At 40.6% G+C, this 72089-nt stretch overlaps 2 long non-coding RNA genes across 2 annotated transcripts; both read left to right on the plus strand.

Moving 5' to 3' along the window:
- The first annotated feature begins 12927 nt into the window (after window positions 1-12927).
- On the plus strand, window positions 12928-43000 carry LOC120714684. The gene is made up of 3 exons (XR_005691474.1): window positions 12928-12943; window positions 13269-14482; window positions 42828-43000. It is a non-coding gene; the product is annotated as an uncharacterized LOC120714684 (long non-coding RNA).
- LOC120714683 lies at window positions 34659-40455 on the plus strand. Its single transcript, XR_005691473.1, has 2 exons — window positions 34659-34898; window positions 38518-40455. It is a non-coding gene; the product is annotated as an uncharacterized LOC120714683 (long non-coding RNA).
- Window positions 43001-72089: the final 29089 nt, after the last annotated feature.

Genomic DNA, 72089 nt, shown 5'->3' on the forward strand with positions numbered 1-72089 from the left:
TGTTGTTTGCTTGACAAAGGCAAAGTGTGCTTTGCAATATTACACACAGTAAAGCAGCCCAGAGTTCAAAGTTCACAGTTTGTATTTCTTCATAAAAGTTCAAAATAAAATATTTACTACACATTTCAGCCGGTGTCAGTCTCTGTTTCACTCTCTAACTGTGGCTTAAGTACATAAAACATTCAAGAATCTGATAGATTAATAATATCAGACAGAATGTGTTCCCAGCACTCGATATCTCCCATTTGTGGTCTACTTCTCCTAGTTTTACATATCAACTGACATTATTGTCTACATCACCAGCACTATAGAAGTGAGTGGGCTATTATACCATAGTGCATGTTAAGGTAAATACTGCACAAAAAGTAAGTAGCATCTTGTATGAGATGATTAGGGTAAGCAGTAATGTGTATGTGAGCCTAAAGAAAAGGAATTTAAATACACCAGTACCAGCTTCAGATCATATTGTATATTATATGTTTTTACTTCTTTTAATATGTCATCTGTCATGTTTATATGCAGTGACAATTGTACATGTGGAGTTGTGCTCATATTTGGTTTTTACATTCAGTGTATCATTTGTAAAATGTTGACATTTTTTTCTTTTATTATTGTCTTGTTTGTTTGCACGTGCTTGTAAATACAGCAAATATTTACAACCTTTGTTTTTTGAAGAATGTTTATGTTTGTGGGGATGAAGCTATCTGGCAACATGACACAGCCCTTTGAACCTCATCTTCATGCCCATCATGTGGCTATGGTACAGGATTTAGGTTTAATGTGATGCATATGCAGGTTACAGCTGGGGAATGGCAGTAAGCTGTGGAGTGATTTGGCATGTTCGACTACTGTTACTCCAAATTCTCTCACATATAACATGATAAAGCCCTCTTACCCAATGTCATGGAGTTTCACAGGTACACAGAGTCAACACTAAGTCACATCAAAGAAGCCAATGATGGTGAAATGGGAAGTTGATGGTGTCATTATATATATCCAGGAATATGTGGCTGAGGATAGTTGTCATGAAAGGTGTAGGAACATACCCCACTACCAACTCAGTGTCAAAAGAGTTATGTTGGGAAAAACGAGTGTTCAGATTTGCAGCTCCTTCCTCTTGAAATCAGCTGAAATCAACAAAAACTGAATGAGCTGATCTCACTTAATAGACTTAAGGAGATTTTCAACTTGAATGACTTGGATGCAGCTACTTCAGCCTGCAAATGTTTGACCTGAATATTATTATGTTTTTTTCTGTCATTAGACACTTTTCATCACTTTTCATCATGTTCAAGTTTTCCTTCTTTATAGATTCTGAAGTTTTGGTCGTTTTAGTTTCTAATTTTTATGGCCTGTATTTAATGTACTTAATGTATGTATTTGTTTGTTTGTGTATATGTTACCAGTTTATGCAGCTTTATCGATTGTTTTGCTTGAGGTTTTTTAATCTGATGAGTTTTAATTTCCATAGTAAAATAAAATAAATAGGTGCATTAAAAAAACAAAACAAAAGAAACTTTCAAGCTGAGACGCAGACGCTTCCTGTAAGGTGGAATAAAAATGAAGTGAGATGGCTCACACAGTAAACTTTATTATCCAGCTGCTGTGGATTAACACATCAGCAGAATTTATTTGTTAATTATATTCATAGAGAGAATTAATTGGCTGAGATTTTTGGAAAGTTGTTATTATATCTCTACCAAATGTCTTTATAGGGTTCATATAACACCACATGGGCTTGTCCAGGAGCTGAACCCGGGAGCTTGCACACCCAATCATTACCCAGACCAACAAGCCACAGAAACAATGCAGTTTTAGCAAAGTTGAATGTTGGAGCAAATACATGAAACACGACAGAAGAATGTATGAAAGAATATCTTGAAAGCCGATGCTAGCTAAATGTCCTGCAGCTGTGTGTGAGGCATTCAGGGAACTTATGTGGAGAGAAATCTGTCTCAAAAGAGTGGCAAATGCCTACAGTATGATAAACACACAAAAACAACTGACCACACAAACTTTCTGATCAGAAGGAGGCTTGTGAAAAATCTTAAGCTACAAGTTGAAGGAGCCATTTCAGTCGTTCAAGATAAAATGCCACATTTGTTAATTACAGAGTTCAGGACTGTTACATGTTACATTGTTACAAATAATTGGAGCCATAAATAAAAGACTAAAGAGACAAATGGGAATGTGGTTGCAATCCAAAGTCAGAGTAAGATTTTTTTCATTTTCGCAGTCTTTTATTTACAGTCTGTTTCTTCTGGTGGTAAACCTGTTTCACATGTTTGGACCACATTTTAGGCCTACATAGCTGCTGGTTGCAGCTACATGTATGTTGTTTGCAGCTACATGTATGTTGTTTGCAGCTACATGTATGTTGTTTGCAGCAATGCTGCGAAGAACATCTTAAAAATACTAAATTCTTCATTGATTTGAGCTGTGGGGTTTGCTACACGTGGCAGAAAATTAAAGAGTAAACAGTGAAAGCCACAAACCCAAGTCACGAGATCCTTGAATTCCATTTTTAATCTGAACAGAAACTTCCAAGGGTCTGTGGACAATGGATGACCATCCAGTCCAGCAGGTGGTGATAATGTACCTTAAAGCGCTGACCGCCAAAAAGAAGAAGAAGAAGAAGACGAACACGACAACGACGAAGAAGAAGCCCCAGAGTTCCCGTTTCATTGCTGTTTGTTTCTCAGTTTTTCCCTCTCCCACTAAAAGTAAGTGCCAAGGTAAGTTTGATCTGAGTTCAGTCAGTCTTGAGCTTTATGAAGTTTTCTGAATGAAGTTTTCTGTTCCTCTCTGTGAGAGCGGGCGGGAGAAGACCGTTAAAGGCGAGGCTCTAGAGTGTAGCTAAACAGCTGGGTATGTGTATAAGTGTGCAAAACAATAGATTAGAAGTGAGCCACGACTATAGTATGGTCACGTTTTGTGAATTGTTTTTGTCACTACTGATCACGCGCTCAACACACACTCTACACGTGCTTGCATCGCACACGCGCACTCTCAAGTATCAGTATTGTACAATTCAGCTGGACTGGCCATCGGACATACCGAGCATTTCTTTGTTTATCGCCCACTTTGCCCCAGAAAGAGGAAAACAGCGTATGTTGGCGGAAAAGTGCTATAATGAAATCCATTTATTTATATTAAAACACAGCTGCCTTTATCTTATTGGCGCAAAGTTGTGTCTGCCCACTGGGCATCTGATTCTAATAACAGGCCTCAGTCTCTCCTGGTACTGCTGTGCCATACTGCTAAATTTGGTATCGGTGCTCAAACCTTTTGTGTTTGTTTCAAACAAGTTGCCCACTTGGGGAAACTAAAACTTGTACTTTGTGTTGTCAGATGAACATATGAGACACTTTGACTCTTCAGTGCAGTGTGGAGCCTAACAAAGATCTGTTTTGTGTCCCAGCTGATCAGCAGGAGGAGAAGAGTCTGACGGAGCAGCAGAGGAACATTTTCAGCCATCTGGACTCAGCTGAGTCACTACAGAGGAAACAATGAGCTCAACACAGAAGGTGACAGATACTAGTGATAACTAATACTCCATTAAAAGCTGAAGTACTGATATATATTTTACACAAAACTTATTGATCCATGTGCTATATTAAGGTAATGTAATGTTTTAATAATGTAATAATACAATGCCTACATTGTAGAGGGTGACATTGCCTCTAAACAGGAACATGAGCAGGGAAGAGGTTAAAGTGGGATTGAGCAGGTGGGAACCCTAAAATCAGCTGTAGTGGCTCAGCGTGGGGAAAAGAATCACAGCTCACAATAATTTCTGTTGAGAGCTCCAGTAGATTTTCTTAAAGTACAGGCTGTGATCAGCTGACCTGCTGCTCTCTGTGGATGTACACAACTGAATTCAACCAGATGTCAGCAGATGTTTCATGAGCTGTCCTGGCTGGTTTCCATCCTCTACACTGACAGTACACTGTCTTTATATTAGACACTATACTGTTGGTATGAAGGTGGAACTCAGTGAATGAATGTCAGCATCATGAGCTTCAGTTTAAATGAATCTCTGCTGCACTTGATGTAATCTAACTGTGACATGAGCACCACAGTCACTGTGCACCAGTCACACACTGTTCTTTACTTTAAATCCATCACAGTTCAGCAAACGAACCTGTTTATCCTGCACTAACCTGCAGAGGATCTTCATGCAGTCTTTAAATAACACAGTTAGTCTGCCTCAGATTGTTTTGCAACAAGTTTTACAACCTGAAAAAACATAATGTCACATGTACAGACATGTATATTAATCAAATCCCACTGAGCAGTCCTTACCTTTAAACCTAACCCCCCTCTTCCTCTCCTGTCCTGTGTGTCGACCTTGTTCTCATTCGACAGCGTAACATACCGACGATTTGTCACATCCCGAGGCGTTCCTCAGGCACGCAAAAGTTAACCTTCTGTATTCCTATGATATGCACCGGGTTGTGGATGGAAAGCAATAGATTGGCGCTGCCGGCAGTAATACACGTTCCAGCTGTGTATTCCAGCTATGACCATAACCTGATCCCTAACACAAGCACCACCTTAATCATGTTAGATAGTGTTTTCCAAAACGATTACAGTAAACGTACATGTGTAGATTCATTCCAAACGGTATAGGGACGTGTTGGGTGGCGGAAAGCATAACATACTGAAGATTTGTCATCTAGCACAAGCATCAACAACCTTTAAAACCCAAAGAGCCATTTGGACCCAGTTTCTAAGGAAAGGGAAACACTGGGAGCCGTAAATACTTCTAAACATCTAAAAATAATTAAAAGAAAAGAAAAGAAAAGAAAAGAAAAAAAAAAAAAAAAAAAAAAAAAAAAAAAAAAAAATATATATATATATATATATATATATATATATATATATATATATATATATACATACACACACATATTAGATAGATTATTTATGTGTGTATACATATATATACGTTAGGGGTGCAACGATATTCGTATCGATATTGAACCGTTCGATACAGTGCTTTCGGTTCGGTACGCATATGTATCGAACAATACAACATATGTAATTTATTTTATCAACTTTCCTTCTGACGATGCTGTCTGTGTTGAGCGCTCAGTGAATCTGCGTTCGACTACTCCGCCTAGGCTGCACTGTCGAGCGCAGATCCACTGAGCGCTCAACACAGACAGCAGTCAGAAGGAAGAGCGCAGGGCAAGCTAGCAAGACAGAAGTTAAGCTCTCCTTGCAACATTTAGATCTGGCGTTTGGAATTATTTTGGTTTTCATGTGACATATGACCCTGAAGGTAAGCGAGTCATGGACTAAAGTAAAACAGTATGTTGGATGTGCCATGCAATGCTCAATTACATGGGTGGGAACTAGTGTGTTAGCGCAGTTAGCTCGTTAACGTGTTGGCCGTCTAGCCCCATGCAAGGGGCGATCGGCGGTAGCTCGTTAACGGAGATTTGCCGTGTTGTGGCGTTAAGGTCATTTCAACGAGATCAACCTGAAAGCACTAATGGGAACACAACGAATATGACTGCACATTTACGCCGACATCATCCTAGTGCAAAGACAAAAACAACAAGCATGCTACTAACTTTAGCCGAGTCATTTAGACAGCTGTTAGCACATGATTCTCCTTATGCTGCTGAGAATATAGCCCAGAAGAAGCGGATAGTATAGCTTTTATTTTGGAAAGAGACATTTCTCTGTAATAAACTCTCTTTTCCAAAGATGAGTGATTCCTCAATCAGATACAGGGCTTGCAATATCGCTAGCCCCACGTCCTGGAGCTAGCGATTTTTTCAGTCGGGCTACCAAAATCTATCTCTTCCCTGCCCGTCGGGCTATTGTAGGAAGGAAAAATATATGTCAATGCTTTTGCATTCTTTCAGAAATGTAGCTGGGTAATTATGTCATTGGCATTGGTGAGCCACTGTCAATATGTGACATATTGTAATCGCATTTGAATTTGCGCTTGTTTTTTTGCTTTCACTTTGCAATCGTGCGAACTGTGTATAGAGAGCGACAGCACTGATCTGTGAGTGATGATAATTTGTGCACCAATTCCCCTGACATCGTCTTATTAATCGTTAGCTTACTATGCAAACATGACAAGTGAAATCTCCCGCAGCTTAAACATGTGAGAGGTTGATCGCGCAGAGAATCGCTGAGCTTAAGTGAGTGCGTGTGTAAAAGCAGCACGATATATATTTTAGTTCTGCTGAGCCAAATAAGACAGGTCAGGGTGAAGAAGTGACAGCCAAAGAAAAGCTTACCACAAAACGGAGAAGTTATGACAAATCAGACTATAAGGCAAAAAGAAAGTGCAGCTTTATGGTTTCATGGACAAAATAATTTCTGTGGCTGCAATATGATGAGCTAAATAACCAGGGCTGCACATAAGTGGTCCGCAGGTGCGCATTCGCTGTCAAAATAAAAAAAACACGCACAAGGGTTAGGGTTAAATTTAAAAACTGTACTTTTGAGTTAAAATATATATTTATAATTTTAATAAATGACAAATTAAAAAGGCATGAACATTTATTTATTTATTTTTTTTTTTTTTTGTGTCCCGTTTGGATCTATAGCCATCAGAATTGTTGTCTTAAGGCCAAGAAAGATGCCAAGCGGATTTATTTTACCAAGTGGATCGTCATGGCCTTGCCATATTGGTCCATTTGATTGACCTTTATTATAATTATGAATTTATTTTATTTTCAGTTGCTACAAACGGGACAGACATGACTGGAGGATAGGACAGGGAGAAAGAATGAAAGAAAGAGAGGGAGAGAAAGAAAACCAAATGGGAGAAGAGACGGTGAGAAGGGGGGGAAGAAAGAAAAAAAAAAAAAAAAAAAAAAGAACAAAACTCCTGGGTCACCTGTATGGAGAAAAAAAAACAGAAGAGAAAGCAAACAACAAAGAGCAACATAATAAATAAAAAAAACGGCACCATCACAATAAACTAGCTAGCAGTAGATATCAGTAGATACTAAATAATAAACGATATTGTGCAGCACGCAAGATAGACAGCGCACAATGTGCTTTGAGGCAGCAGCCAAGAAAGCTGTAGTCCGCGTCTGTGAATACCCGTGTGTACACCTGTGTGCATACCTGTGTGGATCAGCATGCTTGCATTCCAAAGGTTTCTCCATGTAACGATCTGCTAGGGAGTGTGGGGAGCCACAGCCCCGTCCTCCAGGGCATGAAGCAGGTATGGAGGAGATCAAAACTCCAGACATCCAGAGGCCCCCAGAACACAAGAGACCAAGGAAGACCAACAGAGGGGCAGCCGCGCCACTGTCCCAGTAAGAGCTGAGGAGAGTCCCAGATGAGGGCTCACTCAGCAGCCGCGGAGCAGAAGCCAGGGGGAGTTGCAGTGACGCGCCCGTGAGCTCCGCCGGCAGCCAGCTGTGCCTGAGTGACCGAGCCCCAGGCCGAGAGGCCGGGGGCACCCCACCTCCGAAGTGGCCCGAGCGAGCCCCAGGCTCCTTGAACATTTTTTTTGTATCGAAAAAATATCGAACCGTGACACCAAAGTATCGAACCGAACCGTGAATTTTGTGTATCGTTGCACCCCTAATATACGTATATATATATATGTATATATATGTATATTAGAGATGGACCGATCCGATATTACGTATCGGTATCGGTCCGATACTGACCTAAATTACTGGATCGGAGAAAAATAAAAAATGTAATCCGATCCATTAAATATCACGAAAGCACCTCACAAAACTTGCAACACGCCGGAACTCGCCTCAGAACGTTAGCACGTCGGAGCAGTATGCATCACGTGATAGAGCGGCTGTGGCATGCGGGACCTGTCGGTGGTCTGGATAGCATGTGGAGCTTCGCTAGCAACCTGGCATTTCATCTCCGACAAAGTTATCCCCGAGAGAAGTAAAGCAAGTGTGTAAGTCCATCTCTGAATGTTTGTAAAGCATTCCTGCGTTAAGCTTAACAAACGATATATGGAGCGACTGCCTCTTCTTGCTGCTACTTCAGTCATGAAACTGCTTAATGATCAGCTGATCGGCTTTTCTGTCGCGAGTCCATGTCTCTTGTTTGCTTTTGGCCCACTTTGCACCAGAAAGAGGAAACCAGTGGCTGAACAACAGCAGCACGTTTAAGCTTGATCAGCTGTTGTTAGAATGTATTTAATATTTACTTTCTACTCGAGGATCTTTTTCTACGTAGCTGACGGCTGGTAACTGTGCAGGGGCGGATCTAGCAAAGTTTAGCCAGGGGGGCCGATAGGGCATTAACAGGGAAAAGGGGTCACAAAGACATACTTTTCTTTCTTATTCTCATTTAAAATGTCTAGCTTTTAATAAATAATTATCTGACACCCAAAGTTTTAATTTGATGTAAAATGAATAGAAGTCAATTACTGTATATAGTATCTATTAAGTCTAATATACCCTAGTAAGCTATAGTACTTTTTCCTTTGGGAAGGTACCATCTGTGCAGTCTGCAATTTTGTTGAAGAAAGATGTTAAATCTATTTAATATTTCTTGAAAAATAATTGATTTTTGTGCATTTTTTTTCACACTGCATCAAATTAAGGTTGATTACGTCGATTAAGCATCATGAGGTGGCGCGTGAGGGGTGGTTCCCTATTTTTTTTATTTTTGTTGTTGCTGGGAGTTGGAACCCTATTAGTTAGGTTGCTTAATATTTATGCTAAGTACTCTTTAAAATACCAGAATAGGGAGGATGGTGTAGGTTTAAGTTTATTAGATTGATCAGTATTGCTGAACTATGAAATATTTTTTTTTGCATACAGGTATAACGGAATAGCTTTAATGTAGTTGTTGTTTTAAACTTGAGTATGAATTTATACAAAATGCAGCAAGATATTTAAAAAACAGTTTTGTTGATTAAAAAACACTATCGGATTCATATCGGTATCGGCAGATATCCAAATTTATGATATCGGTATCGGACATAAAAAAGTGGTATCGTGCCATCTCTTTTTTATATATATATATATATATATATATATATATATATATATATATATCTATATATATCTATATATCCATCCAGTAAGGGTCCTAAGGCTAGAACCCCTATGCTAAGCGAGTCTACCGCAGACATGAGCGAGACAGATAAATATGAAGGCATGCCGGTTCGGACGTCGGATCAACAAGGTCCACGTCAGGTTTTGGGGAACCAGGGCACCCTGACGAAAAGTGGGCTACTGGAACAAGAAGGCATCGGTGGGCAAGAGACGAAAACAGGGCGTTGTTGGAATGCTACTACGCAAGTAACCCCGGCGGAAGGGGCTACATGAATAGGATGACGGACCTATGGATTCTTCGATACCCAACATCCACAATGACGGCGAAACAACTAGTAGCTCAGTGTTCCAACATTCGAAAGAAGGGACTGCTCTCACAGCTAGAGATTGACGAGGTACAACACAAATGCTGCGGCAAGGAGGAGTCAGGACGCCAGGTCAGGGGGGAGATATCATCACCCCCACCCGAGATTGGGTACATAGCCCCAAGTGCGATAGGAGAAGGACCGTTGAGTGCGAGAGGAACTGACCTGAAAAATAGGATCATGGCCAAGCTTGAAAACTGGATCCCCCGTAGCCGGTTACCAAGATTATGTGAAGTACCCTCAGGTCTGCTAGATGATGTTAATGCAGCACTACGGACAATACCTACAACCACGATTACCGAAACTAACAAGCTGATCTACAATACGGCAGCAGTGATCAGTGAGATGCTTGGCTACAAGGGGCAGTACCCTCCATGGAGAAGGAGGCTAGAGGGCAAGATCAAAGTAGCACGGGCCATCAACACGTACGCCCTGCCCGTGATCAGGTACCCTGCTGGGGTAATAGGCTGGCCAAAGGAGGAGATAGAAGCCACTGACATAAAGACAAGAAAGCTCCTTACCATGTATGGTACCTTACCATATATCTTAGAAATATGGTATCTAACCAGATTCTTACTCTGGATGGCATTACCTTGGCCTCCAGTAACGCTGTGAGGAACCTTGGAGTCATTTTTGACCAGGACATGTCCTTCAACGCACATATTAAACAAACATGTAAGACTGCGTTCTTCCATTTGCGCAACATCTCTAAAATTAGAACTATCCTGTCTTAGAGTGACGCTGAAAAACTAGTTCATGCATTTATTACTTCCAGGCTGGACTACTGTAATTCATTATTTTCAGGATGTCCAAAAAACTCGCTGAAAAGCCTTCAACTAATCCAAAATGCTGCAGCAAGAGTCCTGACAGGGACTAGAAAGAGAGAGCATATTTCTCCTGTTTTGGCTTCCCTTCATTGGCTTCCTGTTAAATCCAGAATTGAATTCAAAATCCTGCTCCTCACATACAAGGTCTTAAATAATCAGGCCCCATCTTATCTTAATGACCTTGTAGTACCATATCACCCTATTAGAGCGCTTCGCTCTCGCTCTGCAGGCCTACTTGTTGTTCCTACAGTATTTAAAAATAGAATGGGAGGGAGAGCCTTCAGTTTTCAGGCCCCTCTTCTGTGGAACCAGCTTCCAGTTTGGATTCGGGAGACAGACACTATCTCTACTTTTAAGATTAGGCTTGAAACTTTTCTTTTTGCTAAAGCATATAGTTAGGGCTGGACCAGGTGACCCTGAATCCTCCCTTAGTTATGCTGCAATAGATGTAGGCTGCCGGGGGATTCCCATGATGCATTGAGTTTTTCCTTTCCAGTCACCTTTCTCACTCACTATGTATTAATAGACCTCTCTGCATTGAATCATATCTGTTATTAACCTCTGTCTCTCTTCCACAGCATGTCTTTATCCTATCTTCCTTCTCTCACCCCAACCGGTCGCAGCAGATGGCCGCCCCTCCCTGAGCCTGGTTCTGCCGGAGGTTTCTTCCTGTTAAAAGGGAGTTTTTCCTTCCCACTGTCGCCAAAGTGCTTGCTCATAGGGGATCATATGATTGTTGGGTTTTTCTCTGTATCTATGAAGCGCCTTGAGGCGACTTTTGTTGTGATTTGGCGCTATATAAATAAAATTGAATTGAATTGAATTGAATTTCACCCCAAGTCCAGCACCCTGAGGCTGTACGCTAAGCGGAAGGAAGGGGGCCGAGGACTGGTGAGTGTCAGCACCACAGTCCAGGATGAGACAATGAACATCCAAGAATACATTGGGAAGATGGCCCCAACTGACCGAGTGCTCAGTGAATACCTCAGGCAGCAGAAACCCAAGAAAGAGGAGGGAGACGAGGAACCATCATAGAAGGACAGGCCCCTGTACCACCGGCAGATAGAGGAGGTGGCTGATATCCAGAAATTCTACCAGTGGCTGGACAAAGCTGGACTGAAAGACAGCACAGAGGCACTAATCATGGCAGCACAAGAACAAGCTCTGAGTACAAGATCCATAGAGGCTGGGGTCTATCACACCAGGCAAGACCCCAGGTGCAGGGTGTGTAAAGATGCCCCAGAGACAATCCAGCACATAACAGCAGGGTGCAAGATGCTAGCAGGCAAGGCATACATGGAACGCCATAACCAGGTGGCTGGCATAGTGTACAGGAACATCTGTGCTGAGTATAACCTGGAAGTCCCGAGGTCAAAATGGGAGATGCCCCCAAGGGTGGTGGAGAATGACCGAGCTAAGATCCTGTGGGACTTCCAGATACAGACGGACAAAATGGTGGTGGCTAACCAACCGGACATAGTGGTGGTAGACAAACAGAAGAAGACGGCCGTAGTGATCGATGTAGCGGTTCCGAATGACAGCAATATCAGGAAGAAGGAACACGAGAAGCTGGAGAAATACCAAGGGCTCAGAGAAGAGCTCGAGAGGATGTGGAGGGTGAAGGTAACGATGGGCCCCGTGGTAATCGGAGCACTAGGTGCGGTGACTCCTAAGCTAGGCGAGTGGCTCCAGCAGATCCCGGGAATAACATCGGAGATCTCTGTCCAGAAGAGCGCAGTCCTGGGAACAGCTAAGATACTGCGCAGGACCCTCAAGCTCCCAGGCCTCTGGTAGAGGACCCGAGCTTGAAGGATAAACCGCCCGCAGGGGCGTGCTGGGTGTTTTCTTTTCTTTTTCTTTTTCTTTTTATATATGTGTATATATACGTGTATATATAAAAATCGGGGAACAACAATAGGAAATATAAAAAAGTATAGACCTGGTAAATATTTATATATGTATACATTTTTATATATCTGTGTACAATCAGGAGGGATGGGCATGATTTTAGTGTTTAAACAGTCATGAATTATTTTTAACAGCAGGTTGGATGTAATGTGTTAGAACTGCCAGCAGGTGGGGATAAGAGACCTTTAAGGTGTTTGGTGCCACACTCCACCTTCAGGTTTAAAACTAGTGTTAATGGAGGGAGTTTGAAGGTTGAGTTTGTTCCACGACTGCATTTCACTCACTGCCTCTGTTTGTATCTCTGTCACTGCAGGACCAACATGGAGCGAGAAGTCAGCGCTCTCAGGAGGCCGACAAACCTCACAGAAGAAAGGGAGAGAAAACATACACCTCTGACGAGTGTGGGAAGGAGTTTTCTTTAAAGGGTCATCTAAAACGGCATCAGGTCATCCACACTGGAGAGAGACCATTCAGCTGTGACTTGTGTGGAAAGTCTTTTTCCACGAAGGGTTACCTAAAACAACACCAATTCATCCACAGTGGAGTTAAAGCGTACAGCTGTGACATTAGTGAAAAAAGTTTCAGCCAGCAAGAGCACAGAAATATACACCTACGCATTCACACCAGACATGATGTGTACTGCTGTGAACAGTGTGGCAAATACTTTGCTACAGACACACAGTTACAACAACACATGTTTACCCACACTGAGGAGAGACCTTATAAATGTAACCTGTGTGAGAAGACTTTTAAATCTCCACGTAACCTGAGAGAACACCAACAGATCCACACCAGAAAGAGACTCTACAAGTGCAGTTACTGTGAGGTATGTGTTTATATTGTTATCTTGTCATTTTAGCCTGACTGTTTGGAACAACTCTGCTCATTAAACTGTGTTAGCATGTTAGCAATTCTACTGCATGGAAAAGCAGCTCTGAGTCATTATTCAGATTTTCATGTCAGTTATGATTTTAGTATTACTGTAGTATTATGGTGGTAGTATTGTAGTTATTGCAGCGCAGAAAACTGAGTGTGTTAACTGAAACAGTCAAATGTAATTGGACGTCTGCAGAGATGCTCTTTATTTCAGGCGACATTCAGGATAAAAATGTTGAAGGACTGACTTACACTGTGTTTGTGTCTTTGTTTAGAATCAGAGCGACACAGATGGATCCAGTTCTCAACCCTGTCATCACTGTGGTGGTGGGAAAGACTTTCGTTGTGACCTTTGTGGAAAAACTTTAAGTCAGGAAAAGACCCTAAAAAGACATCAACGTAGACACACTGGAGAAGAACTGAAATACTGCAAAGAATGTGGGAGAAGCTTCACCACATCAACTGAGTTAAAACAACATGAACTGATTCACAGTGGGGTTAAAAAGCACCTCTGTGATCAGTGTGGGTCATCCTTCACCTCTGCATGTAAGCTTAAATCACACAAACGAGTCCACACAGGAGAGAAACCATACAAGTGCAGACACTGTGACAAAAGCTTCTCACATTCAGGTAATCGTAACAAGCATCAAGGTACACACATGGAAGGAAACTACAGCTGTGACCAGTGTGACAAGAGCTTCAGGAATCTCACTTCCTACTCTGAACACAAACGATCCCACGTTACTAATAAACTGTTTCACTGTTACCAATGTGCCCAAACATTCACCTCATTGTCTGCTCTGTGCAAACATCAGCGTGATCACTCAGGACTATAATCACTCCCATCACTGGATCACAGTGAATCTGAAGAGACAGAAAGATCCTCTGGTTTCAGTGTCAGACTCAAAAAGCTTGAGATCAGGCTCCACAGAGTTCAGATAGAATCATTTAAACTTGTGTTGAACTGAACTGGTTGCTGGGCTGAACTTCTACATAATACAGATTTACATGGGATCTTATTTTCTGTCGTTTTACTGAGTCAGTTTTGTCCTTTTTTCTCTGTCCTGGTTTTGCTCGTCTGTAAATAATTGAAACTCAGTCAAATAGTTCATTGTTCTCCAGCAAAACATTTTGGAAACTCATGTTTAACCTTTAAAACTCTGACATGTTTTAGCACACAAGGCTTCATCGGGGAGTGTTTGATGTTTCCGTTTTTTCTGAAACCACCTGAAAGAAAAACTATTTTTCTTGCTTTATGTAGTGTGGAAGTTTTTAATGTTTCTTCATCTGTGATGTTCTTGAATGTGTTCACATGAAGATGGTACAAATAAACTGTCCTTTTAGCTTTAGCTCCTAAATTACTCATTATTTATGGATGTAGCACAGCAGCAGTTTCTTGATTAACACATGGAGGGCTCAGGATCTGATGGTAAATAATGTTTTGTGTCCTTGTACACATCATACAGCTCAGCTGTTCCACAGATGTCAGGTTTACACAGTGGTATGGTTTGTAAGAACTAGGACTGCCACATAGGATTATTTTGATAGTCGATTAGTCACTGATTATCTTTGCAATTAATCGACTAATCAGATCATGCATCCATTGGGCATAAAACGTATAGTTTATTGCACCAGCATGCATCTGCTCTTATTTAACTATTATTAGCTTACAGCTTGAAGTGTTTAAGGAAGCTCACAAGGAATATATTTACATGGTTCACCGGGTGTATATAAAAAAGTGCAGAGATAGTGCTATGTACAAAAGTGGGGGTACAGGGCTCCAGGGAAAAGACACTCGCTCCTCATCAAACAATCCATGCACAAGGTCAGGCTCTCTCTCTCTGACACTCACCACAGGGAAACATTTGTTAGTTCAAAGCTCAGGAACACGAGGGAAAACTTGCAGGTAACTTGACGGCACTAACACGAATCATACATAACGATCCATCAAAGAACAGCAGTCACTCCCTGGCTTAAATGCTGGCACACTAATGAGTCTCAGATGTTTGTTCCTCTGAGTGGCGTGGGCCAAGGGCATGAACCCGCAATGAGTTCCACCCCGGCGAGAGAGAGACAGAATGAGAGAGAGCGCACGAGAGCGAGAGAAACGCAGAAACAGCTTATCAGCACCCTGCTGATCCTCCTGGCCGTGACAGGTCCTCTGGTGATGTCACCATGAAAGGCAGAGAGCCCCGCCTACCTCAGGACCTCCCCTGTCATGTATTGATCAGGATGCAGAGTTGGGTTGAGTATCCAAAAAAATGTACTCAAGTAAGAGTAGCATTACTTTAAAATATTATTACTCAAGTAAAAGTGTAAAGTAGTTGTCAAAAAAGTACTTGGTGAAAAGACTACTCAAGCAGTGAGTAACTGTTTTAAATGTCCGATTTATTTTATAAATAAATGCTATCAGACAAACAAAAATGAATAAATATACAAATTTTAGTATCTTCAAAACGTTTTCAGAGAAAATATTAAAACGAGGCATCTTCAACACATGTTCATACAAGGAAGCTCAGTTTACCATAAATTGTATGGGTTGCATTTATTTCTGCATATTTAGCAAAAATGTGCCATTTCTTCACTCAGTGAAGTGATGGTTAAGCTTCAGCAGCAGTTTGCTCTCAAGGTTCTTTCTGTGACGCTGTAACTGTTTAGCAGTGAACAGGAGTCCTGCATGACTAAGAAGTTCTTCACAAGCTTCAGACCACCAGATCCCTGTGCAGAGCCCAGTCCCATCACGTTCTCTGATGGCAGTGAACATACATATGGCGCAGTGATGTACCTTTGCTGGAGCTGCAGCCATAGTGTGAGACTAGTAGAGTCCAAAGCCAAACTGACACCTCTCAACCACAAAGGCGATCCTGTTAAAGCAGAGATGTGTGGCGCCGTCTTTGCTGCCTGCCTGAAGATCTACTTCCAGAGACACTGCAGAATCCAGGTCAAAAAATGGTACCACCTCGTCGACAGCCAGACTGTCTTGGGTGCAATCCAGCGTGAGAGCTACGGTTTCCAGACCTTCTTCGCAAACCGCATTGGTGAAATCCAGACATTTGGACATCCACTGATGTCCAAGATTGGTGATGGATTCCCGGGTCAGCAAACATTGCAAACATTCTCACCAGAGGGGCCAATCCAAATGCCCTAACCGAGGACTCCGAGTGGCAGTCGGGTCCAAAGTTTCTCCAACTTCCTGAAGATGAGTGGCTGAAGAAATCCACCGGAGAAGTCGCTGCCCAAGCTCGAGAAAAGGTCACAAAGCTACAGAAAAAGACTTTTGTTGCGGTCCTTACCAGAATCCACATCAAGGCAGCTCAGGACTCAGCACACGTAGAGTCGAGAAGACCACTGGCAGGAGTAGCAACCCAACAGCTCATCGACGCAAGGCGATTCAGCAACCTGAGAAGGCTGATTGGGACCGTGGCGTGGGTCTGGAGGGTTGCCAAAAAGTTCATGAGATCCAAGACCAGAGACCAAGAAAAGTGGGAAGTAGTACCATCTTCGGGTGTCCTCACAGTCAGTGAGAGACGAGATGCTTTTCGAGACCTTTGCCTAGCAGCACAAGAGGGCGTCAACTTCCCAATGCAAACTTATTGGTAATGTCACAAGAAAAACAATGGTGTGCTTGGTTTCAACGTAGGTAACGACCTCTCTCATGACCCCAGGATGTGAGTGTGTATGCCAGAGCACTCTGGGAGGCACACAGTCTTTGCAAACTACTAAGGATCAAACCTCTATTATTATGGAATAGATTACAAAACTATAAACATATACGAGTAAATATTTTTAAGCATAAATGACAATCCAACAATATAAACCTTACACTTTATAGTACAGGAACACTTTTAAAGGACAAAAATTAACATAAACTTTGACCATAATACAGATAAAGTATTACATACAGTGGGGCAAAAAAGTATTTAGTCAGCCACCAATTGTGCAAGTTCCCCCACCTAAAATGATGACAGAGGTCAGTAATTTGCACCAGAGGTACACTTCAACTGTGAGAGACAGAATGTGAAAAAAAAATCCATGAATCCACATGGTAGGATTTGTAAAGAATTTATTCGTAAATCAGGGTGGAAAATAAGTATTTGGTCAATAACAAAAATACAACTCAATACTTTGTAACATAACCTTTGTTGGCAATAACAGAGGTCAAACGTTTACTATAGGTCTTTACCAGGTTTGCACACACAGTAGCTGGTATTTTGGCCCATTCCTCCATGCAGATCTTCTCGAGAGCAGTGATGTTTTGGGGCTGTCGCCGAGCAACACGGACTTTCAACTCCCGCCACAGATTTTCTATGGGGTTGAGGTCTGGAGACTGGCTAGGCCACTCCAGGACTTTCAAATGCTTCTTACGGAGCCACTCCTTTGTTGCCCGGGCGGTGTGTTTTGGATCATTGTCATGTTGGAAGACCCAGCCTCGTTTCATCTTCAAAGTTCTCACTGATGGAAGGAGGTTTTGGCTCAAAATCTCACGATACATGGCCCCATTCATTCTGTCCTTAACACGGATCAGTCGTCCTGTCCCCTTGGCAGAAAAACAGCCCCATAGCATGATGTTTCCACCCCCATGCTTCACAGTAGGTATGGTGTTCTTGGGATGCAACTCAGTATACTTCTTCCTCCAAACACGACGAGTTGAGTTTATACCAAAAAGTTCTACTTTGGTTTCATCTGACCACATGACATTCTCCCAATCCTCTGCTGTATCATCCATGTGCTCTCTGGCAAACTTCAGATGGGCCTGGACATGCACTGGCTTCAGCAGCGGAACACGTCTGGCACTGCGGGATTTGATTCCCTGCCGTTGTAGTGTGTTACTGATGGTGACCTTTGTTACTTTGGTCCCAGCTCTCTGCAGGTCATTCACCAGGTCCCCCCGTGTGGTTCTGGGATCTTTGCTCACCGTTCTCATGATCATTTTGACCCCACGGGATGAGATCTTGCGTGGAGCCCCAGATCGAGGGAGATTATCAGTGGTCTTGTATGTCTTCCATTTTCTGATGATTGCTCCCACAGTTGATTTTTTCACACCAAGCTGCTTGCCTATTGTAGATTCACTCTTCCCAGTCTGGTGCAGGTCTACAATACTTTTCCTGGTGTCCTTCGAAAGCTCTTTGGTCTTAGCCATGGCGGAGTTTGGAGTCTGACTGTTTGAGGCCGTGGACAGGTGTCTTTTATACAGATGATGAGTTCAAACAGGTGCCATTCATACAGGTAACGAGTGGGGGACAGAAAAGCTTCTTACAGAAGACGTTACAGGTCTGTGAGAGCCAGAGATTTTCCTTGTTTGAGGTGACCAAATACTTATTTTCCACCCTGATTTACGAATAAATTCTTTACAAATCCTACCATGTGAATTCATGGATTTTTTTTTCACATTCTGTCTCTCACAGTTGAAGTGTACCTCTGGTGCAAATTACTGACCTCTGTCATCATTTTAAGTGGGGGAACTTGCACAATCGGTGGCTGACTAAATACTTTTTTGCCCCACTGTATGTGTTTTAAAATTGTTCCTCTGATGGGCAGGATATCACTATTAGACTGTCCAACCAGCAAACTTCAACAACAGAACACAGCAGCATTCAGTGATCAGCACAGATGAGCTTGTTCCTCTAACACTCAGCATCTGATCCCTGTTGGTCTGTGTGCTTCTGCTTTTGGTCAGTTAGAAACCCTGCAGTAACCTCACCCACCACTGTGTCTTCTTGTTTGCCTCAACATTGAAGTATCAAATGTCCAACATCTGGAAAGGGACCCACACCAGTGTACTGTGATGTTTCACCAACATGTGGCAGACGCTGGTCCTGCCTTTCATGCTGACATCACCAGAGAGCCCCGCCCACCTCAAGACCTCCCCTGTCATGTATTGATCAGGATGATTATGAAGATGACCGAGTGCAAATAAGACTGTAAAAATCCACGACCAGAATGTTTAGATGCTTTCTAATTATTCATGAATATCATGAGAGTGTTTGTGTGTTTTGTCTTTTCTTTCTTGACGTTTGTTACTAACAAAGACAGTTTACGCTCTGTATGTGTTTTCATCCTTACCAGCCACACTCTAACTGCAATTAAGAAAACAAACTTTAGAAATTGTCGACTCAGTGACTTCATAAAATATTTAAGTGGTTCAGGTAGAGCCAGTTTTTAAATGACCATGAACACTTACCTTATTGTATTTGTACAGCATGTTTTTCTATTAGACAGATTTGTAACAGAGGCCTTGCTCTCAGTAAGTTTGAAGTCATTTTCTGATTTACCTTTGTGTATCCTGCTCATTTTTCATGCTGCCTTTATAAAAATAATGGATTGGATTTATATAGCGCTTTTCAAGGCGCCCAAAGCGCTTTACAATACCACTATTCATTCACTCTCACATTCACACACTGGTGGAGGCAGCTTTAGGAGTTTCTGTCTTTTGTATTTGAAGATAATTCATTGAATATACTCAGCTGCTTCCCTTTGGTACCTCACACATCACTTTGTGAAGTTTTTCAGTGTCCAGTTATGTTTTTTATTGCTGTTTGAATTCTCTGTATGTTTGACCCTGTAGACTGTTTAATGGACTGCTTGTCTTCCTGTTTGTAACCACTGCCTGTTTACGACTAAAGATTTGGATGGTAGACTTTAATACAGCCTCTGCGTGTCGTCCCTTTGTGTCCTCGTCCTCTGTGAATGTATCACAGATGTTTTCATTATAATATCATTATAATAATAGAGTAAGATGGCGCCATTGTACGGCAGGCCGTCCTTGTCTCTGTTGTCGAGCTCTTTTCCTTGATATTTGTTTATTATTTACTATCTTTCTGGCACTATGCCCCCCAGATGGTTATGCATTAATCACCTATGACCGGGATACTCTGTTAAATCTTTGTTTTCCCCCCATATGCTGGGTTGGATCAAGGCTGGAATTTGGGAGACGCTACCTTTCCACGTATCATCTCTTCCACTGGTTCATACGGTTCCCCTCTCTGCCCCCCGCCTAAGAAGCGTTACAGGAAGCGGGGCAAACGGAGTGGGTTTCGGGTTCACTTTAAGGCTTACCTTAAAACATCAGCTGCAGCTAATTCCCTCACCACCGCGGGGATTATACGACTTCCATCCGCTCGGGATCCATTGTCCTTTGGGCTGCTCAACCATCGCTGGATCTGTCCGGTCGGTAAACAAGCCTGTCCAGTTTCTCCGGTAGTCACTCTGCCTGTTCGTGTTTGGATTGGTTCCCCAAGTGATGGTGTTCGTCACAGGTATTTAAGCCAACTAAGACGTGCTTCCAGCAGAGATAAGATGCCTATCTCTCGGATGGCTCTATTAAACGCAAGATCGCTGGTGAATAAAACCTTCATCTTAAATAGCCTCTTCCTCAGCTCTTGGCTTGATGCTCTGTTATTGACTGAAACTTGGATTCGTCCTGGTGAGTCCTTTTCCTTTTCAGAGCTACTTCCCCCGGACTCTGTATTCTTCAGTTCACCGAGACCCTCGGGAAGAGGTGGAGGCGTTGCCTCTGTTTTTAAAAACAAACTTAAAGTTCGGCAACTGCCCTCTCCTACCTATTGTAGTTTTGAGGCTCAATTATTGGAGCTTGCTGGATCCCCAACTATTCTATGTGCAGTGATTTATCGACCACCTAAATATAATAGGTCTTTTATTTTGTGAATTTGCTGACTTCTTAGGTTCATTTTTATTAAGTTATGACCAAGCTCTTATTACTGGATATTTTAACATACATATTTGTTGTGCTGATGACCCCCTAGCCAAAGATTTTCTTGCCCTAACTGAGTCTTTTAACCTTACACAGTGGGTCAGGGAACCAACTCATCTTAAAGGCCATACCTTGGATTTGGTCCTCTCATATGCTTTGGATATTTGTACTATGGACGTTGATAATGCTAGTATTTCTGACCATTTTTTGCTCGTGTTTGATGTTGAGCTATGTGCAATTGATTTAAATTCTAAAGGCTGTCATCGCCCTGTACGTATCATTAACTCTGAGACTGTGGCTAACTTCATTACAGCCTTTTTGAACTTTGCCTTTTTTGATCCAGACTTCACTGATACTAACTGTTACACACCTCCCTTGGTTGATGATTTTGCCAACGCTATGTTATCCACCTGTTGTTCCATCTTAGATACTGTGGCCCCTATAAAGATGAAACGTCCCAGAACTTCTCATCAACCATGACTAAATGACACTATACGAGCTTTACGTCGTGTCTGCCGTCAATCTGAAAGGAGGTGGAAAAAAGACAGGCTTCAGATATCCTATGGCATTCTTTGTAGGAGCCGCCTTCTATACCAGAACTCCATAAAGGCAGCTAAAGCAGCTTTCCTATCAGATATTATTGAGACTAATAGCTAACAGCCCCGAATGTTATTCAAAATTTTTAATTCAGTCTTAAGTCTTCACTCTTAAGGGAATAATTGAACAATTGAGAAACTCAAATTCTGTGCATGATATCCTTTCATCCTGAATTATCAAGCAAAGTTTTGAGGAAATTGGGCCTTGCATCTTATTTTTAATGAATTTATCATTGTTAGTGGGCTGTGTCCCGACTGCTTTTAAACATGCGGTAGTGCACCCTGTTCTTAAAAAAAGTAAGAACTTTTTTTTGCAGAGGACACAATTCATTGTTTTTAACACTTAGTTTCACTTCAGCTCTGTGTTTGTTATAACTTTACTCTTCTGTGCGGCTGACAGACCAACAAGAGCACATGCGAGAGAGGCCCACAGACCAGCTGGACCACGTACGCTGTACGCTGGCTTCATCAACACCAGAGCTCTGGGCAGGTAGACGGGCCGTCCCCAGACTGCCAGCAGACTGCAAACGTGCTCTCCACACTGAGCCATAAATTATGGCTGTACAACTCATGTTACATGTTACAATTAGAGAAGTCAGAAAGACCAATTCATCTTTCTTATTAATGTAACCGTTGCATTTCCTCACTTCTCTTATCTCACCCTTCTTCTTCTGCTGAGACTGCACAACACGAACCTTTGAGATGCGGAAGAACAGGAAATTCTCATCGAAGAAGATCCAGGGTTTGAATCTGGTCTAGGGCCTTTCTGTCTGGAGTCTTCCCATGTCTGCTTATGTTCTCTCTGGTACTCTGGTGGCTTCTCACAGTCCAAAAACATGCATAGGGTTAGGTTAACTGATGATTTGAAATTGACCGTAGGTGTGAAAAGTAGTAGGAAAGCTCCTAACTGAGAGAAGTGACCCAGAAGTATCTGTGTAGCAGCCACAATGAATCAAGATCATGAGCTTTATTAAGTGATCAAAGTCTCTTCTTTCATCTTCTATATTATTCAGTTTGCATTGGTAATACCCATTATTGTAATGCTTTTTTAAGATGAGCAAAACTTTCTTTTACTTTGGGTTAGCTGGGATAAGTGATGGATGGAGGGAATTTTACTTCAGTCACAGAAATCCTAAACAGGAAGGAGGAGCAGAGCTACAGTGGATCACTATCCAGCAGGGAAACAAGATTTATTTCAATTTCTTGGCCATGAGTGAGATTTACTAAGTGGGCAAATTAGGGTGATGACACTGTTCCAGAGTGATCTATTAATAGTGCACCAATTTACATTCAGAGATGCATGCAGCCAGTTCATTTCAGTATTAACCGGCTTTCTACCAACAGCAGCACAAAAACAGCAGATTTGATCATGGAGACACTGAATCTGCTAAACTAATTAAAACATTGTAAGTTCAGGTCTTCAGTTTACGTTTCTTTGTGAAAACAGCACAGCAAAGGAGTCTCAGTGACGTTTTGGTATAAGGGATAAATCTTCTGACCAAACCTGCTGGGACTGTGTGAGGTCCTGAGGCTAAGAGTAAGGATTTATCCACAGGAGAGCTGCGTTCTTACAAACCATCCCACTGTGTAAACCTGACATCTGTGGAACAGCTGAGCTGTATGATGTGTACAAGGACACAAAACATTATTTACCATCAGATCCCGAGCCCTCCATGTGTTAATCAAGACACTGCTGCTGTGCTACATCCATAAATAATGAATAAATTAGGAGCTGAAGTTAAAAGGACAGTTTATTTGTACCATCTTCATGTGAACACATTCAAGAACATCACAGATGAAAGAAACATTAAAAACTTCCACACTACACAAAGCAAGAAAAATAGTTTCTTCCTATATGTAGAAAAAAAACCCCAGAAACATCAAACACCTCCAAGACTCTTTGAAAGAACTAAAAACCTTTATTCTCATGGTCCAATCATGAGTGAACTCCCCGATGAAGCCTTGTGTGCTAAAACATGTCAGAGTTTTAAAGGTTAAACATGAGTTTCCAAAACGTTTTGCTGGAGAACAATGAACTATTTGACTGAGTTTCAATTATTTACAGACGAGCAAAACCAGGACAGAGAAAAAAGGACAAAACTGACTCAGTAAAACGACAGAAAATAAGATCCCATGTAAATCTGTATTATGTAGAAGTTCAGCCCAGCAACCAGTTCAGTTCAACACAAGTTTAAATGATTCTATCTGAACTCTGTGGAGCCTGATCTCAAGCTTTTTGAGTCTGACACTGAAACCAGAGGATCTTTCTGTCTCTCCAGATTCACTGTGATCCAGTGATGGGAGTGATTTCAGCCCTGAGTGATCACGCTGATGTTTGCACAGAGCAGACAATGAGGTGAATGTTTGGGCACATTGGTAACAGTGAAACAGTTTATTAGTAACGTGGGATCGTTTGTGTGTGGAGTATGAACTGAGATTCCTGAAGCTCTTGTCACACTGGTCACAGCTGTAGTTTCCTTCCATGTGTGTACGTTCATGCTTGTTACGACTACCTGAATCTGAGAAGCTTTTGTCACAGTGTCTGCACTTGTGTGGTTTCTCTCCTGTGTGGACTCGTTTGTGTGATTTAAGCTCCCATGCAGTGGTGAAGGATGACCCACACTGATCACAGAGGTGCTTTTTAACCCCACTGTGAATCAGTTCATGTTTTTTTAAGTCACGTGATGTGGTGAAGCTTCTCCCACATTCTTTGCAGTATTTCAGTTTGTCTCCAGTGTGTCTACGTTGATGTGTTTTTAGGGCAGCTTTCCAACTGAAAGTTTTTCCACAGAGGTCACAACGAAAGTCTTTCCCACCACCACAGTGATGACAGGGTTGAGAACTGGATCCATCTGTGTCGCTCTGCTTCTAAACAAAGACACAAAGACAGTGTAAGTCAGTCCTTCAACATTTTTATCCTGAACGTCGCCTGAAATAAAGAGCATCTCTGCAGACGTCCAATTACATTTGACTGTTTCAGTAAACACACTCAGTTTACTGGGCTGCAATAACTACAATACTACCACCATAATACTACAGTAATACTAAAATCATAACTGACATGAAAATCTGAATAATCACTCAGAGCTGCTTTTCCATGCAGTAGAATTGCTAACATGCTAACACAGTTTAATGAGCAGAGTTGTTCCAAACAGTCAGGCTAAAATGACAAGATAACAATATAAATACATACCTCACAGTAACTGCACTTGTAGAGTCCCTTTCTGGTGTGGATCTGTTGGTGTTCTCTCAGGTGACGTGGAGCTTTAAAAGTCTTCTCACACAGGTCACATTTATAAGGTCTCTCCTCAGTGTGGGTAAACATGTGTTGTTTTAACTGTGTGTCTGTAGCAAAGTATTTGCCACACTGTTCACAGCAGTACACATCATGTCTGGTGTGAATGCGTAGGTGTATATTTCGGCTTCCTCTCAGGCTGAAAGTTTTTCCACAGATGTCACAGCTGTATGCCTTAATTCCAGAGTGGGTAACTAGATGATTCTGTAAGTAGCTACTGCGAGTAAAAGCTCTGCCACACTGATCACAGCTGTACGCTTTAACTCCACTGTGGATGAGTTGGTGGTTTTTTAGAGCATCCTTCCAGGTAAAAGACTTTCCACACAAGTCACAGCTGAACGGTCTCTCTCCAGTGTGGATGACCTGATGCCGTTTTAGATGACCCTTTAAAGTGAAATCCTTCCCACACTCTTCACAGGTGTGTTTTTTCTCTCTCTTTCTTCTGTGAGGTTTGTCGGCCTCCTGAGAGCGCTGACTTCTCGCTCCATGTTGGTCCTGCAGTGACAGAGATACAAACAGAGGCAGTGAGTGAAATGCAGTCGTGGAACAAACTCAACCTTCAAACTCCCTCCATTAACACTAGTTTTAAACCTGAAGGTGGAGTGTGGCACCAAACACCTTAAAGGTCTCTTATCCCCACCTGCTGGTAGTTCTAACACATTACATCCAACCTGCTGTTAAAAATAATTCATGACTTTTTAAAAACACTAAAATCATGCCCATCCCTCCTGCTGTACACAGATATATAAAAATGTATACATATATAATATATAAATATTTACCAGGTCTATACTTTTTTACATTTCTTATTGCTGTTCCCTATTATATATTTGTTTAATTTTCTAATTTATTCAATGATAATAAATCAAATGTAACAGTTCCCAGCCTGGTTCAGTGAAGGAAAATGTCAGAGTCTGATTGTAGCCTCAGGATTTCTTTAAAACTTTTACTCCCTACACATATCTGTATTTTCTACTCCTTACATTTTCAAAACAGGCTTGTTACTTTTGGTTTAAGCCATTTGAGGAGAGTAATTTCATCACTGTAGGCATCAAACATCAAACTGATTTGAACCTAAACAGTAACACATGAAAGGCAATCCTGATCGTGCACTAATCACCAGGGTATGAAACATAAAAAGAGATGAAAGAGGCAAAACTGTGTGCAAAACATAGTCAAGAGTTAAAGTGGACCAATGTTCTTTTTTGGCACAACACCTGAATCACTGCAGGTGCTCATAAGTTGCCGTCACGGTACTTCAGCATCCAGCTAGCAATACAGAAGATGAGCAAGAATAAATGGATTCATATTTTTTAAGTGGCAGGTAATTTCAAATGCAGCATTTCTATCAGCTCAAAAAACATCAGCAAACACACAAACTGTTTGTGTGCAGTTTGTCTCACAGTGTGTTGCTGGCTAAAGGTCCAGCTGCTGTACATCACAGGGAGAGAAAATAAAGAGAGCTAACTTCACTCAGAGATGGAGAAAGATAAGACACACAGGACAGGAGAGGAAGAAGAGAGGTTAGATTTAAAGGGAAGGACTGCTCAGTGGGATTCGATCAACTGCAGTTTAAAGCTTACATGTAAGTCCTCATGTGTTGAAATCAGACATTGGGTCTGTACATGTGACATTATGTTTTATCAGGTTGTGAAAGATGCTGCAAAACAATCTGAGGCAGATTAACTGTGTTATTTAAAGACTGCATGAAGATCCTCTGCAGGTTAGTGCAGGATAAACAGGTTCGTTTGCTGAACTGTGATGGATTTAAAGTAAAGAACAGTGTGTGACTGGTGCACAGTGACTGTGGTGCTCATGTCACAGTTAGATTACATCAAGTGTAGCAGAGATTCATTTAAACTGAAGCTCATGATGCTGACATTCATTCACTGAGTTCCACCTTCATACCAACAGTATAGTGTCTAATATAAAGACAGTGTACTGTCAGTGTAGAGGATGGAAACCAGCCAGGACAGCTCATGAAACATCTGCTGACATCTGGTTGAATTCAGTTGTGTACATCCACAGAGAGCAGCAGGTCAGCTGATCACAGCCTGTACTTTAAGAAAATCTACTGGAGCTCTCAACAGAAATTATTGTGAGCTGTGATTCTTTTCCCCACGCTGAGCCACTACAGCTGATTTTAGGGTTCCCACCTGCTCAATCCCACTTTAACCTCTTCCCTGCTCATGTTCCTGTTTAGAGGCAATGCCACCCTCTACAGTGTAGGCATTGTATTATTACATTATTAAAACATTACATTACATTAATATAGCACATGGATCAATAAGTTTTGTGTAAAATATATATCAGTACTTCAGCTTTTAATGGAGTATTAGCTATCACTAGTATCTGTCACCTTCTGTGTTGAGCTCATCGTTTCCTCTGTAGTGACTCAGCTGAGTCCAGATGGCTGAAAATGTTCCTCTGCTGCTCCGTCAGACTCTTCTCCTCCTGCTGATCAGCTGGGACACAAAACAGATCTTTGTTAGGCTCCACACTGCACTGAAGAGTCAAAGTGTCTCATATGTTCATCTGACAACACAATGGACATATTTTAGCTTCCCTTTCACCTTCATGTTTCCCTCTCACCACATATCTAAACCAAATTCATGACCAGCAGCTTTTACAGCTGTGGCTCCAGCAAACATCAGCTGATAGTACAAAGTAATATTAAATAAATTCTAACAGCTTATCAAGCGTAAGCGTGCTGATGTTGTTTTCCTTTCTCTGGCGCAAAGTGGACGATAAACAAACAAGAGAGACGGGACTTGGACAGAAAAGCCGATCAGCTGATCATTGAACAGTTTCATGATTGAAGTAGCAACAGGAGAGGGAGGGGGAGAGAATGAGAGGAGAGGCAGCTGTGCAGCAGAGACACAGAATAAGTCCAGCTTTGTGTCTGTTTTTTTTATTCTAGCTTCTAGAATTGCGTTCTTTTTCAGCTCAATACGGATCTATTGTAATTGGTCCAGCCCAGAGTTGATCATGACCAATTGGCTAATCCACCACCTTACACTGTTTACACTGTTACAAAAACAAACAAACAAAAATGAAAAGTCACTGTTGGGTCTGTGTTTCCACAAGCCCCGCTAATTCTAGAGACTTATTCATCATGAAGAAAACAAGACAGTCGATCGATCGATTATTTGCGCAAGGGAGGCCTCGTCTGTGTCCACCACGAAAATGACCCCCAGATCTGACCTCCTGCTACCTTTTATTGGGAGACAGTTCACACAAAACACGTCAGAACAAAGCCACGCCCCCTTGGTTCTAAGACAAAGCATTTTATGTATATGTGTGAACTTCTGTGAGAGTGTGAGTGTGTGTGTGTGTGTCAGACCTCCTGCTGACCAAAGGGTCATAAACCCAGGAAGCTTACATCAAAAGAAACAGATCTTTCCGATAGGATGTATCTACAATAAAACCTCCCCCAGTACAGAGTGGTTGGAGAGGTGGTCAGGATCAAAGGAATGGCTTTGATCCCACTGCTTGAACTAAGACTGTACAAATTTAAGAAACACAATGGCAACATTCAACAATTAGACTTAACAGTCACCATCGGCCCACCGGGCAAATCCCCGGTATGCCCAATGGCCAGTCCAGCTATGCGGTCAGTTGGTGGGTAACAGGATCTCCGAAAACGTTAGATCACTTTGCAAATAGGTGATGTCTTGATAAATGAAGCAGATATTCGAAGTTTACACAGCACCATTCTTACCTGAAAACATCTTAAACTTTTATTTTGTCACCCAGAAAGAGTAATATTTCAAACTCCGCCACTCTTCATTCCTCTGCCACTGCCTCGCTTGTAGTGATGTGCAAATCATGAACAAATCGTTCAACACTCGAGAGTCTGTGTACTGCAGGGGTCTCAAACTCACATGGGCCGCGGGCCACTTCTGGGACCGTCATCTAATTGGAGGGCCACTTTAGTGTCCTAGCAGTACAAAATAACAAACACGAAAACACCCACTAATATTTCCTAAATTTTAGTGTTTTGTTTGTTTTATTTAATTCCAAATATTGTGTAAGAAAGACAAAATGGCAAACATGAAGGGAATTTTTTTCTCACTCTTAACTATCTGAAGCCTTTAAGTTTCATTTGTCATATGCAAGTTAGCACAGGATCAACATTGCAATGAAATATATTTGATGAGCAGAAGACAGTGGACTCAGCAGTATAGTACAATATAGTACAGTAGTTTCATTGAAACTACCAAATAAACAGCTCTTTCTGGCCAGACATGTGGAAGCACCTTTGCCACAAATTTGTTTGTATTTAACAAAATAAAAATGCAGGCATAAGCGTACACTTTAGTTTTCAACTGCAAGTGAAAATTGTTTTCTTTCCAAATAAATCTGTCACTGAACTAACACAGCCAATCCCTCAACATGTTTGCACTCTCTTGTTACCTCGGCCAGGTCCGCGGCTCCGAACCGTGGTAAGGAGACCTCTGCTAATACTTTGGGGGCTTGTAGTCGGGAGCTAGCTTTACTGTCTGCGTCTTTTACTGTCAGCTTTACCGTTTGCTAGCGAGAGACAGAAAGAGGCATTGAAAGGCTGCTCCAGGAGAACTTTATTGTTTCTGAGGAAAACATGAACACGGTGTACAGTCGAGTATTAACACTCGACTGTCCCTCCCTCATGCTCACACACACACAGCAGGAGGGGCGGTCCCACACGTTCTCCCTGCAGCAAGGACTACACCGCCCATGAGGCTACAGTCTTAAAGGGCCATGCCTGTAACACTCTGCCATCGTATTCAGTCATTTTTCGTATAATAATTAAAAAAAAAAAAATTTCTTCACATCAATATGCGGGCCGCAAGTAGAGGTGACGTGGGCCGCAAATGGCGGGTTTGAAAGCCCTGCTTTACTGACTTGAGAATCATGATTCACAAGCCCAAATGACTCATTGACTCATCCCTGTTGCTGTTAGCAAACTAATTTCATTAGTAGAAATATATCTAGTTAAAATTATGGAGAAAAACAACATTCAGTTTCTTAACATAAACATTTCTGCTGTGAACTGGAAGAAAAAAACCCTGAGTAGAAAGCTCACATCAAGACAACAGCTCCTCGGTTCACAGTAGCACCGATTCACTTTGGTGAGTGACTCGTTGAAACTCGATTCAGTAAAAAGAATCAAATTTACCATCGCTACTCGCTTGAGTTTTGGACGAAATGCATTCTGGGATTTTGCATTTCGTCATTTCGAGCTGATTGGAGACCAAAACAGCCAATCAGATTTTTTTTGCATCGAAGTCTGTGATCGGCTGGTTTTGTGGCTCAAATATAACGGTGTACAGCAGGGGTGTCCAAACTTTTTTCACTGAGGGCCACATACATAAAAATATAGGAGGGGCTGGGCCACTTAATAGAAATTAGGCATATAACCTTAACTTTAGTGTATTAAAGTTAGAAAAATCACTTAAAAGTGGTCAAATTTGTTATATTGTTTGAATATAATTAAAGACAAAACTGCCTTCATCCCAGCTTTCCATAATGGATCTTTATTGATTTATTCAGAAAAAGCTTTGGTAGCTCATTCTCAGAACAGCAGCCTCAGATTTCTTCTTAGACAGAAGATTTACAGCACAGAGGAAAAAACAATAAAGGGGAAAATGGGAGGTACATTTCAAGTTTGTTATTTAAGTTATTAGGCTTAGCAACACACCTATTAACGTTCGTTTTGAAACGATTATCAACATTAACAGACTGAACCGGACTTAATAACAGGAGTGCATATAATTTTAGTAAACTATTCTGGTGAGTATCAGCTGCGCTGGGAATGTAAATCGGGCCATCCAGCTGCGGTGTTGATCAAGGAGCAAATCTCACCTAAAGCGCTCGTGCTCTCGTCCACTACCCACAAAAAAATAGCAGCTGTGCGGTGTCTGTGCCATCGGTGCTCTCATCGCATGCGATGAGAGTAAAAATCAAAAGCACAGCTTTATCAGACATTTGCAGTTTAATGTTGGCTGATGAGTCATCAATGCGTCGCACAACTGTATTCTGGACATGCTGACGTTGTTGAAGTCCTGCAACTTTTTCCGGGCACATTATTTCGGTGACTTTAACGAGGCCGTGTTTTAAGAGGTCTCCATCCTGAAAAAGGCTTGCCATGTCTTGCGATGAGTTGGGCGACCCTCATAGCTGGCTATTGGAGCCTTTTCCTGGACAATTTGAGCACGAAAAAAAATCATTTGTTGCTGACCTGCAGGAGAGCTACCCTTTGCTTTCATTTCTGCTCCATCTCAGCACCAGTGTAGGATGCATAGGCCTGATGTTTGGTTTCATAATGACGTAGTACATTATACTCTTTCATAACTGCCACAGTTTCAGTGCAGATCAAACGGACACACTTCCCTTTGAATTCTTTGAGGAAATATTCACTCTCCCACCGTGTCTGAAATTTTCTGCACTCACTTTCTACCTTTCGCTTCTTTGGTTCTGCCAAGTTTAGTAACTTTCTTCTGTGATTGTCCTTTTTGGTGGCGCAACTGACTTGATCACAGCAGCTCCCCCTGTTTGTTAAAACTAAGAAGTGCAATACACTCAAGCAAAAGTTTAAGTGCGCGCCATATTCTATTGTATTTATAAAATTACTTGCGGGCCAATTAAAAATTGACCGGAGTTTGGACGGATCAATGTTACTTCATGAACTCAGATCAATGTTACTTTGACACTTACCTCTAGATAGGCCAGAAGAAAAAACTGAGAGAAACAAACAGCAATGAGCAGGAACTCTGTAGCTGAGTCCCAAGTCTATAAGAGCACCTGGCTGCAGCACTGTGGAGCTCCACAGTACCTTCCTTCTCCTTCTTCTTCTTCTTCAGTCAGTTTAACGGCAGCTTGCATCCAAAACTGTTGTATTACTGCGATCTCCTGGCTCTTAACCGTCAGTCACTCCTGAATCCTCAGATCCTCTTGATGAGACCAGTACTTCTCAAAAAACGAAAAACCACCACTTTCCCTTCACCATGACTTAACTTATTAACCACTCACAGTAACTTCCACGGTATCCATGCGTGTTTATGGCTACTGTGGAGGTCACGTGTATCCGGTTACTGTGGAGCTCCACAGTGGCTGCAGGAAATGGGCGATAGAAAACCAATCGGTGCTCATGCCATTCCCAATATGCGCTGGCAGACGTCGGGGCAACATGAGTACCAGCATATTTTTTTTTTTTTTTGCCGATGCCCGTGATGCCGCCCCGGGCAACCGCCCGTTGTCTAAAACCGCTACTGCCCCCGGTGTTCCAGATCTACTGGCGTTTAGATCAACTGGCGTTGGTCGAACAGATGTGTGGCAGTCTTGCGTTTCAGGAGCTGCTACCGACAAACCAGCAAGAAAACGCCAAATGTGTCACCTGTGACACTTGTGAGGTTGTCTCAAACACACTCCGTCAGTCTTGATGCTGTTTGAACAACAAAATGTTTAAAAATGGTGGCGAGTTTACCCTGGTGATATCCTCACGCGCGACGCGATCGCGAAAACAGCAAACAATAAACACCACGCCGATGTTGTTCACAGGACAGCAAGAGTAAACGATCGGGAGACTCTTGTCGTCGTTATCGTCGTTATTTCTCCGATTTCAGCGTTTTTGCTTCACAACTACATCGTGCAGTTTACTTTGTGCACTAACATGGACTCGAGTCAACCAGCGCCACCTCTGGCCAAGTGCCACAGCCTACAGCCAGATCAACCTGTGACACACATCTGCACCACGTTTGAATTCGTGTCATGCACATTTGTACCTTTCAATTGTGTCTGTTTGTGCGTCATGCAAATAAACCTTTGAAAAGAATGAAATGACACTAATATTTCACTATTGTTGTAACATCACATGTCGTTAGCGTAGTCTGTCTGTGACTTTTCTCTGCGAACAAACATTTTAGAGTTGGCTGTTATATACAGTCTGTATAAGTGTGGTTAATCCAATAAACATTTGTAAGGAGATGGCAGTTACTGTGAATGTACGCAGGTGATTATAATAAACAGTCAGACATGACTGACAATCTCATTCAGTCTTGCAGATCGAATGCACCTCCTGTGGAAAGTGGTACCACACAGTGTGTGTGGACTTCCCCTGTGCAGAAGGTGACTACAATGTTGTGGGTGCTAAATTAAACCAGAAAGAATTGATCCCTGTTGTCTTTGCTTACTTATTGTTTTTTAGTGTTGACAATCCACATTGCTGCCATTGCAATCTTTCAACATGTTTGTGGGTAGATTCTGGATGTACCAGGGGTAAGTGCAGCCACTCAGCCTCTTCTCAATGTGATCATAGCAGCAGGTGCAGATGTGTTAATCTAGTAGTGGGCTATGGTACTTGGCCACAGGTGGCAGCAGTGGACTGACCTCCATTGAGACTGCTCCAGCTGCTGTGTGATAGTGGATCTGCTACAAAGTGAAGATCATAAGCAAGTTTTGGAATCAACAACCCTTGTATTATGTTGAAGAACAAACAAGGTGACATTGATTTTGTTGGGGTCATTCTGACCCATACTGTGTAAATCCACCAGGAATTATCCAAAAACTGCAATAAAACAATAGCAACTTTATTTCCCATCAGATAAACATGTAGAACACAGACATACAACAGTTAGACTTTCCATAACTATTTTTAGGAACAATTTGGTTTTTCGTTCTTACAAACACATTTCTTTTGAACTTGCCCAACGTTCTCAGTTTTTCAATGTTCAACATTTTCTATTTTGTCCACATGATGGACAGAATGTAACTGTGTGCTTTCTGCAGATGTACTTCTTGCATTTCTCACAAAATGTGCTTGTTTTCAAACAGGAACCTTCCTAACTAAGATTTAAAACAAAAGATTTCTACGTCTCCTCCAGTCTCACAAACAGATGACAAACCAAGCGACACACCTGAGTCACTGACTTTCTTAAATCCACTCACTCTCACTGGCTGTTTATTACTAATCACTGTGTAACTGCTGTGAATTCACAGTAACTGCCATCTCCTTACAAATCTTCATTAGATTAACCACACTTATACAGACTGTATATGTTGCCCCCCTGGTGCGACAGGTGCCTGGGAGGGGTGCGATCCTAGATCCCACAGCTGTGTATTGAAATAAAGAGGCGCAGATCATGAACTTGTTTACAATTCAACTGCAGGATTTATTCTGCAGATTTGCCTCCCAGGGGGGTTTTACGCTCCTCCTGGCTGCTATGCGCCACCTAGTGGTATTTTTTAAGTAATGCCATGGAAGATGTAAAGTGTAATTAGAAAATACTGAATCAACACTGAACGATATAACAAAGACCAAAATATAACTGGGGTGTTCCCTTTTTTCCTTGTATGAAGACATAAACTGAACTAACATCCCCATAAGTCTTTTTATCTCTTAACTTTTTAACTATTAGTGTAATCCAGATTTACCAGCCACACATTTCAACTTAAACACATATGTTAACCTTTTACATATATAACTCTCCAGCCATGTTGATGGATTGCCTGTATTGGCTGGAAATATTCATTTCCAGGGAAAAGACACAGACAGACGATGCTTACAGGATGTGATGTGACAATAATGAAATATTGATGTGTCATATTTGTCCAAGGCGTATTTCATTGTTATGGAAAAAGAGATATCAAATCATGATGACCAATTGGAGTGGTGATTTCTATGACTTTGTGTATATAATTTGGAATTTTGTACAAATGTAGGCCAATAAGGAATATATGATATCATTTCATTCTTTTCAAAGGTTTATTTGCATGACGCACAAACAGACACAATTGAAAGGTACACAATGTGCATGACACGAATTCAAACGTGGTGCAGATGTGTGTCACAGGTTGATCTGGCTGTAGGCTGTGGCACTTGGCCAGAGGTGGCGCTGGTTGACTCGAGTCCATGTTAGTGCACAAAGTAAAAACTGCTCGCTTTAGCTGTTGAAGCAAAAACGCTGAATTCGGAGAAATAAACGTGCGAGGGGAACGATAACGACAAAGAGTCTCCCGATCGTTTATCTTGCTGTCCTGTGAACAACATCGGCGTGGTGTTTCTTGTTTGCTGTTTTAAACATTTTAAACTTTTGTTGTTCAACAGCATCACGACTGACGGAGTTGTTTGAGAGTATACCTCACCAAGTGTCACAGATGACACTTTGGCGTTTCTTGCTGGTTGTCGGTTAGCAGCTCCTGAAACGCAAGACTGCCACACATCTGTTCGACTAACGCCGGTGCGGTTGCTGGATTGGGACACAGCTACAGAGTTTCTGCTCATTGCTGTTTGTTTTCTCAGTTTTTTGTTCCGGTCTATCTAGAGGTAAGTGTCAAAGTAACATTGATCTGAGTTCATGAAGTTTTCTGTTGCTCTCTGTGCGAGGGGGTGGGAGAAGACCGTTAAAGGCGAGGCTCTCAGAGTGTAGCAAAAACAGGAAACCACAGCTGTGTGTGTGTATAAGTATGGTGTTATATTTGTACCACTATTCTGAACGCACGTAAAAAAATTGCAGGTGAGTGTTGCATTTTGAGGAGAAATTTATTTTGATGAAGAAAAGCTAAATTTGAGGGAGAAAATTCATTGCTGAGTGCAAGAAAAATGTATTTCAGTGTTTGCTATTATCCATACAACACACAATAGCAGCCACTCTCGCTCAGTTTTTGCGTTTGCGCTTGCTTGCAATGTGTTGCTTCCGCTCTCAACATAGCTGGACTTGCCCGGTGTTCACCGGTGGGCCGATGGAAGTTTTTCGTTTTAAATGGGCCGATTTTTTTTTGTTGTCGTTGTCTTTTTTCCCCTGTAAACAGTGAAAGGTGGGGGATTGGACAGATGCTGGCAGACGTGTAAAAATAACTCAATTGTTTGGTAGTGGCTATGGTGGAGCTTTTACAGATTCAGTAAAATTAGCAAGTGGTGGAGGCCAGCAGGTGGATGAGGGAAAGGGGAGGCGGAGGAGGAGAGACCCGAGGTGGCTGTGTGGGTGCTATGATGTTACTGGTGAACTTTATTTTATTCATAAGGTTAGTTAGTAGAGTTACCTACCTCTGTAAAAAACGGAATCTTCTGGTATTCAGAGTTAATATTAGGCGTTTGGTATTGAGCTGAAAATAAACGCGATTTGTCCCGTACTTCAGCTACAATGAACATAGACAAAAGTTGGAGTTATTCTGCGTCTTTACGCTGTCAGCTGCCTCTTCTTCTCTCATTCTCCCCCCCCCCTCTCCTGCTGCTACTTCAATCATGAAACTGATCAATGATCAGCTGATCAGCGTTTTTGCTGCAAGTCCCGTCTCTCTTGCTTATTTACCTCCCATTTTGCGCCAGAAAGAGGAAACTAGCGGGGTCGCGTTAAACAGCAGAAGCGCCTTTAAACTTGATAAGCTGTTGTTAGAATTTATTTATATTATATCTAGTATCAGCTGATGTTTGTTGGAGCCACTGCTGCTGGTCATGATATCGGTTTGGATATCTAGTGAGAGGAAAACATGAAGATGAAACCAGGAGATGTCCTTACTGAATCATCAGAGCTGAACAGGTGATGGAGAAACAGGTTTACAAGAATGGGTTGAAGAAAAGCTATGAACTGTTACTGAGAGACAAATAACACCAGGATCCTTTCTGTGTAGCTGACAGCTGGTAACTGTGCAGGGGCGGATCTAGCAAAGTTTTGCCAGGGGCCAGCTAGGGCATTAACAAGAAAAGGAGGGCACAGAAAATACTTTTCTTTCTTATTCTCGTTTAAAATTTCTCGCTTTTAACAAATAATTATCCGAATCTTAAAACCAAATTTTCATCTGATGTCAAATGTATATAAATCCATTATTGTACATAGTGATTTTTTTCAAGGTCCCAACATAATTTCTTCAGAAGATAGTACTGTACATGATGCCAGTATTTTCCCACATTTTATAGATACTGCACCAGTACTGTGTGTAAAATGGCATCAAAAAGTCAGTTAAGTTTTATTCTTTCTCACCTGTCTTTCTGTCTCCTTTCACTTTTTAAAGGTTGCCATGTTAGAAAAAATATTTTGCCCTGCCATGCTGTTTATTTATGTGGTAAATTAATAGTTTATGAAAATATATCTAAATCTGTCATTTATTTTTAATATTTAGTAATAGTCAATGGACAATAGAAATTAAACTCTTTAAATAATAAATAAATTTTTTAAAGACAGAGACTCTACAGTACGCAGCGGTAGCATCGCTTCCACACGGAGCCTGCAATCTTTTTAAGCTCACCTTCAGATGCTTTCTGTGCTGCTGAAGTAAAATCACGTTTTGCCTGCTTAGCAGGAGTTGCCGCGGTGTTATCCATGGATGATGAACAAGGATCACTCAGAAGTGTTCGTCTATGCTCTCGTGTCAGGCGCTTCAGTAGATTACTCGCGCTATTAACAGCAGCCGATAGTTTTTTCTCCCCAGGACATAGCTTACATATTACTGTAATGTTCTTGTCTGCTTGTTTCAGAAAAGTGAAGTGACGGGAATATGTCCATTTCATAAAACAGCCACTCGCTTCAGCCGAGTCCAACATCTTCCGCTTTAGAATACGACTACGCAGCAAACTGGTGCGAAATGACGTGCAGCTGCACTACAGCGATGTTAAAGCGGCAGAGTTTACTTCTACGTTTAGAAGATAAATTATTGAAATTAAATAATGATATTCAGCGAGTTTAATTATTTTACAATGTAACGCAAGTACATTGTAAGTAACTGTAATTAAAATACCTAAAAATGAACAGTAACCAGTTACTCTACTTTTTCAGTGGAAAAGTAATTTAATTACAGTAACGCGTTACTTAGTAACGCATTACACCCAACACTGATACCATGTCATAACTGCTTTAAGTCACACAGAATAGATATCAGAGCCTTAAACAGGCTGACTTCTGCTAAATGGGTCAAACTGGGCAGAAAGTCTACAAACACATAACATCCTTATAGAATATGATGTAACACTATAGATCAACTTACCTCAGAACATATAAAGCATATAAACAATTACAGCAATATGATGCAACAAACACAGCAGTGCTACTAATCCAAAATACTCAAAGCTTCATAGAACTGAAACAAACATTTATTTTTAGCTCCATTCTGCTGCTGATACATACTTTAGGTTTCTGAATATTAAACTTGTTGCTGCCTTTCATAGTGTGTAACTTGAAGGCCCTGAGTACTTTGTCCCACACTGAAAACACTGGAATGATAAAATTATTTGAACATTACCTAATAAGACTGATTCAGGATACACAATTAGTTATTGTAAACTTTCCTAGCAGTCCTTCACAATCATGGAACAGTCTGTCTATTCTCTCCATCTGTCAGCTGCTGCTGGCTCTTCCTCTTCCTCCTCCTCTTCCTCACACACTGCTCCACACCCACTGCCGTGCTATGAATTGTGGGATATATGGGACCACAAAGTGTACACCGGACCACACTTCAAATCTGGGGAAATCGACGGCGCATTTGGAGTACACTGCGGATTGGGACAGCTGTCGTCGCGTCGCTGTGATGTAATAGGTCTCAAAATGCGGTCGCCGGATTGGGACACAACCTATATCATCCGAATTGTCTACATTAGAAGTAATTACTTCCTCTTCTGCCTTTCATAGTCATGTGCGAAATACGGCTGTATAAATGGTGGGCGTCCAGAGAAAGGAAAACTGCGGATGTCGTGCTAAACAACATCAGCACGCTTACGCTTGATAAGCTGTTAGAATTTATTTAATATTACTTTGTAGTATCAGCTGATGTTTGCTGGAGCCACAGCTGTAAAAGCTGCTGGTCATGAATTTGGTTTAGATATGTGGTGAGAGGGAAACATGAAGGTGAAAGGGAAGCTAAAATATGTCCATTGTGTTGTCAGATGAACATATGAGACACTTTGACTCTTCAGTGCAGTGTGGAGCCTAACAAAGATCTGTTTTGTGTCCCAGCTGATCAGCAGGAGGAGAAGAGTCTGACGGAGCAGCAGAGGAACATTTTCAGCCATCTGGACTCAGCTGAGTCACTACAGAGGAAACAATGAGCTCAACACAGGAGGTGACAGATACTAGTGTAAAGAAGTACTCCATCAAATATGCCATCAAAAGCTGAAGTACTGATTTAACTTGTTTACTCAAGTGGAAAAGTACGGGCTCTGAAATGTAATCAGAGTAAGAAAGTAAAAGTAGCTCCTTGAACATTTTTACCACCTGTTTTTATCCAAAGCTAACTGAACCTTGTGCTTTATTAATGTAATAATCAATTAAGATTAGTAGATCAAATACAAACTATTTATTTCTAATAAAGGTTCTCTGTTTGAATCAGTTAAGTAGAAAATGAAGGAAAATAAAACATATGTGTATTTTCTGTTGCCTACATTGTAGAGGGTGACTTTGCCTCTAAACAGGAACATGAGCAGGGAAGAGGTTAAAGTGGGATTGAGCAGGTGGGAACCCTAAAATCAGCTGTAGTGGCTCAGCGTGGGGAAAAGAATCACAGCTCACAATAATTTCTGTTGAGAGCTCCAGTAGATTTTCTTAAAGTACAGGCTGTGATCAGCTGACCTGCTGCTCTCTGTGGATGTACACAACTGAATTCAACCAGATGTCAGCAGATGTTTCATGAGCTGTCCTGGCTGGTTTCCATCCTCTACACTGACAGTACACTGTCTTTATATTAGACACTATACTGTTGGTATGAAGGTGGAACTCAGTGAATGAATGTCAGCATCATGAGCTTCAGTTTAAATGAATCTCTGCTACACTTGATGTAATCTAACTGTGACATGAGCACCACAGTCACTGTGCACCAGTCACACACTGTTCTTTACTTTAAATCCATCACAGTTCAGCAAACGAACCTGTTTATCCTGCACTAACCTGCAGAGGATATTCATGCAGTCTTTAAATAACACAGTTAATCTGCCTCAGATTGTTTTGCAGCATCTTTCACAACCTGATAAGACATAATGTCACATGTACAGACCCAATGTCTGATTTCAACACATGAGGACTTACATGTAAGCTTTAAACTGCAGTTGATCAAATCCCACTGAGCAGTCCTTCCATTTAAATCTAACCTCTCTTCTTCCTCTCCTGTCCTGTGTGTCTTATCTTTCTCCATCTCTGAGTGAAGTTAGCTCTCTTTCTTTTCTCTCCCTGTGATGTGCAGCAGCTGGACCTTTAGCCAGCAACACACTTTTTTATTGTCAGTTTGTGTGTTTGCTGATGTTTTTTGAGCTGATAGAAATGCTGCATTTGAAATTACCTGCCACTTAAAAAATATGAATCCATTTATTCTTGCTCATCTTCTGTATTGCTAGCTGGATGCTGAAGTACCGTGACGGCAACTTATGAGCACCTGCAGTGATTCAGGTGTTGTGTCAAAAAAGAACATTGGTCCACTTTAACTCTTGACTATGTTTTGCACACAGTTTTGCCTCTTTCATCTCTTTTTATGTTTCATACCCTGGTGATTAGTGCACGATCAGGATTGCCTTTCATGTGTTACTGTTTAGGTTCAAATCAGTTTGATGTTTGATGCCTGCAGCGATGAAATTACTCTCCTCAAATGGCTTAAACCAAAAGTAACAAGGCTGTTTTAAAAATGTAAGGAGTAGAAAATACAGATATGTGTAGGGAGTAAAAGTTTTAAAGAAATCCTGAGGCTACAATCAGACTCTGACATTTTCCTTCACTGAACCAGGCTGGTAACTGTTACATTTGATTTATTATCATTGAATAAATTAGAAAATTAAACAAATATATAATAGGGAACAGCAATAAGAAATGTAAAAAAGTATAGACCTGGTAAATATTTATATATTATATATGTATACATTTTTATATATCTGTGTACAGCAGGAGGGATGGGCATGATTTTAGTGTTTTGAACAGTCATGAATTATTTTTAACAGCAGGTTGGATGTAATGTGTTAGAACTACCAGCAGGTGGGGATAAGAGACCTTTAAGGTGTTTGGTGCCACACTCCACCTTCAGGTTTAAAACTAGTGTTAATGGAGGGAGTTTGAAGGTTGAGTTTGTTCCACGACTGCATTTCACTCACTGCCTCTGTTTGTATCTCTGTCACTGCAGGACCAACATGGAGCGAGAAGTCAGCGCTCTCAGGAGGCCGACAAACCTCACAAGAAGAGAGGAAAAAAACACACCTGTGACGAGTGTGGGAAGGGTTTTACTTTAAGGTCATCTAAAACAGCATCAGGTCATCCACACTGGAGAGAGACCGTTCAGCTGTGACTTGTGTGGAAAGTCTTTTTCCTGGAAGGTTGCTCTAAAACAACACCAACTCATCCACAGTGGAGTTAAAGCGTACAGCTGTGATCAGTGTGGCAGAGCTTTTACTCGCAGTAGCTACTTACAGAATCATCTAGTTACCCACTCTGGAATTAAGGCATACAGCTGTGACATCTGTGGAAAAACTTTCAGCCAGAGAGGAAACCGAAATACACACCTACGCATTCACACCAGACATGATGTGTACTGCTGTGAACAGTGTGGCAAATACTTTGCTACAGACACACAGTTAAAACGACACATGTTTACCCACACTGAGGGACGACCTTATAAATGTGACCTGTGTGAGAAGACTTTTAAATCTCCACATTACCTGAGACAACACCAACAGATCCACACCAGAAAGAGACTCAACAAGTGCAGTTACTGTGAGGTATGTATTTATATTGTTATCTTGTCATTTTAGCCTGACTGTTTGGAACAACTCTGCTCATTAAACTGTGTTAGCATGTTAGCAATTCTACTGCATGGAAAAGCAGCTCTGAGTGATTATTCAGATTTTCATGTCAGTTATGATTTTAGTATTACTGTAGTATTATGGTGGTAGTATTGTAGTTATTGCAGCCCAGTAAACTGAGTGTGTTAACTGAAACAGTCAAATGTAATTGGACGTCTGCAGAGATGCTCTTTATTTCAGGCGACGTTCAGGATAAAAATGTTGAAGGACTGACTTACACTGTCTTTGTGTCTTTGTTTAGAAGCAGAGCGACACAGATGGATCCAGTTCTCAACCCTGTCATCACTGTGGTGGTGGGAAAGACTTTCGTTGTGACCTTTGTGGAAAAACTTTCAGCCATGAAAGGAGCTTAAAAACACATCAACATAGACACACTGGAGACAAACTGAAATACTGCAAAGAATGTGGGAGAAGCTTCATCACATCAACTGAGTTAAAACGACATGAACGGATTCACAGTGGGGTTAAAAAGCACCTCTGTGATCAGTGTGGGTCATCCTTCACCACTGCAATGGAGCTTAAAAGACACAAACGAGTCCACACAGGAGAGAAACCACACAAGTGCAGACACTGTGACAAAAGCTTCTCAGATTCAGGTAATCGTAACAAGCATGAACGTACACACATGGAAGGAAACTACAGCTGTGACCAGTGTGACAAGAGGTTCAGGAATCTCAGTTCATACTCCACACACAAACAATCCCACGTTACTAATAAACTGTTTCACTGTTACCAATGTGCCCAAACATTCACCTCATTGTCTGCTCTGTGCAAACATCAGCGTGATCACTCAGGGCTGAAATCACTCCCATCACTGGATCACAGTGAATCTGGAGAGACAGAAAGATCCTCTGGTTTCAGTGTCAGACTCAAAAAGCTTGAGATCAGGCTCCACAGAGTTCAGATAGAATCATTTAAACTTGTGTTGAACTGAACTGGTTGCTGGGCTGAACTTCTACATAATACAGATTTACATGGGATCTTATTTTCTGTCGTTTTACTGAGTCAGTTTTGTCCTTTTTTCTCTGTCCTGGTTTTGCTCGTCTGTAAATAATTGAAACTCAGTCAAATAGTTCATTGTTCTCCAGCAAAACGTTTTGGAAACTCATGTTTAACCTTTAAAACTCTGACATGTTTTAGCACACAAGGCTTCATCGGGGAGTTCACTCATGATTGGACCATGAGAATAAAGGTTTTTAGTTCTTTCAAAGAGAGTCTTGGAGGTGTTTGATGTTTTTGTTTTTCTGAAACCACCTGAAAGAAAAAGTTAGTTTTTAATGTTTCTTCATCTGTGATGTTCTTGAATGTGTTCACATGAAGATGGTACAAATAAACTGTCCTTTTAGCTTCAGCTCCTAATTTATTCATTATTTATGGATGTAGCACAGCAGCAGTTTCTTGATTAACACATGGAGGGCTCGGGATCTGATGGTAAATAATGTTTTGTGTCCTTGTACACATCGTACAGCTCAGCTGTTCCACAGATGTCAGGTTTACACAGTGGGATGGTTTGTAAGAACGCAGCTCTCCTGTGGATAAATCCTTACTCTTAGCCTCAGGACCTCACACAGTCCCAGCAGGTTCGGTCAGAAGATTTATCCCTTATACCAAAACTTCACAGAGTCTCCTTTGCTGTGCTGTTTTCACAAAGAAACACAAAGTGAAGACCTGAACTTACAATGTTTTAATTAGGTTAGCAGATTCAGTGGACTTTGATCAGTTTTTTAAACAATATCTTTTAACTATTTTTTTCATTTTCACAAATAGTACACAATTACATAACATAATAAAGTGTTAATAAATAAAGTACAGAACAATAAAAAACAACCAAAAACCCCCCACCAAACAATCCAAAAACAAAGCAACAACAAAAACAAACAGACTGAGAACTAAGCACAAAACAAAACACCAGCTCAGATCCACGCAGTCAATCAATCAGTCAATCATTTAATCAAGTATACAATACAGTACAATGCCTGTGGTCCCAGTACGACGCAGTTTGAACATTCATTGCTTAAAACCTACATTGAACATCCCTGGTTTAAAGTCAACGTTATTCACAATAGGGTTGAACACAGATGTTAACTTCAACCTTCCCGTCGACATACTGACCACCAGGCCTAAAGTGTATTAAGTGTGATTTGATTTTCACAGCTTGAACTAATATCTTCAAAGTTCTTAAAGAACAGTAAGACCCTTAATGGATACTTGTCAGCGGTTGTGTGGAGGCGAGGAAGAGATGACCCAAACGCAGGACTCACTGTGCAGGGTGATGATGATTTATTGGAATGAGTGGATAGACAGAGCAGGAACGAAAGGACCAACTGACTGAAAGACTGAATGGCTGGCTGAACTGAACACAGGCGGGAACGACAACATAACATCAACAATGACACGACAAGGAACAGGTGGAAACTGAGGGTTTAAATACACTGGCTAATGATAACGATTAGCGACCAGTGAGAACACAGCTGATCATAATAGAACTAATAACACACAGGAACCAAACATGAAAACAGGAAATGTGAACAGGTGAATAAACTGAACATGAAACAACTGAAAACACTGACTGGGTGAACACCCAGGAACCCTGACAATAGTTTCAATCCCCAACCAGATAGAGTGTGAGTTATTTGTGACCCAGTCATGAATATAGCACATGTGAGTACTCAATTGATATGTTCTAATATTTGGTAAATCTAGACCCCATACTGAACCTGGGAGCTGTAGTGTAGCCATCATACGTTTGGTCTGCGTTTGCTCCTTAGCCAGCCGTTCAGATCCTTCATCACCGTATTTGAAAATATAACTGGAATCATTTGAACAGGACATAACAGTCGAGGCAAAATATTCATCTTAACCAAAGCTATACATCCTAGCCAGGAAAATATCCCTAAGTATACAAAACCTGTGGGCGACCACTTGAAGGGGAAAGAAAACAGTCCAGTTGGCACTGAATTAAGGCTGCCAATTGGCATAGCCTTCGACTTAGTCAAATTTACTTTATAACCAGAAAATTGACTAAATGTATCAATAATGTTAAGTAAAGCCAGTATTGATGTCTCTGGATCAGAAATAAATATTAAAACATTATCTGCATATAAACCGATCTTATGCTCATAATCAATTTGCAAGCCCCGTTGTTACGCCCCAGTCTAGGGGTACAGGAACGTAGCATAAGAGTTAAAAAAGGAAGTGACCCCGCCCTGGTCCCCAAAACCATACACAGAAAAAACAATTTCTTAAGTAAATGGTGGTTTATTTATCTACACTGAAAACTAAGCTCCGGGGTAAACAAAGGCCAAAATAACAAACAAAACAAGCTAAGTCAGGAGAAGAGGTGCCATCTAAAACCCTATGTGAAACAAAAACCAAACAAAAGTCAACTCCCTAACTGAAATAAACAGGAGAAAACAGTAGTGATGTATCTTGTGTCTCGAAGCTTCGAAGCGTGTGTCAGGTAATCTCGGAGGGTCGCTTTGATTACGTATGCAATGACGTTCGAGGCCTCGCGGGCAGTCCGTACCACGTGATTGATTCAGAAACTGGCTCGCCGGTTCGCGCCAGATTCGAAATAAAATGGGCAGCAAAACACAGCTGATTTCCCCATCACACTGTGTTGTTGAATTGGATTAGGTACGTACTACATAGTTACTTGAGCATTTCTTCTTGATATAAATAAACAACACTACAGATCCTATAATCTGATTTCTTTCTTTTAGTTTATTAAAAGTGAAGCGCCACACACTACTTTGTGTCATTATCCTGATGTACATAAGCATGATTACACAGTTACACAATCATACCAAAACTCTGTGTTGATAGTTTCCACTTTGTCTTTTGTATCAGACATACTGAGACAATATTCGTGATAAATAACCATGAAAACAATTTATTTATTCAGTTTAGAGGTTTACACATCACATCATTATAATCAAAGAGCCCGTTTCACTTGAATCGTCCACTTGATGGCGGAATAGAGCAAATGAAATCACAATGTTTCAAACCATGAGTCGCCCAGATGGATGGAAAGCTTCAGTTCATCAAGAGGCTTCATCTCACTATCACTAGAAAACAGTACAAGGAAAATAATAAGGCAGCTCACCCCTTCTGTTTCAGTGTCTATTTACAATGTGCTAGTTACAGTTGAAGACTAATTTACACACTATATACAAGCTCAGTAATTCATGAGAATCACAAGCATGAGGCCAGGGTCAGGTCTGCTGCTGCTGTCAGTGGCTGGCCCTACAACAAACTGCTGGTGAGGGATTTTTGAAAAGAGCCACATGATCAGGGTCCAATCAGCTGCCGCCAGCTCTCCAATGGGAAGGGCCTGTGGAGTCTTAAAGACACAGCACAACAAAAGTACACTGCCGGCCCAGGGCCATAACACTGTACATCAGGCGCCCTCCCTATAGCCTTGGCTAACGATTCGATGTGGCAATAGCAAAAAAAAAAAAAAAAAAAAAAAATAGGGTGACAGGGGGCAGCCCTGCCTCGTTCCTCTAAACAATGGAAACTATCTGATTTCAGGTCCATTAGTCAAAATGGACACCAGAGGAGTATCATACCAAAATATTTACCCAACTTAATGAAATTATTAACAAGACTGAATTTATTTGAAGTGTAAATAAGTATGTCCATTCTATCCGGCCCAAAAGCTTTTTCAGCTTCCAGAGAAACAACCAAACCACTCATGTTCCTTTGCTGAGAAGGTGCCTGACATTATTACGGGAATTACGGCCTTTTATAAAGCCTGTTTGATCTTCTTTAATAATTATAGGCAAGAGAATTTTGAGTCGAGTAGCTATTTTAGAAAGTATCTTCTGGTCCACATTTAGAAGAGCTATCGGTCTATAAGAGGAACAAGACTCTGCACACTATTAGCTTCCCTTAGAGTCTGAGGTAATCTATTATTCAAGAATGAATAATTAAACATATTGACTAATGGATCTATTAACAGCTCACTGAATTCTTTATAAAATTTACTATTATATAATGGATTGCAATGAATAATAATGGATTGCATTTATACAGCGCTTTTCGGGGCCCTGAAAGCACCATCAGGTCCTGGGGCATTTCTGTTTTTTAGCGTTTAGTACTTCCTCTCTAGAAATGGGAGCATTGGGGGTGGTCTGTTGTTTTGTTGGTATGGTAGGCAGATCGAGCCGGGAGAGAAATCCTCCATTAATTCCAGTGCGTCAACTGGTTGTTCAGATGCATGAATCGGTCTTTCTGACTTCTCTAATTGTATTGTCTCAATTTTGACAACTGCAATGCCTGAAACATGTTTTTGCTTAATATCCTTTGTAGCATGAGTTGTACAGCCATAATTTATGGCTCAGTGTGGAGAGCACATTTGCAGTCTGCTGGCAGTCTGGGAACGGCCCATCTACCTGCCCAGAGCTCTGGTGTTGATAAAGGCAGCGTACAGCGTATGTGGTCCAGCTGGTCTGTGGACATGACCACTGACAGTCCAGGGCATTGTTGTTTGTAGACATGTGCAGTGTAATTCTGCTCAAACTTTAGTTCGGCCGCTGTGTTTGGAACACAGCTGAGCCTGAGTATGTGTGAGAGAGAGATGGAGCTTCATCTCTAAGTTCTCATTCTTCTGTGTTTCTGTGCGAGGTTTGTTAATACCAGTTTTTAGCCTCATAGTACTCGTTGGATTGATCTCACTGCCCATATGGAAAAGAAATATGGGTGAGAACGACAGGAAAATCAGGGGAATGCATTGTATATTTACAATATTCTAGAATGACTTGTGAAGCTGTTTATAAGAAAGTGTGACGTCAAAGGTTCAAACAATTGCACTTAAAGACAAATTCTTTAAATTCTTTAAATGTGTCATTCATTTGCTTTAAGAGGAAATTAATTAGGATGATAAGGAACAACCCAGAAATCACCAGGGCTCAAATCTGCCAATCTACAGTGAGGAACCACAGCCAGTACTAAAGATGTCCAGGTTAAGAGTAGAGCTAATGTAGAGCCTTGAAATTGCCATATTTCTAATGGCTGTAAACTGTAACTGTGTAAACACTCAGAGTCAGAAAGGACGATTCCCCATCGAAGCTTTCGGCTAATGACTTCACTTATCACAGCCTGTTTCAACACACCACGATGGCTGACGTGATGATGCTTCATAATGAGTCTCGAAACGAGTAGATGACATCACAGTCATGGCCTCTATCTATTAATACTGTCTATGGCCCTTCCACCTGCTTTTTTAAAAACATACCTTTTCCCTGAGTTCAAACACTCAATAAAGTTTGGAAATAAATCATCACGGGATGATCAGTGTGGTTGTGAAGATTACTAAATGGTAATCTTAAGCGTGTAATTTAAGGTCTGTACCTGTTGACGGTTACTAAAAGCAGTTTCTGTGAAGCCCACTCATTAAACGCTATTAAAGACAAAGTCACAGGGAAAGTCCTCTTAAATGTGGCCACAGAAGCTGGTCACCAGTAATGTCACTGTTTTATTCTGAGATGTCTTTGAAAGGAAACCACCATGAATTTAGATGTGGGCGGTGCAAACCACTAATAAAATCGACACCACAGGTCAACAGGAACGAAACTGGTGGAAGATCACGTCACTACTATACATATTAGCATGTTTAAACCCATTACAGACACATTAAGCTGTTCAACAAATTTCAACAAAGTTTGTTGAAACAAACATGAGGAAGGAAGCTGCACGCCACAGCAGTCTGTGGTTGGTGTGTTTCCATGAGTGTTTATTTTTGTGTAAATACATCACCAAACAGCCCCTAATTCAGTGACAAGCTACAGTATATAAGATGAGCTGCTGTCACACTTTGACAAGTTCATCAGCTGGTAACAAACCTGTTCACAGCTCAGATCCAGACTCAGATTTGGTGCCTTTCAGCGTCTCAACATGTGTTCGAGTCTCTCCACCAGCCGCCTGATTCTTCTGATCTCCCTGAGTGTGGTGATGCTCATCTCTGTATCAGGTACAGTTTTTATTTCTCTGTTGTCAAAGTTCAGTAACACCAGCTAACAGATCAGTAAATTATTTACACAACATCTGAGAGTTCAGCTTATTTAACTCTCCATGATATCTGAAAGGCTCTGAAGAATAATGACAATGTGTGTGATGATGTGCTGCAGGGGCTGACCACGTGGGGAAAAACTGCTATGATAAATATTCTAACAGTGGTGTAATAAACACGTCTACACCTAAATGGGCAAAAAACATCATCAGCTGCTTTAAAGACGACAGACATGGCTGCCTTCCTGGCTATGAGTAAGTAGAACTTCTTCTAAATACACTTAAACCAAATAAAATGTAGAAACTAATTCTTGATTAAAAATCCACAAACACAACAATGAAAATGAGATTTGCACTGAAACCTTGATGTAGCAGATAAATGTTCCCCTCTCTAACATACAGCACTGCTGTTTGCTCTGTGATTGTTTCTAATGTGGTGACGTTGGGGAATCTGTGAGTTTGTGCTTATGAGCTTGGAGGAAACCTGAGCTGTTCTCTCACAGCATAATGCAAAATGGACCCTGCACATGTTCAGTTAACAATAAAGTGAAAATGTCCAATCCTTCAATTTTTCTTCCTCTCTCTAAACTTCTTTCTTTATTCTTTTATTTTTTCTTCCAGAGTCAAAACAAAAGGGTCAAAAACACGTGCAGGAAGAACATTTTTCCTCAGACCAAACACCGAGTGGCTTAAAAGGAAAATAAATGAGGTGAGAAACAAATTATTTATAAAAATGTGGACACAAAGTTTAGAAAAACCAGCAGTGACTTTCTATCAAAAGTGTGAAGATTATAATATAGGTAATAAAAAGACACTGTGTATATCTGTCTAATGGTGCTTCACCTTCTCTCTTTCACCACCACAGGGAGCTCTGCTGTGTCCTCCAGCGATTCCTAAATGAAGATGATGGAAACGATGAAACAAAAGCTGTAGGAAACAAGACTTTAACAGAAATATTTATTAAGAAATGTTGAATGTTGAAGTATGAATGTTTGAAGTTTTCTTATTCTGTCTTCAATCTGAGAACAAAGATAAATGAATAAAAACGTTTTTGCAATCAGATTGTTTAATGGTCTGTGTGATTAATTATTATTTGCTGTAGGTGTTATAACTGACAACAAAATACTTATTGTTGTGATTATTTCATGATGACGTCATGATCACAGGACACCAGGAGGCAGCATTTAACCGATATGGCAGAAGTAAAAGTGAACATTCAGAAATCACTTGAAAAGTTATTCACAAATACATATTTTATTCATACTGATTAAGACACCCATACCTCCCTCTCCTCCTCCAGCTCCTTTAGGGAAACACTGAGGCGTTCCCAAGTCTGCCAAGAAACATGCGTCTTTGTCCTTCCTTAGATTGCACATAATTAACTCCACTCCTCACATCTTAGTCCCTCCCACTACAGATGACAGCAGAGGAGGTATAACTATAGATTTAACAGGATCGTAACAGTCATCTTTGAAACTTTTGTGAAAGTGGTGTCAGTGTAAGAAAGAATAATGTGATGTCAAACCTATTTGTTTGAGTCACAGGAACAGAAAGAGTGAGATCAGCTTAAATAACTGAAGCTATTGATCTTTAAAGAGTCCTCCTTCAATTATTGTTTGTATATCTAGCAGAGCCAAAGAACCTAATATTTTAGGCCATGTATTGTGTCTCTGCTTCTAGGATAACAAACAGGTATGATTCAGTGATTTTGAATCACTGAGAGACAAAATATAAAAATGTAATTACTGTAATTACCTCCCTGCTAATTAATCTTGCTGTAGTGTCGTCCTTCAGTTGTTTCAAATCTCTCGTCTCCTGCTTGAACGGACTCAAACCCCATCATCTTGACCTAGGGCCACTCTAACCACTGCTCATGCAGCTGCAGACTGCCACCAACTGTAGTCCAGGACAGTGGATCTGAGACTTATTAGTGAGGCAGCACACTCTAGGATTATTCCATATATATATATATATATATATATATATATATATATATATAGAGAGAGAGAGAGAGAGAGAGAGATGTTCCCTTGGTCTGTGGAAGGGCTTTCCACAGACCGAGCACAGGGACTCTGTGACGTGATCAGTTTCGTTCATGTTAACCTGCGGGTGTTGATTTTATTAGTGGTTTGCACCTCCTACATGTAACTTTATGGGGGTTTCCTTTCAACAACCATCTACAATTAATGGGTGACCCAGTTTTGTGGTCAAATCTGAAAGTACTTTCCTCTATGACTTTTGTTTTTAACAGCTTTTAATGAGTGGTCACCACAAAAACCACCTCTATTCTTTGTCATTTTCAACAAATATACACCATAATTTACATGCTTAAGATTACTGTTTGGTTTTTTTTTAGTAATCTTTAATACGCCACTGATCACATACAAAATACACGATTATCCATTTCAAAACTGTATTAATAAATCATTTGAACTCAGGGGAAAATGTATGTTTAAAAAGCAGGTGGAAGGGTCATAAAGAGTATTAAGTATTAAGTATTAAATGACAGAGGAAGCCATGACCATGATGTCTCCGGAGGATGCAGCCGACGTTTTGGGACACAGCTGAAGAGTCATGAGAGGGGAGAGGAGATGTAACAGACTGGGACATCCTCAATTTGGAAACTTGTCTTAAGGTGATGCCAGTTAAAAGTGACCTTTTCTGAATCATACCCACTGAATGAAACCAGTTATACTTCAAGAGGGCCTCACTTTCCCCACTTTCTCAGTCTATTAAAGGTATGTTAGGAACTGTGACATCTTTCAACATGGAGCACTGTTGCTAATACCCTTTCTTGGTCTGTGATTTCATGTTGCTGTAGTGTTCTGTGTTTATGATTTGCTATATTCTGAGTTTTCCTATTCATGGCCAGAAACACCTTACCAAGGAGGTGTCTTAGTCAGCTGCTCAAACAACCTCAGTTCTTTCTGTTAGATGTGGGCACTATCAGTTTTGCTGTGAACACCTCCTGAATGATCTGAGGATGAGTCCAGACACCTATTAGACAAAGCTCCTTACTTCAGCTTTAAACTATGATCTACTCTTTCTAGTCCTCCTTGTCCTCCAGGTGCTGATCTCTGCCATCCCTCTCTATCAAGTGTGTCTGTGTATGATTAATACATTTGAGTTTTAGAGAGTTTTACATTTGCAACACATTCCAAGAGGATTTGGACTTTGGATGAGTTTATCTTGGAGAACTGGGAAAAGTATGCAGTTGAATAAATGAACCATCTGTCTGTGAGTCGTTGCATCAGGAAACAACAAATCTGTCTCCTGAGGGACAATCCTTTAGGTTCACTTTGCATTATCTCAGTTTCATTAGTTACAATAAGACTTATTGACATTTAACCGTTTTAGTTTGTCAGTTCTGAATCTCTTGGAAACCCCCCGAATAACAGATCTCACACTCAATCACTACCCACAACATGTGGCCAAAAGTGAGGGTAGGAACATAAATCCACTGGTTAGTACTGTTGCTTTATAGCAAGAAGGTCCTGGCCTCAAATCCAGGACTGTCTTTCTGTGTGGAGTTTGCATGATCCTGGTACTCCAGCTTCCTCCCAAAGACATATATATGGTGCATGTTTCTGGTGACCATAAAAATGGTTAATGGAAATACACCTCAATTAAACTTAAAAACATGAAAACGTTGTTGAAAAATTGATTGAAAGAAAATAGCAAAGCAAAAACCAAAATCAATTTAAAAAATTTAATGTGTATCAGTGTAGTCAAATATTTGGCTGCAGCCCTTAAATGTATTCGTATGAAATTGCAGTCAGCCCAGTTGTTTTTGTTTGTATGTTTCTTGATGGGCTCTTGTATGCGACCGTGGCGCAGGAGGTTGGAAAGCCTGGAACCGGAAAGTCGCCGGTTCGATCCCCGGGCTCTCTGTCCTGGTCGTTGTGTCCCTGGGCAAGACATTTCCCCTACTGGTGATGGCCAGAGGGGCCGATGGCGCGATATGGCAGCCTCGCTTCTGTCAGTCTGCCCCAGGGCAGCTGTGGCTACAACTGTAGCTGCCTCCACCAGTGTATGAATGTGAGAGTGAATGAATAGTGGAATTGTAAAGCGCTTTGGGTGCATTGAAAAGCGTTATATAAATCCAATCCGTTATTATTATTATTATTGTATGTGTGGTGGTGTGAAGGAGGAAAACTGGTAAAGGTAACTAAATAGTGTTAAGGGTGCCACCTGGGGAGGGAGTACACCCCAGGAGAGATTACAACAGCCAGTCTAAACGTTGTAACAGTAACAAAAGGCACACAGGCTCGTTATTAACAAGCAGAGGTTTGGCAAATCAATTTCATAGAAGACAACTCTTTAGAGAAACTACCACCAATATAGAGCCGCAGACAAGAAAACGACTTAAATAGCAGGATTAGCAACACCAAACCTTAGATTAAGACATTTCATTAACACACAAACATTACTTGAAAGGATAAGGTTCGCTGCCAAATCAAAATGGTGGAGACCGGCCACTTGGGGAGGCAACCTACAGATCGGAGTGCCCAAGGGTGCCACCAATTACTCTACCGTGCAGTCTCTCTGTAACTTAAATTGTGTGTTATACTTGTTTCCCAGTGTGTACACTCATATGCATCAGAGGGAATTCCACCACACGTCCCTAGCCCCCACAGCAAGCGGCCGTGCCTTCACTAAAGCAAAATAAAAGAAACCTATAAATCAAGTAACATAAAACACAAAACAACTCAGTAAATGATAAACAGAGAAAGGAACAAACACACACAGGCAACCTTTAAAACCTAACAAAATATAATAAAAAGTTAAGACTAAAACACCATAAAACACAAATAACCAATCAATGCCACACACATTGCTGCTTTTGAGCTTGAGGGGAGATGACACTGAAGATTTACCTTTTTAAAGTTTTTTGCCAAGTTGGGGTTTAATTGTGAGTTGCCTCCTTTTTAACGTGTGTCACATGTTGATTTTATCAGGTTCACTGCAGCGCTTATCCTGTTTCTCACATACTGTGATACAGTTTTATAGTTTTAACCGTATTTAATAAAGTAAAGCTTTTAATTGTTTTAGGTACTACTGTTACATGGTTAATTTTATTTTGTATTAACATGAAACCCTTTTTAACTGACTGTGTGCCTGCAGCTCTGTACTATTGAAATAGGTACCTCCTGCGGGTCACAAACACCTTTTAGATGTCTTAATTCACACACTGATAATGAAAACTACTTTTGAGGAATCATTGCAGTCCTTAAACTGTGTGCGGTTTAGTGTTGTCTAACAAACTGTAGCTAAAGGCCTGATTATCTCTAAAAATACTTCTTGAAAGATCATATCCCACAAACTTAGTTTAGAGAGACCACACTGTCTACACTGTATATAGTGAAGTCTGCAGGTGTTTGAACATTGAAATTTGTTTTGTACCTAAATTATTCTGCAGATCATCAGAATGAAAAGTTATTGGCCATGATTGCATAGCCCCTTTGAAAAAAACAGATTCCACAACATTATTGTATGTCAGGTGGTGCTCAGGGCTATCCAGACTGACAAGCGGGACATTCAAGGTCACCTCTCCGGTGGGGAGGGAGCCTGAGATTGTCTAAATTGGAGTCTGTTCTATCGCAAATGCAGAAAAAAGGTTTTAAGACAGCAAATAAGTTGGTGCTCTAAAAAATACGATTGTTTGCTTGCAGGACAGCAGCAGGAGATGAGTCCTCTGTCACAGATGGTTGGTCAGTGAAGATGGTCACCTGCAGGTTCAAGCTCATTGCATCTCCAACCCACATCCACTGTCACTGCACTTAAGGGAAGTTATTGTTGGGTTTATCTAAGTACAAACCCTGCTGAAACAATTAGACAATCAACTGCAGCAGCAAAACAAAACACAGCTCTTTGTGTGATCACGCGCGAGGGAGGCCAACTGAGGTCAAGCGCTGTTCCTTCCACTCGAACCACATCAGAGTCTCTGCAGAAACTCCCCTTAGTGCTCCTTTTATTGCAATTACATGAATATGCATAGTCTCATCAACATGTGACATGTGTGTGTAAACAGAGTATATGCCTTTATGTGTGAGTCAAAATATGACCCTGTGAAACCTGCTCAGACGGGCCTAACCATATTTTACTATGTTGTCTGCAAAGAGATGCAACTCCCAATATGCCCGGTGCCAGGAGCCTCCCTTGCAGCAGCCCAACTAAGACAAAAGACTGTTGTAACTAGACAGATATAGAGTGTGTGTTCCGCCAGACCATATATGACAAAACAAGATGCGACCTTCCCGTGAACTTCCCGTGAATGCGTATGAGCTATGCCAGAACAACAGAAGGGAGTGAACGTCCTCCCCCCTCATGGTGCACCCAGACCCTTAGCAGACCTAAATAAGGATGAGACATTTTATCAACATACAAACGATTATATATCTCTAAGCATAAATGATGATATGTTTCCAAATACAAGTGACAATCCAGCATTACAAGCTTTCTTGGTTTTTTGAGGCATAATTTAAGTTCTGGTAACTAATGAGGTTGTACAGTGTAGTGATCATTTTGAAGCAAAGGGTGATACTGATGTTCAAGAGCCGCAGGTCATTTTGATGTTTGATGATCTTCTAGCATCTTCTAGTGATCATTTTGAATCAGTTGACAATGCTGATAATGTGATTGAAGTTGACACTGTGCAGAGGGGTGGTGGGGTCAGGACTAAGGATAAACCTGATTTTAATTCCAGAGAACTGCAGCAGCGTGTTGATTTTAGAACGATTGCTGTAGATAATCTAGACCATGTTCCAGCCAGGGTAAGAGGGAGTTTGGGTAATTTAATTGATGAAGCCTTAGATAATGGATTGCATTTTTATAGCGGTTTTCTAGGCACCCAAAGCGCTTTACAATGCTACTATTCATTCACTCTCACATTCACACACACTGGTGGAGGCAAGCTACAGTTGTAGCCACAGCTGCCCTGGGGCAGACTGACAGAAGCGAGGCTGCCATATCGCGCCATCGGCCCCTCTGGCCATCACCAGTAGGCGGTAGGTGAAGTGTCTTGCCCAAGGACACAACGACCAGGACAGAGAGAGCAGGGGGATCGAACCTCATCTGTAACCTCCCGTTTACAGATGAGCTTCCCAACCACCTGAACCACAGTCGCCCCAAGCAGATGATGATTATAATACAGATTTATTTCTGGAGGAAATCATGTAAGTGCTTCAGACTAATGATGCATCAATATCTTGGGAGGAGTTGAATGTGATTGTCACAGTTGCTCATAACAGGAGTGGAGGAGGCATTTGTTTGAGACTGGGCAACATGTTGTATGATGACATTTTGTCAAGAAAAGGGAAACATCTATATAATCTCCAAAGTAACGATAGTAACTTGTGCTTTTCTGCCTCGTACACTCTGTCAGTGGTTGTGTGTCTGAGGATTAAAAACTACTCTATGCAAAACAGCTACACAGCAATGCAGGACTCGAACTGACCTCATGTCCCAGTGTTAATCAGTGGTGCTGGTTTCAGTCATTATGTAAGTGTGTTGTTTATTATGTCAGGAAACCTTCATCAGCTGAGACTGAAAAATTCACTTGGATGAGTGAAAAAATGTTTCTCCCACTGAAAACACTACGTGCAGATGAACAGAATCATTGTTTTGAGATTTTACCAGAAAGGCTTTAGGACCCAGGGGATTGAAGGGAGTGTAACGCAGCGGGCGCTCACTCTTTCTCCGCGTTCTATCACAGAGGCGTCGCAGTCAGCAGATGTGGTGTGTGGATGTTTAGACGTTGTTGGTAAGCAATATGAAAGTGAGAAATAGAACTTGTATCATCCTGTGAGAATATAGCACGAGTGTGGCTCATACTGTGTGTACTTATGGAAGGAGTGCTGAAGTATCACATTTAGATAAGGCTGGTTGGCATTCAGGAGCAGGCTCACAGTAAAAGAAAGACGAGGAACAAAGCAAATGTTTTGATGTTTTGGATCATGAAACTGAAAGAAGATTTGAAATGAACTGTGTGTTGTATTTTTTGTATCTAGTTTTTGTCAGTACTGACCAGTGATGGGAATAACGGCGTTACAAGTAAGGGCGTTACTAACGGCGTTACTTTTTTCAGTAACGAGTAATCTAACTAATTACAATTCCTATCGTTACAACGCCGTTACAGTTACTAACAAGAAAATGCGGTCCGTTACTATTTTTCAACAAACAGACGGTTCCAGCTGTGTTCAGTTTACCGCATCTTATATCAGTTGCACGGAAGCAGTTGTAAGTAATCTGGACGCCACAGCTTTAAGCAGCTGCGCGCGCTCCCGCGGACGGTAATCACGATCACTTTTTGGCACAACACCTGGAGCTAAGGGGGCAAAACAATCGCATGAGTGCTGCTGTTTGACTGAGGAAGAGTAAAGTAGTCGTGGTAAGCAAATCACATGACCACTTAACTCATTCACTGCCAGCCATTTTCAAATCAGGTAACTCCCCACTGTGAATGAGTTAAAGACAAAGCAACAAGGTGATATACACCAGTTTTTAAATTGTGTTGATAGGCCACGTAAAACCAGAGTCATTATAAACAATATACACGCCTCGTTTTTTCCTCAATAGTTTCGTCACCTTTACTGTCTAAGGACAGCGCAGCGAGACCTCTCTGCTTATGAGAGAAAAACAAAAAAAAACAATGGTTAGTTTTAGGAGTGACGGCGAGAGAGAGAGAGGGAAAGAGCAGAAAAAGTGAGAGAGCGAGTTTTGAGATGTGAGAGATTTGTGACGTGTGTAGTTAATGTGTTGTCTTGTGTAGTTAGTGTGTAGTGTTGTGGATAGATTTGTGTTGTGTGACAGAACAATGAGGCGACTGCTGTCTCCAGGTAGAAACAGGAGTGATACACCTGCTGCTGTCAGACCTGCAGGTATCAGGCTGTGATGTTCTCCTTTATAGTGGACAGAAATGATTTTTTGGAGTGGCACAAATAATTTTTTTGGCATCTTATTGAAGAACAGCTGATTGTTCTGTAAATAGTTTGAAATGTTTTCTTTTTTTCTTTTTTTTAAAGGGTAAAAGGTAAATGGATGCAAATAACTTTGTTGTTTGCAAAACTTGTGCATAGGATTTTAAAATGGACAATTTATATTTGCATTTAAACTTATGAAATATGATTCATTAAACATGTTTGTGGTTGTTGTGGGGGCAATCGTGGCTCAAGAGTTGGGAGTTCGCCTTGTTCGCTTTGCTAATTTGTTAAAATGCTTATTTCTGTTGTTGTATTGGGTTTTATTTTATATATAGTGAAAATACAGGCACGATTGTGGCTCAACAGTTGGGAGTTCGCCTTGTAATCGGAAGGTTGCTGGTTCGAGCCCCGGCTTGGACAGTCTCGGTCGTTGTTTCCTTGGGAAAGACACTTCACCTGTTGCCTACTGGTGGTGGGCAGAGGGCCTGGTGGCGCCAGTGTCCGGCACCCTCGCCTCTGTGAGTGCGCCCCAGAGTGGCTGTGGCTACAATGTAGCTTGCCATCACCAGTGTGTGAATGGGTGGATGACTGGTTGTGTAAAGCTCTATACAAATGCAGGCCATTTACCATTTTGTTACAGTAAAACATATATAACTTTTTCTACTCTGATTTTATGTTTTTTGTCTGATTTGAGATCAATTGTGTTAGTACAGTATGTCAAAATGAAAACAACTGACACACGAGGTTGTGCTGAAAAGGATGATACCAAACAAGGCAAATAACTAGTTTTTAAAGGTGAAATGTGGTTAAAAAATGACCAATTATACCCTGGACTCCAGAGGGTTAAACATTTTTTTAAAGTAACACAATAGTTACTTTCCAAGTAATTAATTACTTTTAGAATCTTGTAATTCAGTTACTAACTCAGTTTTTGAAGAAGTAACTAGTAACTATAATTAATTACTTTTGCAAAGTAACTTGCCCAACACTGGTACTGACTAACAAGAAACGAACCATGCTGTGTGGCAGGTGAATCATTCAGCTTAAGGTGTGAAATGTCCTGTAAAAACTGTGAACTGTAAATATATACTGGTACAGGTATGCAGCCCAAACTGTAGGAAGGCCTCTGTGTGTGATATTGTCATTGTTTTTCCACTTTTCTCCCTTCTTACTTCTTTCCATTCTACTTATTTGAGTCAGGTCAATGGTCTCGGGTTTACAGTCGTGTTTTCAGTTATTTTGTTTGGCATGGTGCAATACGACAGCCGGGCAAAGTACAATCCCTGAGTGGAGGCTTAATACCTCATTGAAGTTTGCCCCTGTGTTCATGAAATGATGACAGGATGCTCCGAGTTTCTCCTGTTTCCAGATGTTTAGTGCATGTAATACCTGCCTGTGTGTGACTGTGTTCATTCTATTGTGTGTTTGTGACTAAAAAAGCTTAAAGGATTCCTGTTGGTGCCATTACTCTTTCTTTTCATATGAGGCTCATTTTAACTATAATTGTATTACAAATGGTTTAATAAATAAAGTTCTGTATATATTTTCTGATATTGACCTCTTGTCTCCTTTATTCTGAATTCATTCCTGCATGATTTGAGATTAGATTGTGTATGAATAACATAAAGGGCTTAATGAGTATGAAAGGACACACTAAATAACCCTGTGGATGTGCTTGTCGATGGGTGTTTGTTGGTCTCTCAGTAAATGATGACCTCAGAATAGTCTGCTTAAATAATGCAGTTCTTCTTTCTGTGACAAACAACAGTTCAGACACTTTGACAAGTTCATCAGCTGGTAACAAACCTGTTCACAGCTCAGATCCAGACTCAGATTTGGTGCCTTTCAGCGTCTCAACATGTGTTCGAGTCTCTCCACCAGCCGCCTGATTCTTCTGATCTCCCTGAGTGTGATGATGCTCATAAATAGTGTATCAGGTACACTTTTTATTTCTGGAGTTTGCTCTGTTGTCAAAGTTCAGTAACACCAGCTAAAAGTCTGTTTCTCAACATGGTTATAAATCTATCTGACCTTAATGCAACTTGCTCACTGTGAGCTAACTGTGTGAAAAGAGACTAAAACTATCACAGACTGTAACAGAGCAGCTGTTTCTGGATACATTTAAAATGCAACTATACATTTTATATGACTGATTAAATCCAGCTGTATTTTTGTCAGTTATATAATTTTTCATATTACACATAATAACTGGATCAGTAAATTATTCATACAACATCTGAGAGTTGTTTATTTAATTGTCCATGATATCTGAAAGGCTCAAAGAATAATGACAATGTGTGTGATGATGTGCTGCAGGGGTTGACTACGCTGGGAAAACCTGCTATAAAACATATTCTAACAGACTTGTAATAAACACGTTTACACCTAAATGGGCAAAAAACATCATCAGCTGCTTTGAAGACAACAGACCAGGCTGCCTTCATGGCTATGAGTAAGTAGAACTTCTTCTAAATACACTTAAACCAAATAAAATGTAGAAACTAATTCTTGATTAAAAATCCACAAACACAACAATGAAAATGAGATTTGCACTGAAACCTTGATGTAGCAGATAAATGTTCCCCTCTCTAACATACAGCACTACTGTTTGCTCTGTGATTGTTTCTAATGTGGTGACGTTGGGGAATCTGTGAGTTTGTGCTTATGAGCTTGGAGGAAACCTGAGCTGTTCTCTCACAGCATAATGCAAAATGGACCCTGCACATGTTCAGTTAACAATAAAGTGAAAATGTCCAATCCTTTGATTTATTTCCCTCTCATTATAAACTTCTTTTTTCTTCCAGGGTCAAAACACGTGCAGGAAAAACATTTTTCCTCAGACCAAACACCGAGTGGCTTAAAAGGAAAGTAAATGAGGTGAGAAACAAATTATTTATAAAAATGTGGACACAAAGTTTAGAAAAACCAGCAGGGACTTTCTATCAAAAGTGTGAAGATTATAATATAGGTAATAAAAAGACACTGTGCACATCTGTCTAATGGTGCTTCTTGTTTTTCTTTTCATGTCACCTTCTCTCTTTCACCACCACAGGGAACTCTGCTGTGTCCTCCAATGTTGCCTAAATGAAGATGATGGAAACGATGAAACAAAAGCTGTAGGAAACAAGACCCTAGTATTTTTTGCACATTTATTAATTATTTTTTCTTCTCTTTTCTTCTTCTTTTCTTTTTTCTTCATCTTCTTTCACCAATTCTTCTTCTCTCTTTCACCACCACAGGGAACTCTGCTGTGTCCTCCAATGTTTTCAAATAAACATGTAGAAAATCGATCAGCTTAAATAACTGAAGCTATTAATCTTTAATGAGTCCTCCCACTATAGTTTGTATATTCCAGCTGCACCACAGTGTTTAGAAGCAGTGACTGTCTGTCCTCTTACATGTCTCGTAGGTTTCTTAATTCACACAGTGATTTTCATAGATTTAATCTAAGTAAAGATGATGGAAACGATGAAACAAAGTTAAAGTAAAGCAGCTGCTGGAAACATTTCTGCTCATTTATTAGTTCACACTTTGACAGAAATATTTGTTAAGAAATGTAAATTATTTTTTGCAAATTATTCATAGTGCTTTAATAGTCTTGTGTTCACATATATATACAATACAATATCATTTTACTTACTTTAACACGTTTAAAAGCAAGGGGTACACCAAATTGCTTCACAGTAAGGAATAAAGAGTAAAATGATGACACTGAACAGTAAGTCATTTAAAGAATGTAAAATAGAGAAACAAACAAAGGCATTTGTAAGTAGGGATTGGCAGAATTCATGATAATTTAGAGAAATGAGTAAAGATACAGCAGTTAGTGATTGGTGAGAATTAGCAAATATACTACAAATGTCATTAAATATGAATGTTATTCTGTCTTCAAGCTGAGAACAAAGATAAATCAATAAAAGCTTCTGAAATCAGATTTTGTTTAATGGTCTGTGTGATTAATTATTATTATTTGCTGTAGGTGTTATAACTGACAACAAAATACTTATTGTTGTGATTATTTCATGATGACGTCATGATCACAGGACACCAGGAGGCAGCATTTAACCGATATGGCAGAAGTAAAAGTGAACATTCAGAAATCACTTGAAAAGTTATTCACAAATATATATTTTATTCATACTTTCATTAATGTTGCAGGAGCAGCAGACTGAGCACAGACACTCATACCTCCCTCTCCTCCTCCAGCTCCTTTAGGGAAACACTGAGGCGTTCCCAAGTCTGCCAAGAAACATACGTCTTTGTCATTCATTAGATTGCAGATAATTAACTCTATTCCTCACATCTTAGTCCCTCCCACTACAGATGACAGCAGAAGAGGTGAAGACGAGGCATGAGACAAGATTTAACAGGTCTATTGCGGAGGTGTGGTCCCTGGCTCAGCTGCAAGGGAGAGGCAGTGCAGTGAGCTCAAGGGGGCGGTGCTGGAGAGGCTGGTGGCGTTTGAACTGATGACAATCTCTTTTACCTTTATAGTGAAGCGAGATACTGGCATGAGAATGGAGAGCTGAGACCAGAGCTGAACAGACTGTGGGTCGTTATATGTGCGTGTAATTACAAAAACTGATATCCAAGAGCACAAACATTGTGTGTGTGGAAGTCCATCTTACAAGGACGTTAACAGACATCATGGAAACCTTGTTTTAAAGTGGTGTCAGTGTAAGAAAGAATAATGTGATGTCAAACCTATTTGTTTGAGTCACAGGAACAGAAAGAGTGAGAAGTCTGATCAGCTTAAATAACTGAAGCTATCGATCTTTAAAGAGTCCTCCTTCTATTATTGTTTATATATCCAGCTGAGCCACAGTGTTTAGAAACTCTCTGTTCACTACTGAGAATGGCATCCTAACTGTCCCATTTTTGTAGGTTTCTACTCTTTCCCCTCCTTTGGCAGATGTTTCCTGCTGTTTGCATAACCAACAAGTCCCTTTGACCTGTGTGACTCCCACATCTCCTCCCTATTAGCCATGAGTCACTGCCAATAGGGTGCAGATGGATGCAGATACCAGAACTGAGGTTTTAGATTTTCTTTAAAGCATATTTGTACGTCTTTACATTTTCTTCAGTACATTCATGATAATATAATTTTTGTTCACGTCCCATTTTAAATGACCTTGAGTCATGTTCTGTGTAGTTTGTACATGTGGTTTTATAACTACAGCATATTTATGGCAGGTTTGAAACAAACTTCTGCATTAAAACAACATAATAGGAAAACACCAGAAATCTCAAATATTTATTAGTAATGGTTATTGGAAGTCTGACTAATGTTCTCTGAGTTCCTTCCATTTTTATAATGTTGCTGACTAACAGAGGAGCTAATCATGATGAGTAATCTCATCACTGACCTCTTCTTTTCTCTCTTTGTGACCAGCTGTGCAGCCTGTTCCTTCACTCATAGTTTGGGTTTGACCTGCTGTCATAAGGTCATCACCCAGGAAATAAAGACAATCAGACGCTACATTCAACAAAAAAAACACATTATGAGTGCAGGCAGCACGTCTTCCTGTGAGCAAGCTGCGATTTAAAGGGAAGTCAAAGATTTTCCATGTGTAATGGCGACTCCCTGTCTTTGTGGCCTTTGCAGTGGAATTATGTCTTCACAGATGATTTATTACCACATCATCTGAAACCATAGAGGTGGTGAATGACTCTTAGCTTTTATTTGATAACAGTAAGGGGGGAAACGTAATATCTCAGGATAAGATAAATACCATGTCCTAATATTTTAGTATTTATATGATAAAATGCATTGTGTCTCTGCTTTTAAGATAGCAAACAGGCATGATTCAGTGATTTTGAATCACTGAAAGACGAAATATAAAAATGTAATTACTGTAATTACCTCCTGCTATCATCTTTTTCTTCAGCTGCCTCAAATCTCTCGTCTCCTGCTTGAACGGACTCAAACTCCATCATCTTGACCTAGGACCACTCTAACCACTGTGCTCATGCAGCTGCAGACTGCCACCAACTGTAGTCCAGGACAGTGGATCTGAGACTTATTAGTGAGGCAGCACACTCTAGAATTATTCTATTTATACTGATAGAACAAAAATCCATTTTTGTAAACTGTGTAAATGCTCAGAGTCAGAAAGGACCATTATCCACGTGTGACGGTGTGCAGTGCAGACCGAGCGAAGGTGTGTGTGGACCCAGGAGCAGACACAGGTGAGGAGACGGTTCCTGGTGAAAGGCTGAAGACATGCCTTTATTTGGAGTGATTACAAGAGTGCAAAAATAAAAGACACTAGAAGAATGGTGACGAGGGCTAAACTAAAACTTAAACTGGGAAATAAAAGAAGTGACTATGAGAACCGACTATGGGGAAAATAACCGTGACGACTATGAACTAAACTTTGGGCTGGTACATGAACTACAAACATGACCAGCACAAACTCCTGAAAGACACATAACGTGTAATGAACACAGACGTAGCGACGCTGAACACGAGGAGACTGAGGACTTAAATAACCACATGAGGACACAGCTGACTCCAATGAAACATAATGACAACACAGGGGAGAGTAACACTCGACACACTAACACGAGACACGGACCTTCACAGTAAAACAGGAAATATGACAGGCGCAGACTAGACACTAAAGTAAACCTAAGAACAAAACTCTTAACCAGAATAACACTGAAACTTAGGAATATAATAACAGCAAAACTAAAGAATCGGAAAAAAACACCAAAATACAAGAAACTGAAAATATCTGATCAAAATGACCAAAACTCCACAATATGCTGACTGGTTAACGACTTCACCCATCGAAACACTGATATGGCTGTAATGATGACACTTGATAATGAAAGTCAAAACCAGTGGATGACATCATGGTCATGGCTTCCTCTATCTTCCTCTCTTTCCACCTGCTTTTTAAACATACATTTTCCCCTGAGTTCAAACGACTTATTAATAAAGTTTGGAAATGGATCATCATGTATTTTGTATGTGATCAGTGGCGTATTAAAGATGACTAAAAAACAGTAATCTTAAGCTAAATTATGGTGTATATTTGTTGAAAGTAACAAAGAATAGAGGTGGTTTTTGTGGTGACCACTCATTAAAAGCTGTTAAAAACAAAAGTCATAGAGGAAAGTACTTTCAGATTTGACCACAAAACTGGGTCACCCATTAATTGCAGATGGTTGTTGAAAGGAAACCCCCATAAAGTTACATGTAGGAGGTGCAAACCACTAATAAAATCAACACCCGCAGGTTAACATGAACGAAACTGATCACGTCACAGAGTCCCTGTGCTCGGTCTGTGGAAAAGCCCTTCCACAGACCAAGGGAACATCTCTCTCTCTCTCTCTATATATTATATTATATTATATTATATTATATTATATTAACAAGGTGAATCAAAATGCTTGAACGTATAACATGGTTAAGTGTCAACATTTACATGAGGGATTAAAAATATGAGTGAAAAATGAATGTGTTGTGCTGGAAAAACAGCTGATTAAATTTATTGCATAGATGCTAATTTTCATAATCAATGTGCAGGCTGAACTCAAACACAGGGCTCAGGAAGGTCACTTTAAGTGATTTTACTTACAGTGAACAATCTTAATTTATCAGTTTGTGAAGATCTGAGCTCAAACGCTAACAGGAGCGGGTCAGATAGCTCCTCCACAGATCCTATTTCAGATTACTGCCTCTCAGGGGAAAAAAACAGGACTTCTGCACAGAGCAGAAAACAAGTAAGCTACAGGCAACGTTTCATAGATGTGAGGTGACAACTTAAGAATCATGGGTGTTTAAAAATATTACGAAACATTTAAATACATCATCCAGCAGCTGGACTTGGACTTATTTGACATACGGTTGACGAAAGGGTGTAAAATTCCCTTTAGGGTGCAGAACTTTCCTCTACACTAATTTCAGTAAATAAATCAATCTTTTAATTCTTACTTTTAGTGCTGCTTATTATTGCAATGATGATGAATCATGCAGACCAGAGCTTGCTTCACAGCAGCTTAATTCGGCTACAACTGCTAATATTGCTGCTACTGCTATAAAATGTCAGTGCTTGTTGGATGACTATTCATATTTGGGTTTATGGTGCATATTATCAGGCTTCAACCCATTACAGAAAATATTAGCTTGGAACAAACTAAACAACAACCCTCAGCACTGGAGGAAGAAAGCTACCAACCACACCAGTGTGTGGTTGTCATGTTTCCATTGTGTGTCAATACATCACCAAACAGCCCCTAATTCAGTGACAAGCTTCAGTATATAAGATGACTCACTCTCACACTCTGACCAGTTCATCAACTGGTAACAAACAAACCTCAGATCCAGACTCATATTTGGTGCTTTCAGCGTCTGAACATGTGCCCGAGTCTCTCCATCAGCCGCCCGATTCTTCTGCTCTCCCTGAGTGTGGTGATGCTCATCATCGTATCAGAAGGTAGAGTTTTTGTGTATTTCTGGAGTTTGCTCTGTTGTGACAGTTCAGTATCATCAGCTAAAAGTCTGTTCATCAAAGTGGTTATGAATCTATCTGACCTTAATGCAACTCAACAACTGTCATTAGGAACTGAAACTACTGTAGATTGTAACAGAGCCGGTGTTTGTTGACACATTGCAGCTGACTACATTCGTGAATTTCTTTTAGCTACTTGGAGAAATTTAAAGCACAACTTGAAAATATTCATGATTAATTAAAACCACTTGTTTTATATTATACATAATAATTAGTAAAACATTTATGAAGCTTTATAAATCATCTGAGAACACAGTTCATTTTATCTTGTGTAAAGTCTGAAAAGCTCTGAATAATAATGAGTATAATGTGTGATGGTGTGTTGCAGGGGCTGGCCATGTGGAGAGTTCCTGCTATCATGCTGCTGAGTACTCTAACACTAGGAAAAACAGCCATGTCGCACCTAACTGGACAAAAAACATCATCAGCTGCTTTAAACAAGACCAACAGGGCTGCACACCTGGCTACCTGTAAGCAGAACTTCCTTTGAATGTAAATAAAATGTAGGGCTGTATCCAAATATTAGCATTTTTGCATCTACATACGAGGAGTGAGCCTTTGATCTGCCTTTCTCTCTTCCTCTCTCTATACTTATTCCTTTCTTTTCTTATTCCAGGGTTAAAACAAGAGGAGGAAAGACATTTTTTCTCAAACCAGACACGAAGTGGCTGAAAAAGAAAATAAACGAGGTGAGAAACAAAATATAAATCAAACTGTGGGCACAAAGTCTAGAAAAAACAACATTAACTTTCCAACTGAAGTATTCAGATTATAAATGAATTAAAAGGTTATACAAAGACTCTGGACTTTTCTAATGTTGCTCCTTCGTGTCTTCTTTTCATGTCACCTTCTCTCTTTCCACACCACAGAAAACTCTGCAGTGTCCTCCAGTGATTTCTAAAAGAAGCTGATGTGGGAACAAACAAAGTTGAAGCAAAGCAGCCACAGAAGCCTTTTCCAGTTCAAACCTTTACAGAAACATCTGCTGAGAAACGTTTTATTATTTCTGTAAATTATTTGTAGAGCTTAAAAATCAGATTTTATGGAACTGTTTAGTTAAGATGTTTGTAAATATGAATGTTTCAAATGACCAAATTCTGTCTTCAAGATGAGATTGATGTTAAATTCTAATAAAAGTATTTAAAATTCTGATTTGTTTCATTAGTCTGTGTGAGATTATTTATTATTTGCTGTCAGGATTTAAAGTGACAACACAACACTAACTGTCATAGTTAATGTGGGGAGGTACCCAGGGGCCATTTTGCTTCAGCAACCGCAAAATGAATCAAAGCACCCCCAAAGATTTCTTACTTTTTTGACAATATTTGCTGTTTGTGTGACACACTACTAAAAATATAAAAAGCACACAGTACTTGGTTGAGATGGAACATTTTAACAACAAAACATCAGTGTTTCTCAAACTTTTTACAGTGTGAACCACCTGAGAAAAATGTCAAGCTCTCCTAAGGACCACTATGAAAGCATGAAACTCATAAATCTTACAACACAAAATTAGTATCTGCAATAAAGATTTTTTCATGCATTGTATACATTCTACCACAGGCAAATTTGCCTCCATTTATATATATATATTTTTAAATATTTTGTAATAATTTATTCTGTTTTGGGAGTGTTTTTTTTATGTATCTGTATTATATTATACATACGCATTAAAAGTGAATCTCTGTCCAAAAAATGCACCCAGTTTACTTTTTTACTCACTATGAGCATCATTCATTATTCTTCCTCCAGTAATTAAGGTTAGGAAATGTATTTTTTCTATTACAATCCATTCTTCTTTAGCAGCATTTAAATAACCTTTATCTGATTTGATGGTTTTGTTACAGACTTTTCAAAAAAGTGTTTTGTTTTTGTTTCACAAATGTGGGGATTAAATTGTGTTAAAATGTACAAAACAGTGATGTCATGTTTTGTGACGAGGACCCAGGCACAGAGAGACTTGATGAATTTAAGAATCTTATGATTTAATAAAGAAATTTGCAGACTTGCACAGAGATGGTAAAATTACGATGACTGATAAAGGAGACGAAGACAACAGACGATGAGGACAGGGAGGATGCAGGGGCCGAAAGAGACAGGGAAGAAGTCTCACTGTGATGAGTAAAGTGTATCTCAGCTGGCCGGGCAGCTCCCTTACCCACTTTCTCAGTCTATTAAAGGTATGTTAGGAACTGTGACATCTTTCAACATGGAGCACTGTTGCTAATACCCTTTCTTGGTCTGTGATTTCATGTTGCTGTAGTGTTCTGTGTTTATGATTTGCTATATTCTGAGTTTTCCTATTCATGGCCAGAAACACCTTACCAAGGAGGTGTCTTAGTCAGCTGCTCAAACAACCTCAGTTCTTTCTGTTAGATGTGGGCACTATCAGTTTTGCTGTGAACACCTCCTGAATGATCTGAGGATGAGTCCAGACACCTATTAGACAAAGCTCCTTTCTTCAGCTTTAAACTATGATCTACTCTTTCTAGTCCTCCTTGTCCTCCAGGTGCTGATCTCTACCATCCCTCTCTATCAAGTGTCTGTGTGTGATTAACTCAGCTAGCCTTCTCAAAAGTGCTGTCCATTCACAATTTAGCTGGCATACCCTCATCATCCTCACCTGCAGCATTGCAGCATGCACTGCTGTAGTATTGTTCTGGCTTTTTAACTTGTGTTTCCTGCATTTACCTATAGCTTGCCCTAGCATGTTTCTTCGTAATAGATTTGAGTTTTAGAGAGTTTTAGTTTTCGGGAGTTTTACATTTGCAACACATTCCAAGAGGATTTGGACTTTATAAAGGAGCTTTGGATGAGCTTATCTTGGAGAACTGGGAAAAGTATGCAGTTGAATAAATGAACCATCTGTCTGTGAGTCCTTGCATCAGGAAACAACAAATCTGTCTCCTGAGGGACAATCCTTTAGGTTCACTTTGCATTATCTCAGTTTCATTAGTTACAATAAGACTTATTGACATTTAACCGTTTTAGTTTGTCAGTTCTGAATCTCTTGGAAACCCCCCGAATAACAGATCTCACACTCAATCACTACCCACAACATGTGGCCAAACGTGAGGGTAGGAACATAAATCAGCCAGTAAATTAATAGCTTTGCTGTCAGACTCGGCTCTGTTACTCACAAACAGAGTAGCACACACAGTCTAACTCAGCACTTCCTTCTTGCTTGCTCTCTCTTCTCTTGCAGAGTCTGATTTGTGATGTTATACACTTTAAGGCCGAAACTGATTTTTAGAAGCTGTGACACACTGACCTCTCACATGAAGTCAGGAAGACTGCTCTCAGACCCACCTCTGCTAGCTTTACACGTAGTTGTACACATTAGTGGTTCCGATCAAACAGATGATGTGAGTTAATCTTTATTTTTTCAAATCTTGATTTTGTCCCGGGTGAATGTCTTGTCCCGTACTTCAGCTAGAATAGAAAAAAAGACACAAAGCTGGAATTATTCTGTGTCTTTGCTGCACAGCTGCCTCTTCTTCTCTCACCCTCCCTCTCCTGTTTCTACTTCAATCATGAAACTGATCAATGATCAGCTGATCGGTTTTTCTCTCTTGTTTGTTTATCGCCCAACTTGTGGCCATAGGTTAGGGTAGGAACATAGAACTCTGCTCTCTCCTTTGGATCAATTGGATCCCAACTACACTTCACTTTCCTCTCTCCCTATCTTGCTCTTTTTCTGGTGTAGTGTGCACTCTGGTAAATGATTTTATGTTTTTAAGGCTTTAATTGGCTAGAAGGCATGACACGCTGTGCTCTTACATGCTTAATAGATTGTTAATAGATTGTTTAAATTAATTTTAAACAGCAGTTTTCATGGCAGCTCTGTGCAGTTGGTGTTGTCTTACGGACAGAAAACTGACGGCCTGATTTACTCTGTAAATGTATACTTTTAAATGAGCTCTGTCTGTAGTCAAAAAGTTACAAAAATGTCCACTGAACATGTAACTTTAACTGTAGGGTGGTGTACTGAAAGGAACCAACCTAAAAAAGGATAGACGATAAGAAAATCCCTTTCATTGGAGGCTTTGCTACAACCACACAGTCAAGCTTTGGATTCTGCTGTTCAAAGCTAAAAATGTGGATCTGAAAAACCCTTCGATGATAATCCTATTTTGGTGAAGAAATAGGTCAAAGTTCAAGGTGCGGCCTACTTTGAACAGCATGTAGTCATTGAGCTAAAATGAGTACATGCACGGATTGCACATCAGCCACAATTTATCAATCTAGCTATGAGCGTGATGACGAGTAAGAGGTGATGATGGCAGCATGTGGCCAGTTTGAAGAAAGGACAAGAAAACAACAAACGTGAACATATAAAGACATGAAGAACACACAGTGGGAGTGTTTGTTGCTGTACATCATTTCCTCAGAATAGCCTGCTCAATTTCCACATTTCCTCTTTTTGTGACAAACTACAGTATATAAGACCACACAAGCGTCAGCCTAACAAACTTGCTTAGAGCACTGATCCAGAGTCAGATTTGACGCCTTTCAGCTCGTGAAGATGTGTCCGACTCTCTCCATCAGCCGCTGGATTTTCCTGCTCTGTCTGCCTGTCGTGATGCTCGTCTCTGTGCAGAAAGGTACAGCTCTTCTTTTAATGGTGTTTGCAGTGTTTTTGCTATATAGAAGGAAACACTATCTTTATTGTATCTCAAACTTTAATGCAACCAGAGAGATGTTTAATATTGTTTTGACAGTTTTATTGTGAGTGCAAACAACCTCAATACAGCAATTCAATCAGTAAATGTACTTTTAGAGGTTAAATCTCACGTTTTGATCCTCTTAAGAGAAACCTGATGCCTGTTTGCTTAGTTGTAATAATTTTTTATTGGATAACAGAAACTAGGGGTCACGTAAAGATCTAGAGCCCACTTTCTTTTTCTTTTTCTTTTTCTTTTAAGAAAATCTCTTGAATGAAAGGAATCATTTAATGTCAAAATTAAGAGAAAATTATCAATGTCTTTCAGGAACATTTAATAATCATGAATAATAGCAGTATTCTTAATATTTGTTGAGTTCATTTCATACTTACAATAACACTCGTGCCATGTCATGCTGATTAAGCTCATTGTTGTTCTCTTTTCGTGCAGCCCATTCCTCAGCTCAGAGTTTGGGTTTGCCGTGCTGCCACAAGGTCATCACCCAGGAAGTAAAGACAATCCAAAGTTGCTTTGAACAAAAACCACGCTATCGCTGCAGGCAACACGCCTTCCTGTGAGCAAGCCTAGATTTAAACGCAACTCAGAAATTTTCCATGTTAATAACGAGTACATTATACATGTTGCACTGAGACACTGATGTAACAACATGTTTCACTTGTTTGTGTTTCTGCTTTTAGCATCATCAACAAGCGGCATAAAAATAAGAAATGGTGCATTGATCCAAATTCTGAGTGGCTCAAAGACAAAATAGAGAAGGTGAGTCAAAGGTGACATCGCTCAAAGTGACTCTTCTGCAAACAAGATTACTGGATTGAGTTCCACTAAAGGAAACACCCGACTAAACTAAGTTGCCAAACGTCCATCTTCCATCATAGTCAGCACGATACGTTGACTACAGTGAATTTATCACTGGAAAATCCCCTCCCGTCTAGTTTAGTCGCTGCGTCTTTCAGCTGCCTCAAATCTCTCATCTCGCGGTTGAATGAACTCCAGCTCCATCATCTCAAACTGTGCCTGGTGACAGCAGACGTTCTTTTCTGGAAATCCACTGTGAGCTACTGGTTTGGGCCGCTCTAACCAGGACCTGCAGGAGAGCTGGTGTCACTATGCACACGAGGTTGGCGACTGTCACCAACTGTATCCCAGCATGGTGGAGGTGGAGTTCAACTATGGAATAGGAACTAACTAAGAAGGCAGCTGATTACTGCTGTTACGTCTTGTCACAAAATGTGTACAACATTATTGGTTAATTTATAAGAGGATTTTTTATATTAAAGTACATATTTTCAATTTAAAGCTTTTATTACCCACTTGACTGTGGGTCAGTAAAAGCACTCCACTTATGTAAAAGAGTACGTAGTGACTGTTGTGCTGAGCAATCATCGGGTGTCATTAGCTGCAGCCATTTCATAATAAATCTGCACACTCACACTTTCCAACACACTTTTTCTTTCTCTAAGAAAAATGAGCTATTTTTAGATTTGGCCACAACTGCTGTGGCTCATCCAGTGAAGTCAGTGTTTTATAAAGAGATATGGGATGAAAGGAAACCTCCTCTAAAAATGTAGGAGGGGGAAGCCACCCATTAGCCTCTGCTGGTGTGAAACTGATGGATGA

This window comes from Simochromis diagramma, unplaced genomic scaffold, assembly GCF_900408965.1.
Source record: "Simochromis diagramma unplaced genomic scaffold, fSimDia1.1 OVJJ01000793.1, whole genome shotgun sequence".
Classification (NCBI taxonomy): domain Eukaryota; kingdom Metazoa; phylum Chordata; class Actinopteri; order Cichliformes; family Cichlidae; genus Simochromis; species Simochromis diagramma.